This window comes from Arachis stenosperma, chromosome 1 (assembly GCF_014773155.1).
Source record: "Arachis stenosperma cultivar V10309 chromosome 1, arast.V10309.gnm1.PFL2, whole genome shotgun sequence".
Taxonomy (NCBI): Eukaryota; Viridiplantae; Streptophyta; class Magnoliopsida; order Fabales; family Fabaceae; genus Arachis; species Arachis stenosperma.
This window is the reverse complement of record NC_080377.1, coordinates 547,142-619,230: the sequence shown is the minus strand read 5'-3', so window position 1 is coordinate 619,230 and position 72,089 is coordinate 547,142. Positions and strand designations below refer to the sequence as shown.

General features: G+C 31.2%; 7 protein-coding genes across 14 annotated transcripts; 4 read left to right on the top strand and 3 right to left on the bottom strand.

The window, feature by feature from the left end:
- Positions 1–8,723: 8,723 nt before the first annotated feature.
- Positions 8,724–13,568, top strand: LOC130973471 (GDSL esterase/lipase At2g23540). The gene is made up of 5 exons (XM_057898020.1): positions 8,724–9,022; positions 9,672–9,802; positions 9,911–10,159; positions 11,743–11,998; positions 12,849–13,568. The coding sequence occupies exons 1-5, from the start codon at positions 8,773–8,775 to the stop codon at positions 13,070–13,072; spliced, it is 1,110 nt and encodes a 369-aa protein (XP_057754003.1). The 5' UTR covers positions 8,724–8,772; the 3' UTR covers positions 13,073–13,568.
- Positions 13,569–14,944: 1,376 nt separating this feature from the next.
- On the top strand, positions 14,945–20,022 carry LOC130940645 (uncharacterized). The gene is made up of 11 exons (XM_057868852.1): positions 14,945–15,339; positions 15,590–15,768; positions 16,270–16,492; positions 16,626–16,767; positions 16,844–17,044; positions 17,250–17,381; positions 17,472–17,600; positions 18,149–18,561; positions 18,751–18,967; positions 19,070–19,260; positions 19,598–20,022. The coding sequence occupies exons 1-11, from the start codon at positions 14,981–14,983 to the stop codon at positions 19,773–19,775; spliced, it is 2,364 nt and encodes a 787-aa protein (XP_057724835.1). The 5' UTR covers positions 14,945–14,980; the 3' UTR covers positions 19,776–20,022.
- A 1,757-nt stretch (positions 20,023–21,779) lies between these two features.
- Positions 21,780–22,391, bottom strand: LOC130964785 (uncharacterized). The gene is made up of 2 exons (XM_057889901.1): positions 22,337–22,391; positions 21,780–22,171 (listed from the first exon to the last, which is right to left on the bottom strand). Exons 1-2 carry the CDS (start codon positions 22,389–22,391, stop codon positions 21,780–21,782), a joined length of 447 nt encoding a protein of 148 aa, XP_057745884.1.
- Positions 22,392–28,260: 5,869 nt separating this feature from the next.
- On the bottom strand, positions 28,261–32,394 carry LOC130964711 (uncharacterized). Its single transcript, XM_057889897.1, has 2 exons — positions 31,809–32,394; positions 28,261–31,655 (listed from the first exon to the last, which is right to left on the bottom strand). The coding sequence occupies exon 2, from the start codon at positions 31,467–31,469 to the stop codon at positions 28,668–28,670; it is 2,802 nt and encodes a 933-aa protein (XP_057745880.1). The 5' UTR covers positions 31,470–31,655; positions 31,809–32,394; the 3' UTR covers positions 28,261–28,667.
- A 9,438-nt stretch (positions 32,395–41,832) lies between these two features.
- On the top strand, positions 41,833–47,773 carry LOC130963816 (uncharacterized). The gene is made up of 11 exons (XM_057889839.1): positions 41,833–41,926; positions 42,039–42,104; positions 42,200–42,349; positions 42,462–42,548; positions 42,634–43,221; positions 44,783–45,265; positions 46,000–46,061; positions 46,135–46,240; positions 46,366–46,445; positions 47,101–47,433; positions 47,535–47,773. Exons 1-11 carry the CDS (start codon positions 41,861–41,863, stop codon positions 47,599–47,601), a joined length of 2,088 nt encoding a protein of 695 aa, XP_057745822.1. The 5' UTR covers positions 41,833–41,860; the 3' UTR covers positions 47,602–47,773.
- Positions 47,774–47,863: 90 nt separating this feature from the next.
- Positions 47,864–53,080, top strand: LOC130963832 (methyl jasmonate esterase 1-like). 8 transcript variants are annotated; one of them, XM_057889842.1, is made up of 5 exons: positions 47,864–48,097; positions 49,177–49,282; positions 50,156–50,556; positions 51,878–51,997; positions 52,738–53,079. In XM_057889842.1, exons 3-5 carry the CDS (start codon positions 50,200–50,202, stop codon positions 53,023–53,025), a joined length of 765 nt encoding a protein of 254 aa, XP_057745825.1. In that variant the 5' UTR covers positions 47,864–48,097; positions 49,177–49,282; positions 50,156–50,199; the 3' UTR covers positions 53,026–53,079. The 8 variants fall into 8 exon arrangements, with proteins under 8 accessions (XP_057745825.1, XP_057745831.1, XP_057745826.1 ...); XM_057889848.1 differs by having other exon boundaries at positions 47,877–48,097; positions 49,222–49,282; positions 50,164–50,556; positions 52,738–53,080; XM_057889843.1 differs by having other exon boundaries at positions 47,877–48,097; positions 49,222–49,282.
- Positions 53,081–62,977: 9,897 nt separating this feature from the next.
- On the bottom strand, positions 62,978–64,525 carry LOC130960519 (aldehyde oxidase GLOX1-like). The gene has a single exon (XM_057885938.1). The coding sequence runs from the start codon at positions 64,484–64,486 to the stop codon at positions 62,978–62,980; it is 1,509 nt and encodes a 502-aa protein (XP_057741921.1). The 5' UTR covers positions 64,487–64,525.
- Between the last annotated feature and the right edge of the window lie 7,564 nt (positions 64,526–72,089).

Sequence of the window (72,089 nt, the reverse complement as noted above, 5' to 3'; positions counted from 1 at the left end):
GGATTAATATTTTTTAAGTGAGGTTAATATTTTTTATTCGAGGAAATTTTGATTTTACTAGAAAATAACCAAGTTTTTCTTTATGGAAATTTAGGTAGACATAAGGAGCCAACTTCCTTCAACCAATATTATAGCCAACATTCATTACTTAGAATTAAATATTTAAAAAAATAAAAAACTAAAAATAATGAAAACATTCAAAACACAAATAAAAACATATTTGAAAGTTAAACAAAGTAAAACTAATTTAATTATGATATAAAATTTAGGATTTAAATTTTAAAATTTAGGATTTAAAATTTATAATTTAGCATTTAAAACTTAAAATTTAGAATTTATTAAGATTAGAATTTAGAGTTTAGAATTTAAAATATAAAACGGTCGAAAGTGGCGATGGTAGCTGGTCAGAGGTTATTGGCAACGGAGCCAATAATAGTAGTGGTCGGCCGATGGTTGTTGGTGATGGTTGTAGCCGGTGCTGATGGTCGATGGCCGTGATGGTGATGAAACTATAGTAATGAGAGAAAAGAGAATTAAAAAAAAAAAAGAGTAAAAGAATAATTTCAAAAAAAAATTATTGATAAATAAATTTTTTTACATGTTCACGGAAATTTGTTTATTTATTATTAGTTTTTTAGCACTACCCATACCCATATAGCTATTCTACCATGATGGTTAAGAGTCCATGGTTATTTAAAGAAAAAAAGTGAATAATTTAATGATGATATATATCTTTCTATAAAAATTACATTGTGAACTGTTACATGAATTAATATATTTGATCGAATAATGTAACACCTTATAATATGGTATTCATGTAAAGACATTATCATTGAAGTATCCATCTTAAAAAAAAAAAACTAAAATTATATAATAATGTATTGTATAACGACCTATTTGTTATTACAAATAGTCCTAGTTTTAATAAGTTATTAAATTATGTAAACAAACTAAAATTATATTAGAATCATTTCATAGATATCGAAGTACAAATGTTATTATTTAAAGTATTTTATTTTAATTTTTATAACTTATAAGGATTAATCTTTACATATAACATATAAGTGTTTTGTGATGACAAACTTTACAATTTTAAAGAGAACGAAACCTATTAAATGCGCTGCTTATGTTACGTGCCTTTTTAACAGATTTTTAAATCAATTCAAATCAATTAACGCGCAAATGTATAACTTCCATTTTTCAAAAGATTTCGTTTCTTTTTTTGAGTTTCTTGCCAAATTTGTTGGATTTCCTTCGTGCGTTCTCTCTTTGCCTTTTCATTCGTTGTTTTACCTTTTTTTTTCGTCATTTACGTACGTTTTCTTTAATTTCTCTATATTTTTGTTTCGTTTTTTTTATTTTAATGGTTTCTGAAAATCAAACTTTGAAATCGTTTTGAAGATAATGGAACTTCAGAAATACACCTAAACAATTATAGAAATACACTCAAATGATTACAGAAATATACCCAAACAGTTACAGAAAGGATTACAGAAATACACCAAAATAGTTACAGAAATACACCCAAATGATTTAAGAAATACACCCAAAACATGGGGGAGATAGTATATTTCTTCTTGAAATCTTTTAATGTTTTACTGGTTAAGGATGAGGCACATGACAGAGACAATCTAGAAAAAAAACCTAGAAGAATAGTAAAACAGTATCTTGAATAATGTTTTTTCGTTTTTTTGGTGATTTTTTATGGAGATTTGTATCTTTTCTTCTTGATTTCTTCTACTATTCGCGAGGAGTTAGAACGTTTCTGCAAAATCGTAGTTTGTTTCGAATGTCACTTGAATCTTGACGGTTTGCGTTTTGATTGAAGAAGAAGAGGAAGAGTGAACGTATTGTGAAAGGGTGATTAAGGCGTATGCGTTGGACGCTCAATTCTAAAAGAGTAGTGCGCGTGTTTTTTTCTTAGACTTGGACCAATTTGTATAGCTTATAAGTGGATATTGATTCTCCCCATTTTTTTTAATACTTGAGAGAATAAAGTGTGATCTATCACTTTTAATTTTATAAGTGGGACCAAAATTAAATAGGAGAGAAAGAATAATGAAGGGTGAGATCCTATACTGAATACTATCTAATTTTTTTCTATAGAAAAAAATTCACTTTCTTTATAAGTCAAAAAAACTTATATGTGTAGCAGGTTAATTTGAAATTCAGTAACTAATTTATTAAACTGGTCTGGTCCGATCCGTCCACAACACACACCTATAATACATTATTTGATGCGGACACATACACGTCCCCTCTCCCCTATAATACATTTAATGTCTTTTTTTAATTCTATTTTCACTTGTTTTTATAGTCATATATTAAAGCAAAACTAAATTTATTATATTCATAGATTTGTTTAAATCTTAAATAAAATCTTATTATAATAGCCTTTTAAATTTTATTATTCTAAAGTAATTTATATTTATAGTTTTCATTATTCTAATTTTTATTTAATATTGCCATCTTAAATATTATTCATAAATCATTCATATTATTAAATGAACTATTATTGATTATAATTTTCACATCATTTTGAACATTAATTTTATATATTAAATTATGATTAATTATTATTATTATTATTATTATTATTATTATTATTATTATTATTATTATTATTATTATTATTATATGAAAATATCATTCTTATTTTCTAGTGAAAATTGAATAATAAAAGGTGCTTGTTTAATGTTACAACTTAAAGTTAATTAATTTATCTATATATTGTTCTAATCAATAAATTTGCGTGAGATATAAATTATATAAAACAACGAAATAGTGCTACGATAATAGCACTATAGCAGCATGGCGCAAATACATTACTCAATGATCAACAACTAAATATTATTAGGAAAAGTATAGGATACTAATATATTATCTGTTAATTTATAGTTAATAATAATTAATTATTATATTTTAAATACATGTATAAATAGACATATTTAGAAAATATATCTATAAATATATTTTTATTAAATACAGCCATAAAAAAGATATTTTTATTAGATATATTCACAAAGACACTTCTATTAAATACAATTATAAATAAGAATTGATAGGAGTTGGCAAAAATGTTGTTGGTAACATAATAGGATAAATATTATTATTAATCTGTGGTGTGTAACTTTTTATGTCGCTCATTTTAATAAGGGAAAGGAGCAACACTTTACTCTTGATAATGGTACAAATGCTATAGCTAGCTAACCCATTAGTCAATTTTTGTTTCTCAAATCCAATAAAAAGAGAAAGACAAATATATATGTAATGTCGTCAAGTGCTCTTTTTTATTTACATGTTAAGATTCCAGGGTTTTGTGCGTGATAATTGATAATTGATAATGGAATCTAAGAGAGACGAACAGAATGGTGGGTAGGGGTGTTTGCGGTGCGATTTGGTTCGGTTTTTGAAGGAAAAGTCATCCGATCCGATTATTTAATTAAGCTACGGTTCGGTTTGGTTTGATTTTTTTTTAAGGTCATCCGAACCAAACCAAACCAATTAAAATCGGTTTGGTTTGGTTCAGTTTGTTCGGTTTTTTCAATCAAATAAAAAAAATTCTACCATACTATTATGCAATGTCATAAGATTGAAATCAACAAGCCAAAATACACAATAGCTAACAAAGTCTTGATCTAATGAAATATAATGACAATAGAATTCAAATACGACAATTAAAGAAGTTTAATAGCTCAACAGTCAACACAACTGAAAATAAAAATAAATTGTCATTAAACTGATAGCAATTAGCAAAGTTATGGTGTCTTCTCCAATAAAATAGCTAAAACTTCATAATGCAAACCAACCTGAAATAAAAAAATAATAATTACATAATAAGAACAACAAGAACAACAACAACAACAACAACAATAATAATAATAATAATAATAATAATAATAATAATAATAATAATAATAATATAAGGAGAACAATTCATACCATAAAACTTAATAAGATGTACTTTAATCAGACTCAACACCAGAATCTTTTTCATTGGGATCACGAGTGGGTGCAACTTCTACAAAATATATAAAACAAGAAACAATCATAACAAATAATATATATTAATAAAAACTAGATTAAAATAAAGAAAATTATAAGTAGAAACTTAACCATACCTAATTCTAACTTCTCCAATTCCTTGATGAGTTCCTCAAGGACAAGTTTTGGAGAGTTTCGGAGCCAATTTTGAGTACAAATTAACGTTTCAGCTGTCATCGGAGTTAGAGAACTCCTATAATTATTCAACACTCTTCCTTCAGTACTAAATGCCGATTCTGAAGCAACTGTGGAAACTGGCATGGCTAAGACGTCTCTTGCAATCCCCCCAAGAATTTTGGGTAGGATCTAATGCCTCCTTCGGAAATTTTTTGCATGGCGACAACAAGTGATTTTTCATGTTACTAGTGCCATTTTTATGTGTATCACATGCATAACTAGCCCCACACCAATTACATTTAGCTCTAGGATACTGTGGATTACTAGTTTCATCTTTAGTAAAGTGATCCCATGTCCAAGACCTAGGTCTAGAAGGTTTTCTCTTACCTTCGTCGGTCTCAGTTTCAGTAGAGTCATCAACGGGAGCTTCTTCAACAGCCCACCTTTTCCCTCGGCCTCTACTAGCAAGCTTCCTTGTGTTTCGTTGAGGAGCTGGCACAAAAGGCAAAGCAGTCGGAGATTTGATGCTTGTTGATTCATTTGGAATAGGAATTGGAGGCAATCCAGTGTCGCCCATATTCTCACTTGAACTGACGTCAAACTACATAAACAAGCAATAAAACAAACAATAAACAAATTAAACCAGCAATGAACAAATTAAACCAGCAAGGCAGCAATAAACCAGTCCTAAACCAGCTATAAACCAAACAGAATTTGCACTTGATATTACATACGATCTTATAAAGTTGTATGTCATTTTCACTAGAGATTCATTTTGCTTATCTGCTTGTTGAACTGGTAAACTAACCCAACATTTGAATTAATACATATATATAATATACTTATATAGGAAGATTAAATCAATACAATAATACTTGTTTGTAGTAATATAATAATATGTTAAAACAAATAGAAAAGGTACAAATCTTAGTTTCCATATTACCAAATAAGTAAATAAAACGTACACACAGAAGGAAAATATATATAGTTAGCGGAATAGTGAAAATTAATTGATATTTTTTTTTTGGTTTCAATGAAAATGAATTGATTAAGAGGGAATTGAAGGAACGTTATAAAGGTTCAGAGGAAAAATGGAAAGTCAAGAAAGTGTAGCTGAATTCAACAAAATTCAGAACCTTCTAAAATGTTCACATCCACGCCCACAAAACCTTCTGTTTAATTCATATACAATGCATGCTAGCTAACTGTATAATTAAATCATGGCTTCCACAACATTTAACCAAACATGGCCTATTGATGATGGTCTAAGATAATTTTTAATAATTTCAGAATACCAACAAATTGGCACTTGATAATGTGAACAATAAACAATAAACAAGCTATAAACCAAGCAGAATTGGCACTTGATAATGTGAACAAGCAATGAACAAGCAAGGCAGCAATAAACAAGCAAGGATTGGCACTTGATAATGTGAACAAGCAATGAACAAATTAAACCAGCCCTGAACCAGCTATAAACCAAACAAAATTGGCACTTGATAATGTGAACAAGCAATGAACAAATTAAACTAGCAAAGCAGCAATAAACACTAAACAGAATTTGCAAATTGAACTTGGCAATGAACAAATTGAACTTGGCAAATTAAACACTAAACAGAACAAAACTTGATAATCTCAAATTAAACCAGCAATGAACCAAACAAGCAATGAACAAGCAATAAACCTTTATACCAACAAATTGAAGTTGGCAATAAACAGCAATAAACCAAACAATAAACAAGCAAGGAACCAGAAACTGAAAGCCTCTATTTTAGAAGCCAAATTCAAAACTTTGATCCTACAAATAAATTGAAAAAAAAAACAACTCCAATCATTCACCTATATCTGAAGTAAAAGGCAAACTATTTACTATTTTTCCATTGTTTTGCCCGTTTCTGTATTCATGTGAACAAACTGAACATTGAACAAAGTCACAAATTGAACAAACTAAACAAATTGAACATTGAACAATAACCATTAACCAGCAAGCACCAAGCAGCAATACCAACAACAAGGCAAGAATGCATCAGTAAAGTTTACCTGAATAGATGGCTCGGGCTCCATATGCACTTGAATCGATGGCTGTGTGGGAGGCTTTCTGGGTGGAGGCGGCGAGGTCGGAGGTGGTGAGGTGACCCTACAGAACCCAGAAACGCTGTTGGGTGGAGGCTTTCTGGATGGAGGCGGTGACGTCAGAGGTGGTGAGGTCGGAGGTCCTGTGGGTGGGTGGGTGACTGGGTATTCGTGTTCGCGGTGGGTGGGTGACTGCTGCCTTCGACTTCGAGTATCAAGGACAAGGAGTGCAAAAGGTGGGTGACTGCTGGCCGTTTGGGTGCGTGGGTGCGTGGGTGGTGGCTCCGATCTGGGGTTTGGGCGGCGGGGTTAGGTTTCCATGGGGGGAGGGGAGGGACTCGCGCAGCCTGTAAGTGTAACGCGTTTGGGGGGTGGGGTTGGGGTAGTTTTAATTTTAGGGTTTTCTGAAGAACCGGTTCGATTCGATTCGGTTAGAATTTTGGTGGCAAAAATCGAAAACCGAACCAAACCGTAAAAAAACTGCAAAACATCACTTTTTTCGGTTTTTTGGTTTTCGATTAATTCGATTTTCGATTTTTTCGGTTCAGTCCATCGGTTTAGTTCGATTCGGATCGGTTTTGAACACCCCTGATGGTGGGTATGTATTTCATAGCGCAATTAACTATAAGATGTTGGATAGCATATTTGAGTTCTCTTTTTTATAAAGCTCAAAATCATCGTCTGGTAATAACCAAAATCTAATATATAAAGGCAAAATCATGCTATATAAGTTAACAGTGTTTCATTTAGAGACAGAAAGACGTAGCATTAAGAACATCTATTTTATAACATAAATGTTTTTTTCATTTGCCTTAGCTTCTTCTTCATTCTCGTTTATATACATCTTAACAAAAAAAAAAAAAAAAAGCCAAATAGGAGAAAATTCGTGTATATATAAGCACATTTCTAACACCAAGATTGTTTTCTTTTCTAATTCTCTTCTATGTCATTTTCTTGTTCCTTAACAATATTATCAGATAAAAAAATTTATTACAAATTTTATATCTATAAAAAATTATAAATTTTTATTAAGTTTATAAGTATAGAATAACTATCGATAGTTGAACTAAGAGACAATCATTCCTACATGTGAGAGTAGCTAGGAATGATGAGAGAAATATATATTACAATCCCTGTATTTATTAAAAGATAAGATCTCTATGGAATTTATATATGTTAGGTAGTCCTCATGTGTTAAAAATCAGGTTTTGATGCATTTGCTTTTTCACCACGGAAAACACGCACAAAACAAATAACACCACTAAGCCATGCAAAGCGGTGGTGGGACGGTTGGTGATGAATTGTGCAAGATAAGGGCTTATGAGTTAGGATTAGAAAGGATATAAAATAGAATTGACTAAGGACTAGAAATGAGATGGGTTTGAGAATGAAATTAAGATTAGAGAAAGGAATAATAGTTTAAAAAGATCAGTTATTTACATATGCTATCTCACGTTATTTTTCACATTATGTTATCAGTTATTTTTCACTTTATGTCATTATTTTCTCAAAAACAAAATAACAAAAGAAACTTAAAATAATTGTTTTTGTGCTTTTTAGGACTGTTTTAAGGAAATAAAATGTTAAATCACAATAGAATAGGGGTGACAACATGTATCCTATTTGCGGGTAAGGTAGGGTACGGGTTGGGTTCTCATGCGGGTCGGGTAGGGTGTGGGTTGAGTCTCAACCCTACCCGACCAACCCGCACCCTATATACGTATATGTTATATATTTATATAAAGATATGTTTTAAGTGAATGTTGAACCAAAAATCTCTTGCTAAATGTAAAAGATCTTTAGCCACTAAAAAAAATTATTAATTGATAATTTAATATTTTTTTTATATAAAATTCAATTTTATTTTAAATTATCATGAAATTATATAATAATTTTACATTTTTTTTATAATCCGCAGATAGAATCGGGTACCCGCGAGTTGAGAACGAGTAAAATTAGGGTTGAAATATTCTCAATTCGCGAATAGGGTTAGAATTGGCTTCAAACCTTACCTATTGCCACCCCTAAGTCAGAACGTTACCAATGAGAGGGGAGATAAGAGAAAAAAATATAACCTGTGTTTATCCGAGTTGTTGAATGTAGATGGACTGCTACTTACTCAAGCTAAAGGAGTCATACACTTATTGTATCCAACATTAGGAATTTGATGGGAAATAACCGCTTTCAACATACATCTTTTAATTACGATCACCAACTGGCACCTAAGTCCCCTAGAACTTTCTTCACCTAAGTCATCATTAATAAAATAAGACACCATGTGACTTATTTGCAGGATTAACTTATTATAAAAGCAAAATCTCCAATACCTAGCGCCTATTCTGAATTTCTGATGGCCAACCCACTTGAAAAAATAAGTGAGCTAAAGATGGGGTCAAACCAAATCAAACTTCTTCATTGAGGCAAGGTTACAAGTTTCTCTAATGGGGTTAAAAAGTTGTTCCATATAATGATGAGCTGCTTCAAATGCTTCTATTGTGCTTCAAATTTGGTTAAGTGTCTACTTGGAGCATCAAAGCCATGGCCTTCAATAAGCGTTTTGAAATCCTGGCCCTTTTAATTTTGGTTGTGAATAATGTTGCTGCTCAGAAGAAGGATGGGTTAGGAGCTTCTTTTATATTTGGAGACTCCTTGGTGGATGCTGGAAATAACAACTATCTTTCAACTCTTTCTAAAGCAAATATTCCTCCTAATGGAATTGATTTCAAGGCCTCTGGGGGGAACCCCACTGGCCGTTATACCAATGGTAGAACCATCGGTGACATTGTAGGTAAGAATTATTTGTCCCATGCATTTTCTCTGTGTTTGGCCGATTACGAAATTTAGGTACAGTGGACTTCACGTGAAGTTGATAGTTTAGAGCCCTAAGATGAAAATTTAGTCAAATCAGTCAAACCATCTAACAGCTCTCACCTATCAACTTCACGTAAAATCGACTACATCTGAGTTTCTACCAAAATATATATTAAAATATAAAATATATATTAAAATTAAATTAAATAATACATATATTTATACATAAATAATTTGATGACTAAATTTTAATGTGTACATAATATTTTTTCTTTGAATAATACTCAAAAACTCTCCTAAAATAAAGAAACCCATACGATATTTTGTTATTATAAAAATAGCTTTGGCATACTTTTAATGTTTTTTAAAATAATAGTATTTAAATATGAGAAATTTTTAAATAACTAATTAAACTTTTTTGCATTTGTCCTATATTTGAGTCAACATTACTTAACTTTTTTTATATTATAAACCCTACTCTTGGTGTATAAAAGAGTGATAAATGTATTATTTTCCCTTCTTTTTAAGCACATTTGTTATCATCATATAACCTATTTTCCCCCTAAATATGGTGCCTTGCTTTTAAGAAAAGAAAAATAAAACAATAAAATAAAAACTATTTTCAGGAGAGGAATTGGGACAACCAAATTATGCTGTCCCATTTTTGGCCCCAAATGCAACTGGGAAAGCTATACTTTACGGAGTGAATTATGCTTCAGGAGGAGGAGGAATTCTTAATGCAACTGGAAGAATATTTGTCAGTATTGGAAACTCCCTTAAATAATTTCTTAATAGTTCTATTCATTCTATGTAGAAAGAAAAATGATTGTTATATGTTTTATGCCATGTGCATAACTTTTTGCAGGTGAATAGGATAGGGCTTGATATTCAAGTAGATTACTTCAGCATAACAAGAAAGGAGATTGATAAATTGCTAGGTGAATCAAAAGCCAAAGAGTACATAATGAAGAAATCAATTTTCTCCATTACTATTGGAGCCAACGATTTCCTCAACAATTATCTTCTCCCAGTTCTCTCTATTGGGGCCAGAATTTCTCAAAGCCCAGATGGTTTCATAGATGACATGATTACTCATTTCAGGGCCCAACTTACTGTAAGCAACTTTATCAATAGGATTGGTTCAAGACCCCCCCCCCCAAAAAAAAAAAAAGGATTGGTTTGACCAGATTATCGATTTTTTTAATATTTATTCTGTTTTTTAATTATATAATTATTTTGTTGAACTTTATAGTTCTTCAAAATTTTTAAATAGGTACTTATAATTTTTTTCTTCTAATTGAGTCATTGTACCAATTTTTTTTATTGGGTCCTTATATATATTTTTTTTATTTGAATCTCTGTACTATTTTTTTTAGTTAGGTCCCTATACAATTAAACTAGTTACTGTTAAGAGGGATTTAATTAAAAAAAAAAAATCAGTACAGAGACCAAATTAAAAAAAAAATATAAAGACCTAATTAAAAATTTTGTAAAATTATAAAAACTAATAGAATAATTAAATCTTTTTTAATCGAATTATTGACAATCAATTTTTATCATAAATTAGACCAATTTAGAGATTGAATTTTGGTTAAACTGATTGAATCAACTAGTTGGATCTAGTTCTTATAACCATGTTTAGAAGATATAAAGTGAAATATAAATAAGGTATACTAAACGAAAATTGAGAAGCATAAAATAAAAATTAAATTTACTAAATGATCAAAAGTAGTAAAATATAAGTGAAGTATAAATGTACAAGAATGATGAATGTAGCTAGCAATTGACTAATCTTAACCATGTATATCATCAAGATGTAATTAGTTTCTAATCAACAGTTTAGATACTCTAAGTAATATATTATACCTTCAGTCTTCAAAGAAGTATTTATTAAAAATAAGGTGAAAGTTTACTTTCTTTTATCCTTAACATTTTTGAAATTCTGCAAAATTACTCATAATATTTAATTAGACTTAATTTTATTCCTAACATTAATTTTTTTGCAATTAATTTTCAGTCAATTTTTTTCAGTTTTACCCTACTAACCCCAAATTTTTCCGAGACCTCACTATTGCCATCAGAAAGATATACTTTATAAAAAAAATATATGATAAATATTAAAAATCATCAAAATTTATTGTTTTTTTGTTATTATTTAGTTATTAACTTAATTTTTTTAGTCCGGTTTAGTAATTTAATAAAATATTTTATTTTATACTTTTAAATATTAATAATATATTGATAGCCAAAAATAATAAATTCAGATGACATCTAGCATTTTTCAAAAAATATTTTACATGTGACTTATCATGAGTTAAGCTCCACTTTAATCCATGAAATTGACAAATTGCACTAATTTGGATTTTTGTCCCTTATCAATAAAGAAAACAATATTAAAAAAGAGAAAGTCTAGGAATTAACACTTTTATTAAAATCTGTTCCGCAAATAAAAAATGAATAATTCTCCACTATTAAATAAAATCTCACAGCATTAAAAATATTATTAATAACTAATTGATTGTTACAAATCATAAAATTTACTAGCCCTATAATTCCTCTTAAAGAAAACAATATTAAACAGTATTGTGTAGCTTAACCGGAGCTGTTAAAGTAAACAATATTAAAGAAAATGCGATGAAGTTCATGAAACGCAAATACTTTAATTATCTTCACAAACTTTGTGTGTTTGATCTGCAGAGACTTTACGAATTGGATGCTCGGAAGTTTGTGATTGGGAACGTTGGTCCAATAGGGTGTATTCCATACCAGAAAACGATAAATCAGCTGAATGAAGATGAGTGCGTGGATTTGGCAAACAAGCTTGCGCTTCAGTACAATGCCCGATTGAAGGATTTGCTCGCTGAGCTCAACGATAACCTCCCCGGAGCCACCTTTGTCCTTGCAAATGTCTATGAGTTAGTCATGGAACTCATAAAAAATTATGACAAATATGGTAAATAATTATCCCTTGCTCTTTTTAGTCTTACTCTGTCTCCACTCTCCACACAATTAACAAGTCACAACAGAGAATATTTTTTTCAAAGAGTGCTAGCAGTAAGTAGTTTTTATGATTTTTTTTTCTTTTTTGGTCACTACAGCTTTTATACAGTAATCAATTAGTTATTATCTATGAAACGCGACACTTTACTAAATTGTCTTATCTGCGTGTTGGACACATTTTATTCTGAATACACCTAAATATCTGTCCAGTTTTATTCTTAATATATATTTTTTAAATAAATTTAGATATAATATATATTATTATTTATTAAAACAAAAAATATTTTAAATACTTGATATAATTAATATAAGACATTAAAAATAATTAAAAATTTTAATTTATATTTTAATATCAATAAAATATCAAAATATCATTATGATTTATCATAAAACCACTCACCCCAAAAGTTTAAACACCTTTCGAATCTAAAACTCTGATATCATATCATGATATCACTCATTCGAGAAGTTTTTACTGATAGAAAAATGTAATACTAATAGTTATATCTCTAATACTCTCTAAACCTCCATTATATATATTGTACAAATATTCCATTAACTTCTTATACTTTCCCATATTGTATATGTATGCGTATCCTCGTATCATATAAGATTTTAAAATTTGCGTGTCGATATTTTTTATGTCATGTCTCGTATCGTACATTTCAGTGTCTATGTATCATAAATTATTATTAGTATTTTTAATAATATAAAATTACATCTAATAATATGAAATTCTTTTATTAATTAAATACAAATCAGATTTTAATAAAAATGGTAGCTGCATACATTTATTTTTTCAGGATTCACAACAGCAAGTAGAGCATGTTGCGGAAACGGGGGCCAGTTTGCAGGGATAATCCCATGTGGACCCACTTCAAGTATGTGCACCGATAGGTACAAGCATGTCTTCTGGGATCCCTACCATCCAAGCGAGGCTGCAAACTTAATCCTCGCCAAGCAGCTTCTTGATGGAGACACCAGATACATTTCTCCTATCAATCTCAGGCAGCTCCGGGATCTTTGATCTTTCACTTTCTGTACCCAATATTTGTCTCCACTTTACATACAATACCATTATTAAACACCTATTTTAATTTTTCTTCACTAAACTATCAAAAACATTCACAAAAGATTGAAATGCGAACGAAATTAATCGTAAATGATGGAAACTCATTTGGTAATTATGTTAAATTTGTGTCCCTTTGTCAAAATTGACCAACCCTTGACTTTTGCCCTGGTAATAAAATGGAAGATAACATATACAAGCATCTGATAAGGTTTGGTCATTTTTGTTGAATACACATAATCATATATAATTATCATATGAATTTCTATTTTTTATTTTTGTTTTCGTTCACGTTTTTATCTTTTTGCAAATATTTTTGGTAATTTAGTTTTCTGTGTTGTATTTGTTGTCTATGAAACTGTAGCCGTGAAGAAGCACCTTTTGTGGATTGGCTTCTTTTTATTAATTACTGTAAAAAATACATGTAGTTTCACAGTCGTCACTTGTTTAATTACCTTTGTGTTTTTTTAGTATTAATTTACATTGACATGTTGATAAATGATAAAGTATTCCCAAAAAATTGGACCTTGCCCTTCATTGGGTATACAAAGAAAATCAAGTAGTTTTTGATTTGTACTCACTATCACTTCCGCGCTTTGGTACTTTAAAATGGAAATGGGTCTTCTCATGTAAAAAAAAAAAAAAAAAAAATACTTAAAGAGAATAAGATGTGATTTTTTATTTTTAATTTTTTAAGTAGAACCAAAATTAAATAGGAAAAATAATAATAAAATGTTAGATTAAATATTAGATAGCATCTAATTTTTTTTTATTAGATAGGATTCACTCTCCTTTAAAACAATCTAACCAAATCAACTTATAACTCTTGATTCAGAAATAGTCATTCTTCCTTTAATTAAGCAGAGAGAAATAATGTTTTTACTATTTTTTATAGTATTAAGATATTTTTTAATCTTTTATTCAATCATTTTTAATATTAAAACTAAAAAGTCCATTAGACCAATATATATAAAGATAAGAAAAATTCTACTATAGCTATAGATGATATGCCTACCGTAGTTATCGATTGACTAAGTAACAATGAAATGACAAATGGCGTAAGTAGTTTAAGATATAAGTATTGTAAATACTCCTAAAAATAATGTATATAACATTTTTTTTTCTCATTAAATGAGACAAGTAGATTTATTTTATGAGTTTTATTAAATAGATAATAATTTTTATAAATAATATAAATAATAAATTTTAGAATTGACTTAATAAAATAAAAAATATTCTACTCCTAAATTATTTTTTAAGTCTTAATATTAGAATCTGCATATTTAGTGGTGAATTGAATATACAGCTATTGTTAATTGTGTATAAGTAAATTGAATAAAAAATAACCATCTAATTAAAAATAATGAACATAATCATCTGTATATCTATTAAATTGAACATTCGATATATTCATTGTTCACATTATTTAATATTCTCATTGTTTATATATACTTTTCCTTGTTTTATATATGATTACCGACAAAGAACAAATTAAAAAGAAAAGGAGAAAAGAGAAACATAAAATAAGATCTCATTTAACTTTTTTGATATAGATTGAGTTTCAAAATTCGAAATGTGTTTAATTTTTAAAATTTTTTAGTAATCCAAATGTGACTATGTATTTATTATGTATTTATTATGTATTGAGATAATTATACTGTATTTTATGTAATTTTGTAAATTTTATATTTATTTAATTTAAATAAAAAAACCTGTAAAATCTAAAAAAATTATTAAAAATAGGAATGGTAATATATTTTATATTTATTTATTTATTTGTCGAAAACACATTTTTAAGCTAAAACCCTTCCATGTCCAACAAAGAAAAACCAGCAAAAACCCTTCCCGTCCACTCCAGGACCAACCATGCGCCACCTCTTCCGTTTCGCCGCCGTCGCTCGACGCGAGAACCTTGTCTTCCTCCTCCGCAGGTACAGGTCACCGAAGCCAGCCACGGCACCGTCACCGCCAACCCCTCCGAAGCCTCCAAAGAAGCCGCAGAAGTTCAGCTTCCACGGCATCACGTGGGAGGACCCATACAGCTGGATGTCGAACCTGAACGACAAGGTTGCGATGAGGCACATGGATGTTTGCATGGAGCAAGAGGAGAAGTACACCGAAGCCGTCATGTCCGACTCCGAGAAACTTCAGAACAAGCTGCAGTTTGAGATGGCTTCGCGAATTCCCTTCGACCTCTCCACTCCCCCTCTACGATGGGGCCCTTGGTTCGTAACCTAGTAACTTACATCAGTGTAAACCACCATTACCGTATTAGAAAGATTATGACTTAAATAATTTAGCTCCTAAAACAAGTAACCGAAATTTGACAAAAATAGCCCAAAATCTAAGCAGTAGAAAAGGCCATTTTGTCGAAGGTTGTTCATATTCGGATGATTATCCGTGTATTTCTTTCTTTTTGGGGACTAAATCGGTAGTTTATTCTTGTTTTGGTTTAATTTTGAGGAGTTGTTGCAGGTTGTACTATCGTCGTGTTGAGGAAGGGAAACAGTACCCTGTGCTGTGCAGAAGGTTGGCCAGCTTGAATGACGAGTTCATTTCGCATAAGTATCCTCCTGCTGGGTTTGATTTTGCCTCTGGCAAGAGAATTGAACAAAAGCTTATTGATTACAACCAAGAAGCAGAGAGATTTGGAGGTCATTTTATTATATTTAAACATACTATATGGATTTAGATAAGAAGTGCCGTAGTAATAGTGGAAACTATTTTGAATCTTTTTATACATTCGACGCATTGGAAATATAAAATTTTTCCTTTTGGTAATCTTAGCTAGCTTTTTAGGACACTTGTTAGTGAGACCTATTTTATATGAAATGTGCTAAGCAGGATTGAATTTAGTGGAAAGGGCTAGTTTCAACTGTCTCTGTTGGTGAAGTTACCATAATGCCATGCCATTCCTGTTGGAAACTAAAGAAAGATCAATGAATGAAAGGTGGCAGGGTTGTTGTAATTATAGAAAAAGAAGAAAAGAAATCATATTTCAGATAAGAGTGGGTTATGTATTAGATTATGAAAAGGGGTAGATGCTCTGTGCTAGTTAGAGAAAAGAAATGAATATATGATTCTCTTGCAACTTGCAAGTGAATAGATTTATTCTAGAATGCTTAAAATGGTTTTCCTTCTCTTTTATTATTTAGGTTTCGCTTATGAGGAATTGTCTGAAGTTTCGCCGAACCATCAGTTTATTGCTTACACCATGTATGATAAAGACAATGACTACTTTAAGTTGTCTGTGAGAAATTTGAACTCGGGTTCCTTGTGTAGTAAGCCTCAGGTAGATCGGGTTTCAAACTTGGCATGGGCCAAAGATGGTCAGGCATTGCTTTACGTTGTAACAGATCAGAAGAAAAGGCCATATCGGTGGGTGAACTGTGAATTTCTTGTTTAATTAGTGCCTTGGTTGCCTTAGTTATGCTATTTTATGGTTACGATTATTAGCTTTCGGATCCATGTATAGTATTCATTGATCCTATCTGCCTGCTTAACACCGTAGGATCTACTGCAGTCTGATTGGATCAACTGATGATGATGCTTTGCTTTTGGAAGAATCAGATGAAAATGTTCACATTAATATACGCAGCACAAAAGACTTCAGATTTGTGACTGTAAATACATTCACTACCACTTCTTCAAAGGTAAAAGATCTTCTCTGTAAAACTTTGTCAAGTGAAGATCCTTCTTACTGTATGGGAATTTGTAACAATTTTTTAGGTCTTTCTGATAAATGCAGCTGATCCATTATCCGGCTTGAAACTAGTTTGGGAGTGCCCTTCTCTAGCTCATTGCATAATTGAGCATCACCAAGGTTACCTTTATTTATTTACAGATGCTCCAAGAGCTGGGCAATCAATTGATTATCATTATCTTCTCTGTAGTCCAGTGAATGATCCATCAAATCCAAGAAAATGGGAGGTAGTTTAGGACATTACCTTTTTCTCTTAATTAGTTGGTGGTTTCATGTTTATCACTGTTATGCTATTACACGATAATTTGGACGTGTTTATTTCAGACGTTGAGATATGCTATGTTTACAATAACTAGTTATGTTTTCTCATTTCACTTGCCTCTGAATATCAGACTTACCTTGCATGTTATACCACTGCCTCATAAACTGCAGGAGGTATTTCTCAATGATGAAGATTTGATTGTTGAGGATGTTGATTTTAGTGACAAATACTTAGCACTGATTTTAAGGGAAGGTTGTAATTTTCGACTTTGTTCGGTTAAACTGCCACTGTCAACTGGGAAGGTAATCAAAGAGAATTTGCTATATCAATCTCTTGATTATGAATTTTATCTTATTGAACTATTTGTACGGACAATCTTATTTTTGTCTTAGGGGGCAGTTAAACTCAGGAAGTTGGATATACGGTACTTGTCTCTTCCAAAACATGTTTGCCAAATTTCCCCTGGACCAAATTATGACTTCTACTCGTCAGTCATGCGGTTTATAATATCGTCACCTGTGGTATGTAAATACAAGTACTACTAAGTTTTTGTCTTCTAGATAGTGTTGACTACATAGAATGTTTGCCGTCTTCCCTTCTCAAAAGTTTCTGAAGATGTTGTCTCTTTATGTTTCTTTGATCTATTTACCTTCATAACATATCTTTTCAAATGACTCTCAGTATTCACCAATCCCATTAAACATGAACTCAAGGAAAGTTTGAGAGCATGAACTGGAAACTGGTTTCGAACTAAGTTGTTTTGATTGATTTCGCTCAAGTATTCTGCAAGATATTGAAAATAAAACTGAGTGAATATGTGATGATGTATTTTGCCAGTGTGTCTGGTACCATTGGTTTTGGCTTTCTAACTATTTCTGAGCTACTTTCCTCCTTTTTAGCTGATGCTTTGTTCCAATTTCTGGTGTGCTTGCTGTTGTTATATATGGCATGATTGCAAAATACTCCTTTCATATATTACTTCCTCTGGAGAGATCATTTTTGTTCACTCTCTACTTGGAACAAAGGTCTATCCCAAAATTCCATTAAGTTCACCATGAGTTTCTTGCAGATGCCAGATGCTGTGGTTGATTATGAGCTGACAACTGGTAGGTGGAACATTATTCAGCAGCAAAATATGCTTCATGAAAGAACACGAATACTTTATGGAGCAAATTCTGCAAGTGTCACCCTAGACAATGCAAATTCAAAATGTTCCGGTCCTGTGAATTCAAAGTTGGAAGATAGCCAGTCATGGAATGAATTGTCTGAATTTTATGCCTGTGAACAATTTGATGTCCCTTCAGCTGATGGGGTGAAGGTTCCTTTGACTATTGTTTTTTCTCGTAGTAATAAGCCAGAGGATAAAACACCTGGGATATTGCATGGACATGGAACTTATGGTGAGTTACTTGATAAAAGGTGGCGCAGTGAACTAAAAAGCCTCCTAGATCGAGGTTGGGTTGTTGCATATGCTGATGTCAGGTAAGCAGTAAGCTACAAATGCTTTGGCCACTGTGTGCTCAATGCATTTTCGTATGGATACTATTCTTTTGTCGTACTCATGCATGTAGTCTCTTATTTATTTCCAAGTTACTGCAAATTTTTGCAATAATTTTATCTTTTCAAGTCTCAAATCTCTGACCTATGAACATTTTGGCTGTTCTGTTTCAGAGGTGGCGGTGGTCATGGTAAAAAATGGCATCATGAAGGGAGACGTACAAAGAAACACAATTCAATCAATGATTATATTTCCTGTGCCAAGTTCCTCATTGAAACAGATATTGTGGATGAAAATAAATTGGCAGGTTGGGGATATAGCGCCGGAGGACTCTTGGTTGCTTCTGCCATTAATCAACATCCAGATTTATTCCGTGCTGCAGTCTTAAAGGTTTCCAAGTATTTTGAGCCTCTTTGGGATTTTACATTTTCTTGCTCTAGTTTAAAACATTAATTCAAATACTCAATTTCTTATTCCTTGTTTGTGCTTTAGGTTCCATTTTTAGATCCTACCAACACTCTTCTGTATCCTGTCCTACCACTTATAGCGGCTGATTATGAAGAGTTTGGCTACCCTGGGGACCCTAACGATTTTCTTGCAATTCGAGACTACTCTCCATATGATAATATTCAAAAGGATGTTCTTTATCCAGCTGTGTTAGTAAACTCGTCTTTCAATACAAGGTTAGTTCTGATGCCTTTGCATCAGTTGGTATCCCTGTTTCTTAATTGGTTGACTTGTGTTGAAGTGTTAAGAAATAAGAGAGAAAGTGGAACAATGAAATCAGATGTGTTTCCATGCTAGGCATTTCTCAAATGTTCCTCTCCTTGAAAAATAAAATTTAAACAACAGAAGGATTCCACATAATAGAACTTTTCTTGCACTGTCAAAAACTCACTGTACCCTTATTTCCTTAGATTATCTGTACATTTTTATTCTTTATTTGAATGTAGTAAAAAAGTCAGACAAACTGACCATACTAAACTAATGCACCTCTGATTTTGTGCTTCCGTGATCCAGATTTGGTGTATGGGAAGCTGCAAAATGGGTTGCACGAGTTCGTGATCATACTATATATGATCCGAAGCGGCCAATATTACTGAATTTGACCACAGATTTAGTGGAGGAAAACCGTTATTTGCAGTCTAAGGAGTCAGCATTAGAGGCTGCATTTCTTATCAAAATGATGGATTCTTAGATATGCCAACTGATATTAAAAAAGAGAAATGGCAAAATCAACCTCCAATGAGAAGTTCAGCTGGTGAAACATTTGCCTTCCAATTTCCAAATCCAATGGAGAAAGCGACTTTCATGCAACAATTTGAAAGTTTATTGCCTGTAAATGTCACTGGTTTATTGTTTCATAACCAACATGTAATAATTCTTATATGTCTTGACGACAATGAATAATAGCATAGTTATCTCTTGTATCATTAATCCATGACTTTGGCCTTTTCATACTACATATCCTATAGCTCTATGACTTGCTCGTTTTTGTTGTCTAGCTATTTACATGTCTTTTTCTTTTCTTTTCTTTTCTTTTTCCGTATTGGTTATTTTCATATCTTTGATAATGATATCGGTGATTGGTGAATGGTGAATGACAATAGACATCTTTGAAAAGTTTGAAATATTAAATTATTGTAGGTCAAATACATTGCAGGGAACCTGATTTTGTCTATGGACCGCTTTCTTTCTACTACTTCAGTAGTGACACGCAGAATTCTCTCTTGTGGATTATATAAGCTTAACTTTCTGTATGTATTTTGGCTTGTTGGTTCCGTTTGGTTACAACTTACAACGATATGATAAAATCAGATATAAAAAATAAAAAGATAAAAATTAGTATTTTTATATTTTATTTAATAATAAATTAATTATAAGAAATAATAAATTATAAAAATTTAATTTATTTTTATTTTGTTCTATAAAAAATGAAAAAAAAAGTATAATAATAAAAAATATACAATTTAAAAAACTACTAGAAAGATTTAATTATTAAAAAGATGTTTTAATATTAAAATTATTAAAAATGATTAAATTTTGAAATATTTAAAGAAAAGTACCAAACTAAGTTGGGTTAATCTAATGATTAGTTTACTAGTCTGCTTAAGTAAGTGTCGGGAGTTTCAAATCCCGTCTTGTGCATGCAGCAATTATATAAAGAAAAAGAGATGGGTGAGGAAGTTGATATTATTCTTTTATCCTTGAGAAATGTTTTGATGATATGAATAATATAGTAAAAATAAATGGCATGTATTTTGATGATTGTGATTGACTAAGGTTTGATTTGTAGAAAATATAGAAATATTAGCTATGAATTAATAACTAATATGTACTAACAATTGAAATGGAATTCTAACCGTCAAAAGATATGAAAAGGACATAAGTTTGAGGTAATAGAGATACAAATAAAGAGTTAGACTAAGATTACTAAAGTGAGCAGTATGAGTCTTGATCCCTTGTTGATGTTAAGATATCTGATATCTCATGTGACAAGATTTTAAGTATTTAAAATTGAAGATTCGGATGTTCTTGCTGGATCTGTAAGATTGAGCCAAATATAAGAGAATTATACATGATGATACAAATTGCAATAAGAAAACAATGTTGGTGAAATGTAGCATTCTGATCGACAATAAAGTCACGGCAATGTGAACTAAGGAATAAATTGCTTTTTATGAGAAAAACCTTATGTATATATAAATCATAAAAGTTTTAAAGAATACCTAATCTTAAACGCATTGTTATATATTTCTAAAGACTTTAGGGTAAACAACAATATTCTCAGTCTTGTCTGTGTTTTCATCATGAGCAATTAGAATTTTTAACCCTTTCTTATTTCTCACTCTTGAGATGGCAACATAAAGTTGGCCATGTATGAAAACAGGTTTTTTATGTAGTAATCTCACGTGTTCCAAGGACCATCTTTGACTTTTGTTTATTGTCATTGCGTAAGAGAGCATCACAGAAAATTGTCTCTTTTGGAATCTAAATGATAACCTGACATCTAACGGTGTGAGCGTCATTCTCGGAATGAAGACCTTATCGACACAGTTGTTGGAATTTAACAATTGTGCCTCGATGACTTTATCTCCAAGTCTTGTAATTATCAACCGCATACCATCACAAAGCCTTGACGAGTGATTAATGTTTCTAATAAGCATAACAGAGCAACCAACCTTTAGCTTCAACTCATGATTTAGAAACCCTGACTAATTGTTGCTAAAAACCTTGGTGTATGCATGGCTTCAATTGCATTGACACCTCCTTCAAAAACACATTTATTGGAACTCACATACATCTTGCATTCATTGTTATTCAATGCAGTCATGTAATCATTCAGCTCATCTACAACATAAATTGTAGGAACTAAAATCGCTCGGCCTTTCAAGTGGCTTTCATTAGCCATGTTAGCAATGTAATCAGAATATATTGCTTGAACAATTCCTTGAATAAGATTATTATAATCAGTGATAAGAAATTCATGCGGTATTTTAATCATACTGCATCCATCAGATGTTCCTTCTGATTTTTCGTTTTCAACTTGTAGAATCCAATTAGCAAACTGCTTTAAATCTTCTACATGAGTATCTGTAGTCATAGATTGCAATCACATATTTACAGTGAGCCTTAATATTTCACAATGTTGCCATAGGTATGAGGAATTTAAAGATGCATTTATGATGTCTTATCTTGTTCTTTTTGGAATCATTGGCAAGATTTTTCTAAAATTCCCACCGAAGACAATTGTTTTACCTCCGAATGGAACTTGTAGATTCTGATCACCCTTGAACCTCATCAAATCTCTCATTGTCTTATTCGATGTCTCGAAGCAAAATTTGCTTATCATAGGAGCTTGTCCCTAATAATTAGCTTAGCCTTTACAATTAATTCTACTAATGGACTTCCTTGTTTGATGTTGCAAGTAGAGAACTCATCTAGAGTTAATGGTATGGCAAAGCTAAAATGTGCAGTCTGACCTCCAGGTAACAACAGAGAGGCAATGCCGCTAGATGCAACAGTTAACACTATTTGTCCATTTGATCTTATTGCGAAAGCTAAAATTTTTCGAAGGAAAGTTTTTCCTGTACCTCCATAGCCATGCAAAAAGAATACATGTCCATGTTGACTTTTTGTAGCGTTGATGATCTTATCATAGACCCTCCTTTGCTCTGCAGTTAATTTTGAGAGGCAGTCATTGTGTTGGCCTTCTAATACAACACGATCATAATTTAATTCATCAAAGATCATTTGTTTTGCAGTCTGAGGTAGTCGGTATCTCGTGATGAAAATGGCATGATAGGATAATCTCGCAGGCTTTTCCCATTATTGTTCAAGCTCAATATCAATCAAAGTTAGTTCCTTCAATTCTTCATCATTGAAAACCATATCTGAAATGTTTGACAAAGTAAAGATATTATTTAGTATTGGAGATGAAAACATATGATAGATAAAAGAAATATCAGGGAAACATGTTGCCAACATTTGAAACATGTCAAATTTAATTGAAAGGTTAGTCGTTGCAATCTTTTTCTTACCATATAAGCCAAACATTACTCTATGATCATGCAAAATTCCATCACTTAATAGCATGGTTGTTTTTTTCCAAACAACTTCGGATCACACAATTGAGTTAGACTACAATAGAGTCGTAAACAACCTTCTCAAATAATGACCTGATCCCCAATGACTTGCTTCTTGAATGGTATCAATATATTCTCTATCGTCATTAGGGGTGGAAACAGGCCAGGCTTTGCTCTTAACAGGCCTGACCTGTCATACAGTTGATTGGCTTGAGTCTGTCCTGCAGCCTGTTATAGGCTCTTTATAAAATACTAGGTCTGGCCTGTTATTCAGCCTGGCCTGAAACCTGTTAAAAGGCCTGATAATTTTTTTTATAAAAATAAAAATATTATTTAAAAAAATTATTTTTAATAAAAATAGTTATATGTAATATGTCATATATTTAATATTTATAAAAAATTTTAAACTTCTAACATATTTAAAATATAAAAAAATATTTATAATAAAATATAATAAATTTAAAATATCTCATAATTTTATTAATAATAAATAAATTTTTATATATTTAATTATATTTTAACAGGCCCAGGCAGGCGTGACAGACCTATAAAGCTAATTAGTAAGCTTGGGCCTGGCCTATTAATGTATTAATGCTTTTAAAAGAGCCTGGGCCTGTACCTATTTTATAACAGGTCAGGTCAGACCAGGCCAAACACAGGCCAGGCTGCAGGCCCTGGCAGGCCGCCTGGCCTTTTTCCACCTCTAATCGTCATCAAGCAAACCACGTGCATACCATGCATCTCAAAATGATGAGTAGATAACGCCATTGTAAGTTCGGATATCTGCATAGCTTGTTGGTCCTTGTACGATATTAAGCAACAATCTTAAATAATATAGCTTACTGGATGAGGGTGGAATGTAGATCATCCTTCTAATCACTTGATGAGTTTTCCTGTGTTGCCAAGCTCGAGGTGAGGAGTTCCAAACAAACTTACTTCGAAACTCGTTATAAGTTAGTTCTCTAACCTCAGCACTGCCTTTACAATAGCTTCAACTAATGATTCATTATCTGTAAACAGAACAGGTTGTTGATCTGGAAGATGAAAGCTGATTATCACAAAGCATTACTTTCCCTTCAGAACCTATTAATCCTCTATTTGAAGGTAGGTGTTAGACCATTATATAACATGAAGGATTGGTTTTGTGGTTCACCTTAATTAAATCTTTGAAAGTGGTGTCTCAAAACTTGCTTCTTGTATATACATTCCATCCTGTGCAATATTTATTTATAACTTATGACTTAAGAAACTATTGAGAAGAATCAGGTGGTTATATAATTATGAAGCGAATGCTTTACTTGGTAATTCATAAGTTGCTATGAAACAATGATAACAAAAGAAGGTTTTGTGTGTTGCATTCTGATACATCTAGTTTGTTTCTTTACTTATAAGCAAAGAAGATAATTGTTGCCATATTGAACTTAGCCCTGGATAAATATGCTTATTTGAAGAGTTCATCGCTTAACATTCATGGTTCCAAAGCCATTGTTTATTCACTCATTTGTCACTTTGACGCTTAACCCCTAACTAAGCTCATGAATATAATTAGCTTTTGAAGGTAATTTTGAATAAAAACACAAATCTTTCACCGTTAAAACTAACTAATATATACTGTTAGAGTTTATCCCCTTATAAAAGGAGTCTACTAACTATTAGACTAATGGTATAGTGTTACAAAAGATGGAGGGAGATTAGTCAAGCTATATTAGAAGTGATAAACTCATGGGTGGAAGTCTATACAGACAAAGGAAACATTAGAACTATTAGTCAACAGCCTATAATATTACATGGTCATATTTGTCATACATGCTTGTGCATATTTATCATATCAGCTTCTGCAATTGAAGGTTAGTAAATATCACACTCTGGTCATTATTACTAATGTGGTAAATAAAATCTTCTTTAATAGTTTCATATTTTACCATCCTTAAAATTTTAACAATATCACTTGATAGTTTTAGTCTGATTTTGCTTAAATAATTAGTCTTAAGGGGAAGGGTAAGGTTTGGATAAGATTGTATGATATGCTATTTTTTTTTCTCTGCAAGATTTGATAGCATAGCATGCTGTGCCGATTCAAATTATAAAGTCTACTTACCAACTTAGATTACAAAACAGATTATACTTTGTTACATTATCCAAATTCACAGTTATTTTGAAACCAAAGGAGTAACATTTACCAGATCCAACGTCAAAGATTCATTTATAAGAGAAGGGGAGTATAAGCAAATACAGAACTCTATGAGAGATCATCAATAGTAGATTACTAATTCATTGACTGGATCCAAAGTAACAAAAACAGTAGAAAATAATCAGAATAACAGAATGTCATGTGAGGGATGACCTGAAAGAACTTGGAGAAGCGCAAGGGAGATAGCTAAGGAGGTTGCTTTGCTGCTCCATTAGAAGCATTGGCTGCCATTGTCACAATCTCTCAAGTTCAAACCCTAAACCAATTTCCAAACGGTTGGCTGCCATTGCCATTGTTATTCTTACAAGCCATTGTTGTCAATCACTCTTCATTATTATCATGATAATTTTCATGATAATTCTTGATAATTGATTTTTTCTAAGATGGATTCTATAGTATTTTTTTTATTGTGGTGTTTAAATTGACTAACTTACTTTTATAAATAAAAAATAAAATGTATAAAATAAAAATAAAATATTTAAAATTTATTAAATATTATTTCTTTAACTTTTTTAATAAATTAAGCATCATATCTTAGGCACTATAACATTCACTTTTTCTAATTATAACCGACATTCAAACCAATTACTAATCCTAAAACCTTTAATTGTACAATGAATCGTAACACAAATTGGAGTCAACTTTAAATAACCCAACCAAATATATGTGCATTACAATAAATAATAAATTATTTCTAACTGAACACATCACCATGGACAATATCATGATAATCATAGAGGGGAAACTATAGTTAAATACGAATTATTTTCAAATAATCAAAACCTTTGAAATTCTAATGTCTCGCAACTATCATCCAATAAGTTAGGAGTGTACATGGTTCGACCCGGTCCAAAAACTCGGTCCAGTCCCAAACATTTTAGAAATTAATTTAGTGTGATTTTATCGAGTTTAGAGTTGAGTAAGGGTCTCAAAAATAGACCCTATCATTATTTCGGGTCGGGTCCGCGCCATAGCTCGGGTCACTCGAACTCAACCCGGTGGCCCGGTCATCATACACAATTAATTTTTTGTGTTATTAGTAATGAATAATGGCTATTCTTATGTGAAATTTAAATATTGTAAACCTTAATATTTTGTGTTATTAGTCATTATAAGATTATAAGTTAATGTTTTATGTTTAAAATGCATAAGACTTTAGACTAATGCATAATATTGTGTTATTTGTATTGATTTAAATATTTAGTATTATTAGATAATATTATTATTGATTATAGTTATGGTTTAATTTTAGAGAAGTGTTGGTTCTTGGTATATTTTTTTAAGTGAATTTTACTATGTGAATTGTGAAATAATAGTTGGAGATTAAGTGATTTTTACATGCTAAAGTCCCGATTTTCACCCGATTTTTACTCGGTTTTCACCCAAATAAAAAATGTGTAGGTTTCATCGGGTCTAAAATCGGATTAAGTTCTAAAAATTAGGCCCGATCTATATTTCGGATCAGATCCAGATTAAACCAAACTCAGTGTGATTCGACCCATGTACAATTGTACACCTCTACAATGAGTGAAAATTGAATTTTACTGTAACGACAAAAGTGGAAATTTTGATAACACGACCATTGTTGGAGAGTGGAACACTCGAGTGATGATGCCAAAGGCCTTTCTTTTTCTCCACGTTCCTTCCTTTTATTTTTTTTTCACACGTCACGTCACGTCTCATGAGTTGGCTTTGCTGTCCAATGCAATGCATGCCAAACCCAACAATTTGTTCATTCCAATTGAAGAGTAGGCTCAATGATTTGTCAATTGCTGGTTGGAAAGACAGCATAAATGCATAATGTAATCTTTGACAATACTCCTTTATCTGTTTGTTTATTTATCGTTTTTGGTGTTGACAATTGGCCTTTATGAAACAATACTTAGTAGGTGAGGCCCAACCATGATGATAACTTTCACTCATAAGAAATAAAAAATGTTCAACAAAATATATATACTATTTTGGCAATGATACATAAACTACACAAAAAGCAGATAAAAACACACATTATAAGAGAACCATATATATATATATATATATATATATATGGTTTTCGTTATAATAGTTACGTAGAAACGTATCGTTATAGTAGTATTTTTTTTTCCTTGAAAAGAATGCATTTACTATGACCAAGAGCAAAAGATTAAAAAGTACATCAATTACAGAAAAAGCCAAAAGATGCAGTCTTGAAGCTTCGGTTACTCACGTTGGTTGAGCGTTGAGGTGCCCAATTAAATTAATTACAAACTTACATAGTGCCAATAATTTTAAGAAAACAATAAAATAAATAAACTAACTGTTACTCAGAAAAGAAATCATTTGAACCAATTATCCAAAAGTTATACATCGTCAATAATACTAAATAATCCCAATCATTTGAACCAATTATCCAACAGTTATAAATCCAATAATATATTATATTAATTAATTATCTGATTGAGAAAGACATAAGAGAGACATGCAATTAGGCATTATAGATGACTTAACTATTGACTTTTTATTATTCCATAAAAAGCTATGCCTTATATTAGAATATTTGAAGGATCAAAAGGATCCAAAATGAGACTAGACTTAATTTCCTACCCGCAACAAACTAGCATTTTCCACCATTATACTGATGGATTAAAGAATTGATTTCCAATATTACCAAACAGTTAGACAATGTCTACCAACAATCAGCAGCCACAATAAGCTCATTCTGGATCTAATTCTACAATATAACCTATCAGTCAAATTCAATGTTTCAATTCTTATACTTAGCACAAATATAAGCCCAACAAAGAAAGCACCAAAATGGATGATCCGTAACAATAGCATAAAATGTACACTACCCTTTTTACAAAAGTTGAGTATGCAATAGATTAGCACAAATAATGAATATACGACCAACAAAGAAAGCACCAAAATTGATGATCTGTAACTATAGCATAAAATTAACACTACCCTTTTTACAAAAGTTGAGTATGCAACAGAAAAAAAGTTTTTAAACAATAGAGATTCTACCCATAAAATATTGCTTCAAACAACACCATGGCTCCCCAATATGTAACAAATCTGATAAGGCCAACTCTACAAGAAGATAAAAAAACGGGGACAGAAAAATGAAAAATCTAAGCAACAAGAAACATAAATTAAGAAATCCACCTGCTTGCCTCATCTGACTTTGACGCAGAGATGAATATCTGTCCATTTTGACAGATCATACAAATGATCACATTCATTCTTCCAGCTGCCGCTCCCGGTTAGGATCTTCAAATAAATGATGTTTCAGGTCCAGTTTCAGTTTCCAGAATCTGATAAAGTCACTGCCAACTTATGTCTCATACCCTTCTTCAACAGTTGGAAGACTATCTTCCCTGATAAATGCCGGGTTAAGAAACTTAGCCACAAAAGCCCACAATTTATACACATCTTCAAAGTTGGTTAAAAAGCCCAGTGAAGCTGTCACAACTTCAAGCCTTACAAAGCTGCCTTTTCCATCCCGCCGACCATTCTCCATCGGCCTGCAAAGAGATGTATCTTCAAGATTCAGGGATACCCGCTGCTGTCTTGAGCCATCAAGGATCCTTATATGACTCAGAAAACCAATACCAAGAGAGATCCCTTCATTCTCAGCAAGCTTTTGGACAATCTCTGGATTGATCAGCCCCTTGCTTCTGTCTCTGACATTGAAAGCCACAGCTGCGCCCCTCTCATATTTTATTTTAGGGCCATAGATGTGGACAAGATTCACTTTTTCATCCCCATCAGAAACAGGTAACTTCAGCTGCAATAAGGAGGTCACAAGCCAATTTATCAAAAACCTAAGCCTGGATGTAGTTTTGTTGAGACCAAGCATATTTACATGATCTATATGCCGGCATACTATCTCTGGTTCCCTCCTGCCCCAACCCTCCTCATCACCATATTCTCCATCACTTGTGACGGCCTCTTCATCATCTATGCTAGCTGCAGATATGTCCCCTGGCTCTAGGGTCTGGTTTAGGTACTCTTTACGATTATCCTCCATGCTAAATGACACTCTTCTTCCCCTGCTGGTGTGTTCATTCTCTTCCAAACCAAAAAACCTGCCACCACCATATCGATTCCCTTCTCTCCTACCCAATAACCTGAATTCACCTTCAGTTTCCCTTCTTATGGCACTTTCTTTAACATCACAACATATTTCAGAGGTAGAGCTGTTCTCTAAGCTTTGATGCTGATTGAGCCAGGATCCTTTCAAAGCAACAGATCCATTTTGAGCTGCTTCACTGGTTCCAGGTTCTTCCAATATTCCATTGGCTTCTAAATGATCTGATGAATTACCATTTCTAGAATAGTGATTAGACTCATCTTGTTCTTCTTCCGGAACTTCTTTGACCCGGTCTAGCTCTTGTGACATTAGGACAGCAGCATCAAATGACAATACATGGCGATCATCGTGAAGACCTAGATTTACCTCTCTGTCATCATACATAGGACTTCCATATTTCTTGGATGTTGGTTTTGGAGAATGTTGCTTCTGGGCCTTCCTCCCATTAAACCACATGGATGGTAAGGGAGAAGACATCCTCGGTTTATTTAAATGACCAACACCATCAGACCCAACTGGACTCTGACCCAAATCAATCCAAAATGAATTTTCCGATGACTCATCCTCACTGAAGACAGGACTTTTCATCACCTCCCCAACAGATATGCTTTCAGTCTCTTCAAATATAGTGCTAGTTCCATCTCTTTCTGAGCTGTCTTGATCCATTTCATTCTCAAATACATCTCTGACCTGAGCAGACGTAAACGCACCAGAAAAGGCAGGTAACTGAGAGCCCTGACGAGTTTCAGAAGTCTTATCACCAGCAGCAATGACTTCCTCATCCTCAATACCAGCCAATCCATCCAATCCATCAACTGAATCACCCAAATATATTGGAAATTCGGGAGTAATCTTAACCATTCCAGAGCCAGTACTCCCAGACTGATTCTGGAGGCTTGCCATAACTGATTTCTTGATCAGAAGACATCCAAAACCTGTTGGATCATACCCAAACACCCTGTAAAATGATGTAACTATAAAATCTGGCCGGAATAGGGACAACCCAAGTGAATCCATGTCCTTAGGCCCCAATGATCCAGCATCAAGCAAGACATGCCAGTTGTTCTGCTGTGCCAAGGCCATCCACTGGTACGAATACTTAGCACCAGTTACTCTGGACTGAACTGGGAACACAAACAGACCGGTAGCTGAATCCTTCTTCCTCTTCTTTTTGCTGGAAATCTGTTTTCTCAAATCGGTGGAGCAGAGTTTGAGGGTTGGCCATTTAAACCATGCACTACATACTTTGGCACCTTTCTCCCTGGCACACTGAGCCATCCAAGCAACCGACTGGCTCTCATGGTCGAACATGGTCAACAATTTCTTGTTTGTATGGAAAGGGTATGATTCAGCCAGCAATTTAAAAGCTGACCCTCTACTAACAGTAAAAACAAGGCCATATTCATTCTCAGGAATATTCAGATAATCCATGATTCTAACCTTTATATCATGTTCAACTGTTCCTTTGTCAGCACCACCATAAAGTGCATGGTTACTCAAATTTGCAGTTATCTCAGACAAGCTAAATGTAGAAGAGTCCCAGTAGTGAATAGTCTGAACAAAAGAGAAGAGACCAAAGCCACAGTAATCAAGGCACACCTTAGGTGCCAAATGTGAATACTCATCAGACCTCAACTGATCAACTTTCTCTGATGACGAGTACTTGGGGTACATAGTGAGGAACTTCGAAAATGCCTCTTGTAAGGTGGGAATTTCCTCCTCGGACTCATAAGTGCGATCAGTGGCAAGGGCAGTGGCACGAAGGAACTCCCGCTGGGCGTGCAGCCTGGCAAGGGAACGGGATCTCCCAAAGCTTTCATCCTGGTTAGCAACAGTCTCTGGCTCTATGTCTCGAGATTTGAAGAGTGAACCATCTTCACAAGCTTCTTCAAGAGCTTCCCTAAGCTTGTTCTCTTGCAGCTTCCGAAGCATTGATGGGTTCCTCCTTATCTCGACCACGGAATCATCATCTTTCCTCCTGCTCTTCTTGTCCAAGAGCAGAGAAGCACAGTGGGAAATGGGCTTCCATAGTGAGAGATGCATGATACCTTCCACTGCTCTCAAAAATCAATTTCAGATGAGAGAACCAGGAAGCTTGAATTGAGTCACTTGAACGAACACAACACAGACAAGAAGTAAAGTTTCAGCCCATCAACCTGTAACAAATTGAGCTAAAACTCCCTAATTCCACGAAGACCACAACCCTGCATTTCCCCAACGATCGAAATCCTGAAAGGTGTGATTTTTGAGAGAATGAACAAACAACTCAGCTCACCATTTCCGGTGAAAAAACACCAATCACCAAGAAGAAGAAAAATGAAAAAAAAAAGGGAAAAAAACGGGGAAAAAGGAAAGTAATAAAGAAAAAACAGTTCATTTTACCTGGAGTAGGTTTCAATACCCAACTTCTTACAAAAGGAAAGTGCGATGCCGAAGATGGAGAGAGAAAAAGTCAAAAGCTCATAACTCTCAAACCCTAGAAATCCAGATCCCAAAACTTTGCAGAGCAACGCTCACATATACAAGAGAAGAAACTCTCCCCAACCAAAAAATAATGAGAAATGGGTTTGAAGAAGAATCCTAGGACAAGTAACAGTAACTTTGGAGCTTCAACTCTGTAATTTCAGAGCAGCATAATTAAAGCAAAGCGCCTAAAAACATGAAATGCTCTTTTACTAAAGAGAAGTAAATACAAAACATAGCGGTATGATAATTGATAAGTAGGTTCGTATCTTCCACAGTTGGATTTTCTTCTCTAAATTGAAATTGAAATCCAAAAGGCGAACGAAACAGCAAAGAAAATAAATAAAGAAGAAAAAAGATGAGAAAAGTAAGAAGGAAAAAAAAGAATAGAAATTTCAATTAAAGCATAACCCCCGTTCTGTGCTCTCTCTCTCTCTCCCTTTGATCGAAAACACTGCCTCCACTATGTTTCAACCGTTGCTTAACAACAAGGGAGAAGGGGACATTGACTCTCGCAAACGCCAAATGGTCTCAGTGATATTAAAATCAATTTCTGATTTTGCCTCTTAATTAATTAATTAATTAATTAATAATAATAATAATAATAATAATAATAATAATAATAATAATAATTGAGGTTCTCTTTATCTATGTTGGGTGGTGGGGCTCACGGGCTGAAGTCATGGCAAAAAGTCAAACAATCAGCTATCTTGTAAAAGCTGTTATGTGTTATGTGTTGAATGGGGCAAAAACCACACAGCTCAAAGTCCAAACCCTCTCCAATCCCAAAGTCCAATGGAGTAAATTTCTACTATTTAAAATAGGATTTAGGTAATTATGCGTTAAAAAAAATGTTAGAATTATTATGAATAAAAATATTTAAAGTTTTATTCTAATAAATATATTGAAATTTTGGATTTTATTTAGTCTTAAATAATTTTTTCAACTAAATCTTAAAAGTACTTTTAGTTAAATTCTTTTAAATATTTCGGTTGCTATTAATATACAACTCATGTTATATATACAAGTAAAGTCAACTATTATATATATATTTTGGTTTACCCAAACGGTATTTTTCAACCGGATAGTTTAAGGACTAATCTGTTGCGGATCTGAGCTCTATTTAAGGGTCTGTCGCTGGCCAATAGGTTGTTGCATGCACAAGGCGGAGTTCAAACTTCCAATACTTGCTTAAGTGGACGAGTGAGCTAACCACTCGACCAACCCAAGTTGGTTATATATATATATATATTCTGTAAGTGTGGTTTCTTCTTATAAAATATTTATATTATTATAAAAAATTTTTGTTTTTATAGTTTATCAAAATTTTTATAGTTTGTTAAAAAATTTTAAAAGAGTAAAATGGCAATTAAATTCTCGAAGATTTCAATCTAAAATTAATTAGTTTTTTTAAAAAAAGTATCAATTAAACTTTTTACAATAATAAACAGTAAACATGTATCTTTCCATCAATAGATTGTACGAAACAAAATAGAGTTACCAATGTATTTCGTTATCTATAATGGTTCGTTGCTATTACATAAGTATAGAAACAATGTAGTTTTAAATAATGAAACATTCATTATACTTTAAGTTTTCATATAACATTTATCAACTTCTCTCTATTTATAATGAATCCTAAAATAGATGAAGTTTTGCTCCAAAAACTATTATGTATATAACAATCTTTCATAAATAGATACGTCATAATAATTAACTGTACATATATTCTGTTTGTTTAGTGTATAGACACAGACACATAAACTATATAGATATAGACACAAAATATATATAAGTTATATATTTGGCAAAATAACATGCATAAAACATATAAAACTTTAAAAAGTCAAAAATATCTTCATCATCTACTTTCACCACCATTACTATTATCCATATTTTTTCATCAACCATTATAGTAATTCTTTTTTTCCATCTCCATTCTTAATTAAAAAATTATCCAGATAATAAAATTTTTAATAATTTCAACAACAAATTTAATACATATTTTTCTAACGAAATAGCAACTAATTAATTTGTATACTTCACATTCTGAATTTTTTGTGTTAATTTTAAGTTGTTGAAGTTAGATGAATGAACCGGAATATAGTAATTTTATAACTGAAAAAATAAAAAATTATTTGGAGAATGAGATATTTTAAAGCATAGATTTAGACTATAATTTTAAAAAAAGCATAGATTGATAATAAAAAATGAAAAAAACAGAACTTTATTTTAGAAAAAAAAAAGAAAATCCAAAAAAAGGCAAACAAAAAGATAAACAGAGAAGACAATGGAGGTACAGTGGGTCGATGGTAGAGACTCAACTGTGACATGATAGAAACGCAAGTCGTAGATCTGGAGATTCGTAAAAAGACAAAGATAGGACGAAGAGGAAGCGGCAAAACAAATTAAAGAGAGGTTGAGGAGGAAGAAAAAGAGGAATATGACGATGGAGGTGAATGTGGAGATGCAACGTCAGAATCAGAAAGTGACACATTAACAAAGATACTTCAGCGTCTCTAACGACGGAAGAGTTTGGTTGGTGATGGAGAGAGAAGGGATAGAAGTTGGAGACAGGAGGAAAAGGCAGGAGAGGAGATCTAGAGATGGAAGAGAAGAAGATGAGAGGTCAAAAGTAAAAAAATATAAAAATAGAGTAAGAATAAAATTGTAAAAAAAAAAAGTGTTTTAGTACCTATTTTTGTGTCTCAACTTATTAGAGATATACAGAATATATGTAATATGTAATTTGTGTTCGTCTGTGTATCAGCGTATCCTTCAAAATTTTGTGTTTCAACAATCAAACAGAAAATGTGTATCACCGTGTCTCTGTCTTATATAGACACTAACCGAACACTACATATAAACACCAACGTTAAGTTTTACATGATAAATTGATAAAAAGACATAATATGTCCATCATTTACTATAGTGGTGGACTAAATTAGTACTTTTTTTTTTCTTTGAGAACTTAATTGTCACTTTACTCATTTTAAAAATATCCATAAATTTTGTTTTGTTTCAATTTTATTCCGTAAGTTTTTTATTTAACATCAAATATACCCCTGACAACTAAATTTTCAAAAAATTTAAGACTAATTCAACAATAATACATGATAATTATGTCTTATTTGCTTGTGTTAAAAGTTATTCTTGTGAAATAATTGTTGCTGAATTAGTACTAAAATTTTTAAAAAATTAGTTGTTAAAGATATTTTTTATACAAATAAAAAATTTTTAGGATAAAATTGAAACAAAATTAAATTTACGAATAATTTTAAAACTTTTAGCAAACTTTGAAAATAAAAAATATACTTTATCCATTATTAGATTATATTATATCATGTTTAATTATTTTAATAATTGATTGTTTTATTAAAATAAATAAAATAATATGTATATTATATCTAAATAGTAATTTTTTATTTGTTTATGGAGTATTTTTACTAACCTATGTATAATTAGTTATATAAGAATATTAATTTTTAAAGGAACAAAAAGAACATCTATGAATTATTATCTCTATTTTTAGGATATTTAGCCAAACTAGACCCCACTAATTAGAATTTTAGTAATTAACATGGGTTAGATCGAGCAGTCAGTTTATTTATCTGTTTAAATAAGTATTGGAAGTTCGAATATCGCCTTATGTATGCAGTAATTTATTGGTTAGTGATAAATCCTTAAATTGAGTTTAGATCCACGGTAAATTAGTCTTTAGCCTGCCGACTAAGTTATTTTGATAACTAAATTCGTTCAATAACTTATTGACACAATAAAAATTAATTTTAAAAATAAGAATATACATAAAAAAAGAAAGACTGAATTGAATTTAAATACAAAAATAACGTGTTTATTGGACATTTCTCTTTTAAATAATACCAATTTAAGTTAATTCAGTAATTCTATTAATTTTCTTTTTTGATGTGTTACTATCAAATATTACATAATATATTAAATGAAAAGAATTTGGATCCTCTAAATTTTGAACTTTTATTTTAGAGAGTAAAATGTAATCTTTCATTTATTGATGGTTTTTCTCTCATATTTACTTTTGATCCCACCTATAAAATAAATAGTAAAAGATTACACTTTACTCTCTAAAGTGAAATTCAAAATTTAGAAGATCCAAATCCAAACAAAAATATTTGAGAATTATAATTTAGGAACCGAAAAGGGCTATAACTTTTTTCTTTTGGCTTTTTTTTATGCTTCGTTTTTTATTTTATATTTCTTAATTATTATTAAAATAAATAAATAATTTTATATATAATTATAAATATTAAATTAAATAAAATAATTTTATATTATTATTTTTCTAACATTACTCATATTAAAAAAGCGACCATTGATCATTTTTACCATGCCCAACGTACATCAGTATTAATAGTAATATATTAACAATAAATTAATGGAACGACCAACTCGATGAATGTTAATGTCTTTCAAAAGTAAATAAATTTATGCATGATTCCTAAAACATTATTTTGAAGATTAACCCTTTGAAAGAAACAACATTAATAAACTTTTGTAAGACTTTACACAATTATAGCCATTTTCCTTGTCTGATTGTGTCAGTATCTTTGTGCTTGTTGAGGATTTTGTTTACAGAGAGAAATCAATACTTTCGATTTCTTTTGATTGGATGAGACAAACGAGCAAAATAAAATATATTCAAGTTGATTGTATTGTAGGCATGTAGCTCTATAGTAATATTATATGATTATTTTTTAATTGAAGGAACAATCTGAGTGCATTGCATTCGTAACTGATATTTGGGTCAACATTACGAAGGGGATGGTGATAACTGGGAACAATAAAACTACAAATTTTGAAAATAAGACATGCCTGCCTATGCCTAGTTCACAATCAATCAGTAATAGGTTTGTTTGGTTTATGAGTTGTGACGTTTCTTTGATGTTAACCACAAAGTTTATTGATTAATTAATTGTTATTGTTATCAATGTAACAAACCAGATAAGTCATAACTTCTGAATTTTCCATATTCACCCACGTTTTTTGTGATATACATAACATTAGTGTATTAAGCACGGTAACGGCAAATCCACGTTAATGTTTTTTGGATGTACAAAATGTTTAAAGCCAGCTAAATTTACCTTAGATTTCCCTTTCAGGGACAAACTAGAAAATCAAAAATATTATTCATATAATAAAATTAGTCACTAAAATCACTCATTAATATATTTGTATATAAATATATTTTGGTACTTGTCACCGTGGGAAGTCAGTTGGGTGCCACGTCGAGAGCAATGGGTTGAAAGAGGGAGGCATCTGAATTTGGGTGTGAACTCTACGAGGAGTGGTGTTATCCCGATCATCAGTGGGTTGGCGAGTGAGCTATCTGTAAGGACACTCCAATGCTAAAGTAAGCGTTCATACGATGAAGCTACTAATTAAGGTAAAACTAACATATCTTTAGGGAGGAGTAAGTCCCTCTCCATTTATATCTTGTACTCGGGTAGGCCCTCTGACTTGGCCTCGTCCCTCTAGAAACTTCTGCCAGTTGTCCAGGTCTTCCTTGAGAGAAGGAGTGACGCGCGGGTCACTTAGCGTGTACAGGTCAAGGACCTGTCGGGTTGGTTGTCTGCAAAATAATGGACCCCCGACCCTTATTGGGTTGGGCCGGAACAGTGTCCCCAACTGCAAATCTTGAGGTTCGCGATTAGCACATTCAAATTACTCGTGTCTCCACGTGCGATGGTCCTCCTATACTCGTGACTTCGTTGACAAGATATACATCTTTGGTACATGTGAGCTACCCATAAGCATTGCTTGGGACATCGTTTTGATTTTCGTGCCAAGAGCATTAAAGTTCTTTATGACTGATTTGAAAACGAGGAAAAAAGCCTATTTTACCCTTGCCTTTTTTCGCTCCCCCTTGACGGTTATCATTCAGCACTCATTTTTTGTTTTTCATAACTCCCTCATTTCGCATTCTTCTTTTTTTTCGCCTGCACTACTTCACAATCAACAATCCACCCCCTGCATACTATGAGTTTCACCACATTGCCTCTCATTATTCATCACTTCCATCTACTTCCTCTACTGGTAAGTGACTCTTCCGTGCATGTTTTGCCCATTTTAATACCTCTTTTGTTGTTGCTTGTTGCATTTGCTTTTGTCATTGCTATTGTTGTGTTTGTTGCGTTTGAATAGGACTCGCCATTATTAGCTAGTTCTTAGGAGGGGTATCATAGGTGTTTCTTTCCTGGATTTAGACTTGGAATAGTGTAGAATAGCATAGTGTACAGTATAGCGTAGTTCAGTTTTAACATTCTCCGAGTTTCCGACTTCTCATTTTGACTGAAGTAGTGCCCCCGTTGTAGGTATGGCGCAGTAACCCCAAGTCCAAAACCTCATTAATCGTTATGCCTCACTACCAACGTGACGAGCACAACCTCCAAGATAACTGAGGAACTACAAGAACTCCGTAATTCTGGGATGTTGTGTAGGGGTGGCCCGTAGAAGGCAAAATACAATGTGTTTGTTCCGGGAGCCTAGAAGTGGGTCTGCTAACTAAATTTGTCATCCCATGGGTTCCCGACTGGACGTGGGTGTACAAGCCCATGTTCACCAAGTTGGATGTTTGCCTCCCCTTCTCTCCCTTTATCATGGCCCTTCTGAATTGCTGTGATGTCGCCCTTTCACAACTCCACCTCAACAGCTGGGCAGTCATCCATTGTTTTGAGATGGTATGTGAATATTTGGAGCTCCCGACCTCTGTCAATTTCTTCATCTACTTCTTTCTACTCACGAACCCCTCCCGAGAAGGAAAGCACAAAAAGAAGTATCTTTCCTTTCAAGTTGTAAAAACTCGACGAATCTTCGGCCTCTTTGAAGATTCATTTCATGGTTTCAAAGATACCTTGTTTAAGGTGAGGCCGGCTCAGTGCTGCCACTCTTTCTGGCTTACCCTTGAAGGAGAGAGACAGATACCAACCTATTGAAGCTTTGGTGCCAACACTAACTACTTAATAAAAAAGACCTATGATGCATTAGGTCGAGAGAACCAACATATTGCCGATGTCTTACTGGCGATTTTTGGTTTTAAAAATCTTAATCCTTATATATTAATGGGCGACTGAGATTCTGGTTGCGAGATTTTGTTTTTGTCAATTTCTCGTTCTTCCAACTTGCTTGTTACTTGCTTTGCTTCCGACTTGATGTGTCTTTATCTTTTGGTTTTCTAACTTGGCCTTTATTTTGCCTTTTTGCTTGCCTCTTGTAGTCGGAATGGCTGCTGGGAACACGACCTTGACCTACTTGATGACTCATCTCTTTCTGGGAGATGACAGCTACGACAATAGCTCGACAACCCCTACTGTCGAGTCCGAGGCCCAGGTTGTCAGCGAGGGTGAGGCTCAATCTCGGCCCTCAACCGAAGTACCCCTCGAGAACCCCATTGAGAACCCTGCTACAGACGGAGTCAACCAGGGTAAAAGGATATTGATCGAGACCGAACCCGAGGTGATTGTTATCACCAATCCGAAGAAAAGAAAAGTAAACTCTAGTTCAGAGAAAGTTCTCTCCATTATAGAGAAGAATTTTGATGCTAGATTCTTTATTGACTCTTAACTCCTCCTCGGCATCGAGGAGTTCTTCCAGAAAGAGGACCTGGCTGCCTAGGCAAGGTGGACGTACCAGAGCCTTCTTCAAGCAGCTGCTATTGCCAGAAAGGTTGAATCCGTGCTAGCAAATGGTCAAATTTTGGAGGGAAAACTCAGGGCTGCCCAAAGAGACATTGCCAACCCCAAGACCGATGAGGCGGCTTGACGAGGAAGAGAAGAAATCCAAAGAGAGCGCCAATGAAATCAACCATCTCACGGATCGGGATCTCTCACTTTCTCATTAGCTCAATGCTCCCCTGGGATGGGCTGAGGCGTCGGAGGCCAAAGTGAATGATTTGGAGGAGAAGCTAGCTGAAGCTATAAAGTCGGCGGACACCGCCCGCCAGGAGGCCCTGACTATGAAGAAGAAAAACAAGAAAATCCTTAAGGATGCCTGGGAAGCGATCACGACTACCGAGGAGGCGATCGAGGCTCAAGTCTCCCTCCTTGCTCCCGACTTCGACACTTCAACAATTGGGGACTTTAAGATGATACGGCATGGGAAGGTGGTTGACATCCCAAGGAAGTGAGGCGCTTCGTAACTTGTAATTTTTGTGTTCTTTTGAACTTTGCACTTGTTTATTGTTGGGTCGACATGATGCACCGTTCTATAACTTTGAACAATTTTTCATTTTGGTTATTACTAGGCTGACATGGTGCCCTTTGTATGATTTAAACATTATTGTTTTGTTATCGGGCCGACATGGTACCTTTTAAGCTACCGTTTTAGCGTTTTCGACTCGTAATTAGAATCTTTACATTTTGGTTGCTTTAATTGTTGTTTTCTCCTCGTTTGACTGTCAAGTCAATGTGTAATGGATATTTGTTGAACGTGGTGTTGTGGTACTCGAGGTGATCAGTTCTGGAAAATCGTTGCTGTAACTTGGTAACAAGGATAGAATAAATCAAAGAAATAAATTTAAATCAGAATGCAATTATTTTTTAATAATGGGCATTATTAAATCCTCTTGTCGTCGTCTCGTTCTGAGAGTAAGGGGAAAGAGTACCCCTCTTTAATAATGAAACAAATATCCTTGGAATAAGGTGAATTTTAAAGAAGAAACGACCAAAGTAGGTGACAAAGTAAGTGAAAATGAATAAACAAAAGTAAAAGATAATGGTTTAATCGGTAGGTCGTCGGTCCTTCAAGAGTAAAACCTCTTAAGGTTTGTTGCATTCCATGTCCTCGGGACCTCTCTTCCGTCTAACTGTTCCAACTTGTAAGCAAATTTTTCCAAGCACTTCTCTTACCATATAAAGTCCTTTCAAATTAGGCGCCAGCTTGCCTTCTCCAGGAGCCAGCAGGCCAATGCCATTACATCGAACTCATGAACCTTATGTAAGGCTGCAGCTCTCTTGCCATGCGGAACTCTTTGGTGGTTCGGCGACATGCGGGTCCATGATGCACCTGCGCGGGTCAACAACGGTTCCAGGCACGAATTGACCAATTTTTAACGGGTTTGACCACCGTTGACTGGGTCAATCATAGTTATCAGAATTGGACCGAACCGGCCAATTCAATCGAAAAACTGATAAATTGGTGATTTAGCTGATTCGGTTTAACAATTAGACCACTTTTGCAATTAATCCGATCAGCAGTGGTTAAACCCGTTGAAAACCAAACGATTCAACGTGAATCGATGCACAAATTCACATGAGTAATGTTCCAAACTTGCAACCTTACATTAGTTCATATTTTATTAGAATAAATTTAACCTTACATGTTTATTCAAGTAATTCAACTTATATATGTTTATTTCTCTTTTAAAATTTTAATTGTTTCTTATTTTTTATCAACAAATTATTTTTACTTTTAATTTTATCTATATGTAACTTTTTTTTATTTTTTTTTTTCAGATTAGACCTATTAAATTAAAGGCTAATAATTTATATAAATTATATATATGACATTAAAGCAACGAGCAAATAAAATTTATATATAATTTATTTAAATTTAAATAATATGAAATATTAAACACTAATTTTTATTTTTTTAATAAATATTATATTATAATTTTATATATTTATTTAATTATTATTGGATCAAATGGTTTGACCATGAGTTACAAAAAAAATAGTTTGACTGACTCATTGGTTGAACCACTAATTCAGTAACCTAATAATTTTACCGGATTGATTGTCGGTTCGATTTTAATAACTATAGGATCAATTATAAGTCTGGTCTAAATCATTAACTGACCGACCAAATTGTCGGTTTATTGGTTTTCTGGTCAAACCGGCCTGTCTGGTTCGGTTCTGATAACTAAGTTTACAACAACTACCTTCTTGTCTGACCGGTCCATACATAAGGCATCAAGGCAATAGCAATTCTGAGTTCTGAGAATGTTTCCGGCAGGGGAACTCTCATGGCTTTGCCGCCTAGTCGTCGAGACTCTCAACCCCTACACAGTCCGTTTCACTATTCTCAGATCCAACCCTCAACTCCATCTTTTAATTTTTTCTTCTATTTTCAAATTCTCACCATGCTGACTAAACCAAGCTCTCTTTTCGTGTGGATCAGGAACCAGACGCCTTCTCTTCAATTTGCAAACAGAAGGAGAAGGAGCTTCTACTCGCTTCTTCTCAGGTTTTCCATTTTTTTCTCTCAGTTTCTATATACTGCTCAATATCCATTTTATTATTTATTTATTTTCTTTTAGTTTCGCCATTTCTCATTTTTAGGTCGTGAGAAAAATTCAGCTGCGGATTCGAGAGTTCGATTCTCGTATAGAGGGCACAGCGACGAAACCTGTTCCAAACGACGACGGTTTATTCTGTTCGGACCACCATTCTTCGGCTCATCAATGTCTCTCTGCAATTGTAACCAAAATGGTAACATTCTTGCAAGTTGATGAAGCCTTTTTTTATGTGGTGGTGGTGTTGGTGATTTTCCATTTCAGGTTTTGGTACTGAGTCTCCGATGATTTTTTTTTCCACGTGACAGATGACTTTGCTAACTATCAAGGATGAATTTGTTCGGCATGTGGCTGTCAATGCACTTGTCTTAACTTCACAGTTTGTGCTCAAGTCGGTATGAAGTGATAGTTTACTTGATAACCATTGTTATGTTTATATGGTTCAGTATTAATGTTACCCTGGCCTGTGATCATTTGTAGGGTAACAAATGGGATGAGTTTATAAAGTTATGGTGTCGGTTATTGGAGATGTCGATTACTAAAATGCTGCTGCCTTTGTCTACACATTATGTCGGATCTGAAAATTGTGGTTTTGATTCATCAGATGTCAATTTTCTGATGCAATTTGGATTGAAGAATTGTGATTGGTCTACTGTTGCTGGCATCACTCAAGTGTTGCGTGTTATATGCAAAGGTTTGAAGGAGGAAGATTATGATGATGAGCTTTTGAAAGTGTACTATGACTCTGTCAATTCTTGTTTCTCAAAGGTTCCTTGGGATTTATTGGATGAATATTGGAGTAGGGATATTGATGGTAGTAATGAAAGCTCTGATTCCGGCGCTTTAGAGCCTCGTATCAAGTTTCTTGGGGCTTTTCTTCAGTTACTATGCTCTTTAATTGACCGCAATGACTTTTGGGAAACTGATTGTGAATCTGCTTATGCTAATAAACATCCACTTATTGGCAAAATCTGTAATCTTATACCTAGACTTGTTACTTGGTGTCTTGTGAAGCAAGAAGATAGAGCTGACAAATGCATTGTTCATTACTTGAAACACAAGTTGCTGGTAAGGTTCTTCACGTTGTTCAATTGAATTATTCATCGCGTGTATGCTTGACAGCAAATACTAGTCATTGTTGCCACTTTATATATTTTGGAGAAGTATGTTATGTTTTATGAATATCAAGTATTCAAGTTATGATAACTTGATACATTGTGTTTGTACTTTTTTAGTGTTATTAGGCTAGATTTGTGTTGTTTGTATTACACCTGTTATCAACCTAGATTGTTATTTATTAGTGTAAATAGGAGCACACGGTTAGTGTACTATTTTGTCTAAAAGTTAATCAGAATATCATTTTTTAATCTCTAAAGTTCCTGCAGTCTAGTCACATAGTTCTTAGCTGTATACTGTTGGCAGAATGCATAGCTACAAGGTTTCCCAAGACATAAAAGACATGTTGCACCAATCAAAACCTCAATGTGCAATTAGAACGAAGTTGTAGAAGTAATTGACATTGCTGTTCTAGTACCATCTCTGACATGCGTTTGCTTATGTTTGCCGAAATCAGTGTCTAATGCCTTGTTCACAAAGCTTATATTGACAATTAAATGTTCTTCCTTATAATATTTCAGCCAATTAGGAAGGATTTCTAACTCCATGTTCCCCTGTGCATTATTCAACCTGATGATTTTATTTATGCCTTGGGGTACTTAGAATTACGCATGCAAACTTTTATTGCAAAACTTATTCAACTTTTATTGCATGCATGCTTTAATTGCAAAATTCTTGTCATTTCCTACGAAGTATTGATATTGACATTGACATGGATACTAAGCAATGTTATATGTATTACTCTTGTGTACACATTTTGTGTACACCTTCCATTTTTAAATTTGAAAGTGAAAGTTAAGAAGAGAGATAGTGCAGAAAAATTGCTTTAAGGTGTTCGCTTAAGGTGTACAATAAAATAGTGCGAGTATCATTTCTCATTCTCTGCCATTGTTGTTACTTGCTATGTCATGACTAATGAGTACACTCTTCGAAAAATATGTAATGTTGGTTTGGCATTAGATGTTTGGTTGAAATTCTAAATACTGGAGTTGATCTATCAAAATAAATTATCCAAAACAATGTGCCCTTGAATTTGATCTGTGTCCCTCTTGTGTCCACGGCAGAAAGTTATACTTTTAATTGGATACATATGAAGGTGTGTCCGATACAAATCATAAGCATTTCATTTAGTGGAAGCACTTAAATAAGTTATTGTATGTGCTTTACCAGGGAGGAAAATTATCATAAATTGCTCTTTAAAGTTGCTTTATTTATTTATTTTTATTTTTATTTTCTCATGATTTTAACTTTGAAAAAGTTGGAGGAAAGAAAGAAGAATTAATTTAAATTCACAATTTGTTAAAGAACTTACCTGGTTTTTAATGCTTAGAATTGAAGCAGGTCTAGGAGAACAACTTCTAAGGAAACTCCTTTTTTCACCTGTTATGTTATGCTATGATTTCTTATATTGAGATTTAACAATTTTCATCATTGCCTATGTGTGCAATCTGAATGAAATATTGAAATCCTCTAGGAGTCTCACTCTTCAAACTAAAGACCTTGTTCACTGCAGACCCTGATGATCAGACTTGGCTCACTGATATCTCCAGATGGTTCAGTCTGTCTTTCTTGGTTGGATCTCCTTCATAACTTCTTTCAAGAGCTTCTGAAAAAGCCATTAAATCAATTTCAGTCTGAGCAAGATGATTGCCTGGAAGGCTCTCCATTTTTATTGAGTTTGTCCAATGGCGAATCATGCTGGATGCATTCCAGCCACTTACAAAGACAAGCTGTTTTCCTCTTATTGCATTGTTCTTTCAGTTTTATCCGTCAAAGAGGAGTAAATGCAGGCCACCGCAATTGTCCAACTTCATGCTCGTGTTTTAAGGAAAATCAAGATTCAGAGCTAGATTCATTCTATAAAAGAAAAGGATCACTAGAGCTTTACAAGTGGGTTCAATCACATCTTCCTACTGAGATCTCTATCAACCATGAAATGTACTTGGCGATATGTATGAATTTCATGTCATCTTTCTTGCAGCTATATCTTCGTGAGGTTTGTCTGCTCAACCTTTTTTTGCTTCTTATGCATAATAGTTTATGATTGTGAAGCCTGTTTGATGCAGTCATTGTCTTTAAAACAACTTTCAGTTATGGCCATTGAGTCCTTGTTTGCTACATCATATTGGATAAAGCTAGACTGTACAAGACTTGATAGTGATAAGTTTGAAATTGGTAGCTCAATTACAAGTTTTCAAACGAGAATTTCATGTAACAAGATTAACTTTTGGCCTCTATATGGTTTGTTCTTGTAAAAAGGACCACATATTTTTTCGTATCATTCTTTACCACATCCCAATAGTATTCTTTTATCCAAAAAAAAAAAATCATGTATATATACAAATGTAACAAAAAATTATCAACTTATACAATGTAACAAACAGGACCTGAGGATTTTATTTACTTTGGGGTCCAAATTGAATGTCGGATGTGGTAATGATCATGAGTTTGGTTGTTAACTACGATCAGGGATTTGATTAAGTGTCTGATGAATTATGAATAGGCAAGGTTTGAAAACTATGAAGCATGTAAACCTTATAAAGACAATGCTGCTGTTACAACCCTTCACATTCCAATGGATCATTTGTATTCTTTTGTTCTGTACTTTTATGTTGGAAATATGTTTTCATAACAGAGGAGTATAGGATCTTGCATGTTTTAATCTTAGCACAATAGTTGAGAATTTCGACAATATCAGTTTTACTGGTGGTGTTATTGCTGGAATGACAGGATGATCTATTGTTTGAAGTCATGTTGCAATTGCTTAGCATATCATCTTGTCTCCAGCAACAGTAAGCAATTGTATTGTCTTTGTTATTAACTTATTCAGCAAGGATCCACTGTCATAAACTTGGATTGATGTAGGTTTGACATAAAGGAAGCATTGTATCAGGATGTAAAGAAAGAATTTCTTTTTGATCTGTTGGACATTTTTAATCCCGTGCACCTTTTCCACCTGTTTCTTTCAGAGGCAAGTGTTAATGTAGCCATAGCATGCAGATAGGTTCCCCAATTCTATCCATTTTATTAATTAGTTAGAATGAAGTAAAAGATCTTATATATTGATTATGTTGTCCTTAACTTGTTGATCTGCAGATACATTATGATCACCAAGTGCTTCTTGATTATCTAATTTCAAAGGATACTGGAATAAGCTGTGCTAAATATCTTTTGAGGTATTTTAAATTTTGTCGTCAATCACATTACTTTCTCTTCCTTGGTTTTAAATAAAATAGTTGGAAAAGGTTTTTGTTGTTGTTGTAATTATTAATAATCAGGCATAAAGATTTAATCAAATCTTGTTGTGGTGACTGGTCTCCATGATTTTTCATGTCTTATTTTGTTTGTATGATTTTGGGGCTATGTTTTGATTTGTTATCTTGCATTCTATGGTTCACTAAAGGGAAAACCTTGGTTCAGCCTCACATTTCATAGATTCCTATCACATATCCCAATTTTTATTTATTTATTTCTGGTTGATAAGTTCAGGGTTCTAAATCCATTTTCTATTGCTTGTTTCATCCAAGGTTCACGAATGATGATTACTAATAAATTATGAGCAATGCTACATGGCCAGTAAAATCTATTGTTTTTGGCCAGCAGTTAGCCAGCAATATGTAAAAGTGTTGACTAAAAGAATGGTGAGAGACTGTTGAGCTAAAGGTGTTGGACTACTGGTTAAAAGTGCTAGTCAATATAAATTAAAATTGGTGGTCCTTGAGCTTTTCTCATAAAGTATATGTAAAAGAATGTCTTGGTTGGGCTCTTAACTTGGACTTATTGCTATATCGAAGTTGGCATTTATTCTTTCCTTGTTTCCGTGTTTGTCAGTAGGTGCTTGTGTTTGATATGCGACTCATGGGATTTATTTGTGGAATCTCCATTAGTTGGAGAATATTACAGTAAATCATCTTGCAAGAGAAGAAAACTTTCAGGTGATGGTATTGATTTTGTGGCAGATGAAATTCCAACATCAGTTGACAACTATCGAAGGACCACCTTGCATAGCAAGAATTATGAGAAAGACATTGAATATTGCTTCAAGCATTATGATATTAAGCCGTTCAAGAATGCTGCAGAATGTTTACTGTCATTGTACAATTCTATTGAGAATCTTCATCAAAAGGATTTATTTCCATATAATCCTGAAGTACTTCTGAAACGGTGTGTTGCTGTATTTTTTTCAACAAACATGTCTATCTTTTAGAATAAGGATTCCGTACACCATGGAAAACAAAACTCTTAATGATCGTTATTTCTTGTAGTCTCAGAAAATTTCAAGAGTTCTGCTGGCAGGAGCAGAGGTTTCATGGAGAGAGAACTGAAAAATGATTCAAACATTGTGTGGATGTTGTTTGATCCATGAAGCTTGGTTATGTTCGCTAGCACATTTCTTTACAGTGTCCACAACTGTGAATCATTTCTTCCGCTTCCTGCTGTAAATCTTCAGGTGCTGCCTCTCTCTTCTTCAGACGCATGGTTATTTTTTAAGAGTCGGTCATCTCTTTCAACATCAGACGCTTCATGGGTCTTGGGATCTCTGTGCATCGAATCCCCGGCATATTCAGATTCAGCTTTGATCCCTCCATGCAACCCTTCCTTGGCATAGTTAGATCGAAATTGAAAATTAGGTTAATGTTTGATCTGTTTGTGCCATTTGACCGGCTACTACCACCGAATTCGAAAGAACTTTTTGTTGCATATTGAAAAGGACGAAAGACTCCAACATTGGAACTTCCGTTAGGCTGCGTCCCTGGAGCTTTGATAAAGCAAAGACCTTGGTGTAGCAATGTTTGTTCTATTGGGCTGCTTCTTAGACTTGAGAGAGGTAATGTCCTGTTTGGTCTTGAAATTTTCTAACATTTCTCAAAACACTCCTTGACTTTCGAAAATGACCAAATTGATCAATGAATTTACAATTATAAATTTTTATTTGTCTTTAATTCAACTGTTGTTAATAATAAAGTGCTGATATAGAGAATAAGGCTAAGATTTCAATATGATCAAATAGATGTCCTATATTGGTTTAGTGAATTCATTTTAGTCTCTATATTATTATAAAACCAATTAATCAAAATAAGTCTAATTAACCAATTTAAGACACCTATTTAATCAAACTCAAACTTTAGCCATGTTACCTTATCATTGGAGATGTCACCCCAGTACTTTAATGCTTTATGTCAGCAGTGTGTTAACAACAGTTGAATTAGGAATAACTGGAAATTCATAATTTGTAAGTTCATAGATCAATTTGGTTATTTTTAAAAGTCAATTTGTGAATTTTAGAGACCAAACTAGACATATATATATATATATATATATATATATATATATATATATATATATATATATATATATATATATATATATATGAAAAAAAATCATATTTTAAAAAATATAATTTTCATATTCTAAAAGAATTTATTATTGTATTTGAAAATATATTTAAAAAATAAATTTATATTTAAATATATAATAATTTTTAATTTTCAAAAAAAAAATATTAGGTGATTAATATTTTTTGTTGCATTGTTCTGTATTTAAGGCAGCACATGCTAAATTCTTATATATTTTTTTTACTAAAAATATTAGTTCCTAACCTTTTTTCAAAATGTTTTTTTTTTAAATTTTATTTAAAATAAATTCATATTGGAAAATTCATCCGAACAAGCTCACGATTTTTTTCGTAACAAAATAAATAAATAAGTACTAGTCTAGGTTTCAATTTCAACGAGAATTCAATTCACATCTACAAGTCTGAACGCAAGTCGCAAGCCATACCAAAAGTCATCAGATTTTGAATTCTTAAAAGTTCTTACATCAATATTATAATATCCTTAAACTAAAATGCCAAACATAACCCTATCGTATCTAAAATATTTCTTTCTATCCATTTTGTATGTAAAGAAGTGTGACTATCATTATCTTGTGTTGTGCACCTTTATACCGTAGCTCCTCTCTGTGCTGCCACGTTTCCTCCATCTGCTTCACCCCTTTTTCCCCATTGGCAATTGTGAGTTTTGTTTTTCGATTTCAGCTCTTGATCTTCTGCATTCTGCTGTTGTATTACATTTCTGTATTTTTGCTACTGGTTTCTTGTGTTATCTGCTGCTACTTATCCATTATTTTTTTTCTTTTTTCAATTTCTTTTTTTTTATTATTTTTTTAAATGACACTGGAGTAGTGGGCATTGAATGAGTGTAAAGTGTGTCATTGTTCTTTCCTTTCGTGTAGATGGATAATGAGTGTAGCACATTATCAACATAAACACAACCACCCCCTTTCTCCAAAACATTACCATCAATATCAGTGTCTTAAATTGAGTTCTTTTTCAAGTTTTTTTTTTAAATATATTAATATAATAAAAAGAGGATTATCTAATTAGATTCATGTGTTTGAAAATTAGTTATTGACAGTAGACGAAAATTATTTTAAATTATTAATTAATTGGGTGATGCAAATTCGACAACTGGAAGCGAGTCCGTAGTTAATATTTACAAAGGAAAAGTTTAAATTATCCACGTCACTCTCTTTTTCCTTTGTAGTTATTATTTGTTGCCTTCTTTCTAATTATCAAATTAGTATTACACGTTAATCCTACGACCGTTCTATGAGGTCTTCTTTATAAGAGCATTTGACATTTCCAATTAGTTTACTAAACATAACCTATGTATGCAAAAAATGGTTCTAATGAATAATGACCTTTAACTTGTTTTGATTTTTCTTTTTTCTATTCTAAAGTTGGAATCTCATTTGTTATTTATTTCTGGCTAAAATTAATTAGTATGCTGTTGGTATGATTGTAGTCCTCACTTATAATACTTATCTATAATTCTTTCTTTTTTGCTATGATATATTTTGCATAAAAATATACCAACTACTTAAGAGATCTAGACACAACTTACAAGAGGATCAGAAAATCTTAGAAGGATGGAGAGACATTTCGTGTTAGTTCATGGAGTAATGCATGGAGCATGGTGTTGGTACAAGGTCGCCACTTTGCTTCAGTCAGTGGGCCATAAGGTGACATCTCTAGACATGGCTGCTTCTGGGATCCATCCCAAGCAAGCCAGTGAGGTCAACTCTTACCGAGAATACGTTGAGCCATTAACACAGTTCATGAAGGCTCTTCCCTCGCACGAGAGCGTGATCCTTGTCGGTCACAGCGCAGGTGGGGGCTGCATCTCTGTTGCAATGGAGCAATTCCCTGAAAAGGTCTCTGTTGCTGTTTTCGTTGCTGCACTCATGCCAGGTCCAAATATCACCTTTGCTGCTCTAACTAAAGAGGTACAATTACTACTAAATTCATTTACATTTCATTAATTTTTGGAAAGGGTTGATTGTTTTAGTTATAATATCACAAATTGTATTCCCTGAAAAATAAAAGTCCAAAGCCGTTACACTTTTTAATTAGTCGCAGGGTGAGCAAGTTGAGTGAAAGGACCTTCATTCTACTGACTCTGACACTATCAAAAGATAGGAAAAATTTCAGATGTTCCTCGTGTTCCAGGAACATTTGAAATCCTTCCTTTTAATGCTTTGTGAGAAAAGATGTTTAGGATTTAGATAACTTTAGTTTCTGAGGAAATTGATTGTTGCATTATGGATATTCTGTTCTCTGAGATCAAAGAACGGGTAGCATAGAAACAGGGAAAAAAAAACATCATTGAAAGGAAAAAATGGGCATACATACAAGTATACAACTATGGTTCAAAAGGATGCATAATGTGCAAATGATGATTTTAGCTGTTTTGAGTGTTTGTGGTTATGAGCTTTGGTCAAGGCCATATATGTTAATGTGATTATTATGAATGATGGATTTGGTGTTTTTTTTTATTAATATGCTAAAAAGGAGTAAAAGGTGTATTAGGGTTTATTCATGGGTGTTATCAAAAGTGATTTCTTGATTATTTTGGGAGCTGAAACTAAGATGAATTTTCATATCATTTACATTTTCTATCATCTTGATGGCAATGTTGAAAGGGCCAAAGTTGTTATATGAGGATGTTAAGAGGCGCTTGATCTTGACCGCAAGAGGTTAGAGATATTCCTCCAGCTATGTGGCACGTTCGAGATGCCGATAAATTGAATAAGAAAATGGATAGTTCAAGGAGCTGATGCATTTGTTAAAAGTTTGATTACTCTACTGCAAATATATATATATATATATATATATATGACGATTTTGATGGTTGACTTTGCATTTGAATAAGTTTGATTATTTATCTATTATAAATTTATAATTGTATTAAATAATTCATGTTAAAGTGAAAGTTTGATTAATTTGTTGAAGAATTTTGATTATTGTGCAGTTAGTGCTTTTCAATAAAATTATTATTCACTAATTCTACTGAAAAAATATGTCAGGCATGTATAACTAATATATGTGATATTTGATTTATGGTGTTTGGTAAAGATTTTTGTTTATTATATTACGTTCAACATATTAGTTTTAATTTCATGAAGGAATATGAAGGATTAAGTGTACGTTATTTTGAAAAACAAGTTTTAGTAGTCAAACTTTTGTATATCCACGGGTTTGGTATTTGGTATTGTTACTAATATATTTATATACCTTTCTAATTTAAACGAAAATCTTGCTCACAAGTTTATTCAACAACTGGGGAAAGCGCCTAGTAATGAAAGACCAGACAAAAAGTTGTCAAGCACAGAAGCTGTCACATGGCATGACCTATCGGGACCATACAATCAGCTCTCTCCACCAGAGGTACAAACATTTGCTAGTTCTAAAATTCTAATAACTCATCATTTATTTTTGTTGATACTTGATACAAGCCTAAAATTTGATCCCATGAGACTGATAACATACTCCTCTAAATCAATGGTTTAGACTTGTTTATCAAAATTTATCAATCATAAAGCTTCCACAAGATGGTAGAAACTCTCATGTAATTGTCTTCATATAAAGTTGATAGTTAAGAACTATTAGATGACAGTTTTGTCAACATATCAAATTATCTAAAGATTCTCAGCCATCAACTTCAGATAAAAATAGCTGCATACAAATTTTCACCTTTGAGGATTCTTACCTTAACCAAGCCTTATTGAAATTTGAAGTACTATTTCCCTAATTCATCAACAAGACATTTCAACACATTCAATCAACAATAACACATTCAGTTCTTCACTATCATCAATCAAACAGTTTATATATCCATCATCTAAACACCAATAATTTCGGATCTACTACCAAGAACCAAATTGAATCACATATAGTCCTGAACTCCTAATGGCAAAATTTGTTATGGAGAGAGAAGAGAAATTTTTTCACCTTTGGTTGACTAACTTGGTTATTTATTTCAGCTTTTGTGTGACTTGTCTTTTTTAGACGAAGCAGCTAGCTTGCTACTCACTATTTTTTCTCTTTCCGTACCTTCATAATTTTTAATGTTGTATATAGACAAAAGATTATGGTGGTGGTATTCTTCATCTCACAACATCATGCAGGATGTAATGCTTTCGAAATTATCGATGAGACCCAGCCCCAGTTTCAATGACTATGAATTGTTTGATAAACAAACTACATTCACGAAAGAGAATTTTGGGAAAGTGAGAAGAGTTTATATAATGGGCGACCAAGATATGCTGATGAAGGAAGATTTTCAGAAGTGGATGATTGAACTGCATCCTCCAAATGAGTTTAAGAAGATAGATGGTTCTGATCACTTTTTGATGTTTTCCACACCAATACAACTATTTTCATGCCTCCAAGATATATCGCACAAGTATTATTAAATGATTATGCTATTTGTATACAAAAATTCAGTTATCAAATTAACTATTATTATAAAAGTATGTTGAATTATAAAATATACATTAAAAATAAATTAATATTATATTTATTTATATACAAATATATAATAATTGATTTAATAGTTGATTTTTAGTATATATAGTATTTTTTATTATTAATTATACAATTATATTAAATATATATATAAAATCAACTATTAAATTAGTCATTCAGATAAAATATATGTTATAATATAAAATATACATTAAAAATGAGTTAAACAATATATAATAACTAATGTAGTTGTTGATTTTTTGTATGTACATCAAATATAATCTGGGACTTTTTGTTGTTGAATAAGACATCATTAATTAGTTGCTAGCTTCTTTGTTTCCTATTTTACAAATATTGATGTTGTAACGTCCCTTAATTATTCTAATCTTGCTGTGGAAAACAGAGTTGGGTAGTCTTAAGATAAACATCTTATTAATCAATAATATAATTACACTAGACTTATATTTTTTATTATTAAAATACAAATAAAAATTTTTTTAGCGAATAGTTGTTAATTTTCTGAATTTATTATTATTTAAGTTAATTATTTTTTGAGTTAATTAGTGTTAATTCTTGTTAATTATATGAGTTAATTTTAACTTGTTAATTTTTTAAATTAATTATTGACTTATTATTGATTGTTGTTAATTTTTAAAGTTTATTATTATCTGAGTTAATTATTTTTTAAATTAATTTTGTTGGGTTAATTATTGTTAATTTTATTGTTGTTAATTCTTTGATTATGTTTATAGTTTACAATTGAAGGTATACTGCTATTTCAGAAAATGTGTCAGTAGACAGTAAGTTTATGATGCAAAATTTTCTAACTTAATTTGTAGGGATAAGTATTGTTTTGGTCCCTAACATTGAGGGTCAGAATCAAAATCGTCCTTGGTGTAATTTTTGATTTAAAATCATCTTTAATGTTGCATTTTATTTTAAAATCGTCATTTTTAATAATTTTTTTTAAAATGACAAAAATACATTTTTTTCACCATTTCATTCTTCTTCTTCTTCCAGGAGAAGAAATTCTCTTCTTTTTCTAGAAGAACAAATTCTACTTCCATTAACAAATTCCTGTTGCCATTAACACACTCAAGACTCAGCCATTCAACCTTCCTCGTCTTGGTATCTCACTTCATTAATTCATTTTGTTTCAATCACACTCAGAGTTATTCTTGGTATCTCACTTTTACTTTGCAATCTGCATGTTCTAAATTAAAAGACCCATAATTCAGAAATAAAAAACAACAACAAAACCAAAAACAATAAAAATCAATAGCAATTCAGAAATTAAAACAACAACAAAACCAACAATAAAAATTAGGAAATTAGAGATTATGATGAACAAATCCATTATTCAAATTCAAATTCAACAAATCAAAATCAGATTCAACAAATCAACACACAATAATGATAAAATCAGAAAATAACAAATTAAAATCAGAAGATGCAGACTCAGAAGTAGAAGATGCAGAAGCAGAAGCAAAATGTAGAAGACGAAACAGAAGATGCAAAAGCAGAAACACTCAAGCAGACCTAGAAAAAGCAGAAAACGAAGCAGAAACAGAGATCGAAGTAAGAAGCAGAAGCGGCGAGGTGGCGAAAAGCAACGGCGAGGCGGCAAGAAGCAGTGGCGAGAACACGGCGATGAGGAGCAGCGGTGCAGAAGCCGAGGCTCTCTTCCTGGCTCGCGACAACGACGGCGACGGCAGCTCCAAGTTTCACCGACGCCCTCCCCCTCCCCCTTCTCCTTCCCCCTCTCCCTTTCCCCTTTTCCTTTCTTCCCCACCCCCCGCGCCCTTTCCCCTTCCCCCCTCGTGTCTTCCCTCTCCCCTCGTGTCTTTTCTTTTTTTTTTTTAATTTTATATATTTTTTATTTAAAAAAACTATTTATAAAAAAAAGTAGTTTTGTCATTTATAAAAAAATTTATTAGAAATGACGATTTTAAAATGAAATGTAACATTAAGGATGATTTTAAATCCAAAATTACACCAGAGACAGTTTCGATTCTGACCCTTTACGTTAGGGACCAAAATAATATTTATCCATAATTTGTAAGTTGTTGAAATTGTATAAGCTTAAATAAAATCTTTGAGAGACATACATATGCATGTTAGTAGATTTATTAGAATCTTAAATAGATATACCATTTGTATAATTAATTTTTCTTTTCAACATTTTATTGTGTAGAGAACTTCTATGCAATTTACTTAGTCACTATGAGATATCTTGTTTTTCATACCGAACCTTATGTAATTTTATGTTTTCTGGATTTAGAATATATGCTTATAGTGCTATCTTTTTCCACACATGAATAATTATTATTTTTCTTTTTTATTCTTAAACTTTGATGTATGAACTTTTAATGAAAAATTATAGATAAATTATTATGAAAAATTGTAAAATTTTGAATTTTGTTAGTTTAAAATGATTGAATTTAAACATTTAAAAACTTTTTTGAATTTTTAAACATTTAAGATTACCGTCGGATTTACCGGAAGATAAATTCGACGGTAACAAGATCTAAAAATTCGCCAATTAAAAGTTAATATCCACCACTAAATTTGCTGGTAATTAGCGGCGGACGAAAAAATCCGCTGATAAACAATTACCAGCAAGATTTATACCGTTAGATTTATTCTAATGGTAATTCCAACCGTAAATATATTATCGGTGGATGTTTTTGTTAAATCCGTCGATAAATCTGACGGTATCCGACGGATTATTTTTTGAGTTAATTAATGTTAATTCTATGAGTTAATTTTAACTTGTTAATTTTTTAAATTAATTATTGACTTATTGTTAATTATTGTTAATTTTTAAAGTTTATTATTATCTGAGTTAATTATTTTCTAAATTAATTTTGTTGGGTTAATTGTTGTTAATTCTTTTATTATGTTTATAGTTTATAATTGAAGGTATACAACCTGCTATTTCAGAAAATATGTCAGTAGACAGTAAGTTTAAGTTTATGATGCAAAACTTTTTAACTTAATTTGTAGGGGTAAGTATTATTTTAGTCCCAAACGTTGAGGGTCAGAATCAAAATCGTGGTGTAATTTTAGATTTAAAATCATCCTTAATGTTGCATTTCATTTTAAAATCGTCCTTTTTAATAATTTTTTTTAAAATGACAAAAATGCCTTTTTTTTCACCATTTCATTCTTCTTCTTCTTCTTCCAGGAGAAGAAATTCTCTTCTTCTTCCAGAAGAACAAATTCTTTTTCCATTAACAAATTCTTGTTGCCATTAACACACTCAAGACTCAGCCATTCAACCTTCCTCTTCTTGGTTTCTCACTTCATTCATTCATTTTGTTTCAATCACACTCAGAGTTATTCTTGGTATCTCACTTTTACTCTGCAATCTGCATGTTCTAAATTAAAAGATCCCATAATTCAGAAATAAAAAACAACAACAAAACCAAAAACAACAAAAAGCAATAGCAATTCAGAAATCAAAACGACAACAAAACCAAAAACAACAAAAAATAATAGCAATTCAGAAATCAAAACAACAACAAAACCAACAGTAAAAATTAGGAAATTAGAGATTATGATGAGCAAATCCATTATTCAAATCCAAATTCAACAAATCAAAATCAGATTCAACAAATCAACACACAATAATGATAAAATCGAAAAATAACAAATTAAAATCAGAAGATGCAGACCCAGAAGCAGAAGATGCAGAAACAGAAGCACTCAAGTAGAAGCAAAAAGTAGAAGACGAAACAGAAGATGTAAAAGCAGAAGCACTCAAGCAGACCCAGAAAAAGCAGAAGACGAAGCAGAAACAGGGATCGAAGCAAGAAGCAGAAGCGGCGAGGTGGCGAGAAACAGCGGCGAGGCGGCGGGGAGCAGCGGCGAGGCGGCGAGAAGCACTGGCGAAAACGCGGCGATGAGGAGCAGCGGTACAGAAGTCGGAGCTCTCTCCCTGGCTCGTGACAGCGACGGCGATGGCAGCTCCAAGCTTTGCCGGCACCATCCCCCTCCCCCCTTCTCCTTCCCCCTCTCCCTTTCCCCTTTTCCTTTCTTCCCCACCCCTCACGTCCTTTCCCCTTTTCCCCTCGTGTCTTTTCTTTCTTTTTTTTTAAATTTTATATATTTTTTATTTAAAAAAACTATTTATAAAAAAAGGATAATTTTGTCATTTATAAAAAAAATTATTAGAAAGGACGATTTTAAAATGAAATGTAACATTAAGGATGATTTTAAATCCAAAATTACACTAGAAACGGTTTCGATTCTGACCCTTAACGTTAGGGACCAAAACAATATTTATCCCTAATTTGTAAGTTGCTGAAATTGTATAAGCTTAAATAGAATCTTTGAGAGATATACATATGCATGTTAGTAGATTTATTGGAATCTTAAATAGATATACCATTTATATAATTAATTTTCCTTTTCAACATTTTATTGTGTAGAGAACTTCTATGAAATTTACTTAGTCACTATGAGATATCTTGTTTTTCATATCGAACCTTATATAATTTTATCTTTTCTGGATTTAGAGTATATGCTTATAGTGCTATCTTTTTTCACACATGAATAATTATTAATTTTTTTTATTCTTAAACTTTGATGTATGAATTTTTAATGAAAAATTATAGATAAATTATTATGAAAAATTATAAAATTTTGAATTTTGTTAGTTTAAAATGGTTGAATTTAAACATTTAAAAACTTTTTTGAATTTTTAAACATTTAAGATTACCGTCGGATTTATCGGAAGATAAATTCGACGGTAACAAGCTCTAAAAATTTGCTAATTAAAAGTTAATATCCGCCACTAAATTCACTGGTAATTAGCGGCGGACGAAAAAATCCGCTGATAAACAATTACCAGCAAGATTTATACCGTCAGATTTATTCTAACGGTAATTCCGACAGTAAACATATTATCGGTGGATGTTTTTGATAAATCCGTCGATAAATCCGACGGTATCCGACGAATTTTTCATAGTGATCAATTTAGTCCTTGAACTTACATATGAGTATCAATTTAGTCCCAAAATTTTGCAAACACCACCGACATTAGTTTCTAAGACAATTTTTGGCAGACAAACGTTAATAGAAGCTGCAACCTATAAAATAATGTAATTTTAATTTTCACATTCAAATAGATCAAAAATAATGTTGTATCATTTGCTTTAAAATAAAAAATTTTAATAAGCACCACTTATAATATTATTTTAAGCTGAATGCCAAAATTAAAACTGACATCATTTTACAGAATTCAGCACCATTTATAATGCTATTTTAAATTGAGTGCCAAAATTAAAATGATATCATTTTACAAAATCTAACATGATATCTAACGATCCACATTAACATTTTATTAATATCTGTGTCAAAAATTATTTCAAAAACTATCATAAATAACCTTTGCAAAATTTAAAAAATAAAGACAATTATTAAAATCTTGAAAATTTAATTGTGGCTGGCATGTAAGTTTCAAGACCAAATTAAATAAATATATTATCTCATTATCAAAACTTTATAATCATCGTAACTAATATAATCATAATCACCGTAGAATTAACCATATGTTAATCATCTTGATTCTTAAATTAGTTATGGTTGGGGGCCTGGTAGTCTGGTACTTGTAAAAAAAATGGCAATCATGCATATTGTACCTTTCTATGTGAAATATTAAATGGCCATAACGAATAAAGGCCTTGCCTTTTTCTTATTTTTTATTTTCGTTTTTTTCACAAATTTTGTCTTTAATCACTATAAGAAATAAGGGGTTTAGCCACGAAAAAAATTGTAGCTAAATTCTAAAATAACCGTAGCAATTATACATTAGCCACGAAAGAATATTTGTGGCTAATCAGGGGGTTGCATTTTCAATTTGCCACGATTTTAGCGTTATTAGCCACAATTTTAAACATCGTGGAGACCTTCAAAGAGCCACGATTTGTATATTATTGTCCACGCATAATGCCGTGGCTAAATAAGAATAATTAAATAAAAAAGTATAATTCTACTAGTTAATTTGTGTAGGCCGGGTTTTTCAGCCACATTTTTTTTGTGGCTAATGTTAGATTATTTAATCACACTATTTTTATGGCTAACTCACTATATTTTTCACATACAATTCAGGGTTAATTTGTGTTAATTTGCTCTAATTGAACAATTTTATTAAATTAAAATTATATTTATATATATTACATTAATAACAAAAATCAAACTCTTTAAATATATAATATCTAACATTTTTCCATAAAATAATAATAATAATAATAATAATAATAATAATAATAATAATAATAATAATAATAATAATAATACAAGTCTAAACTTATATATAATAAGAAATAAAAAAAATTTAACATAAATAAAATAAATTTTAATCCCTTCTAGATTAAATATATTTAAAATTTCAACTATTACTTATTAAATATATCAATTAAATGTCTAACATATCACTGGATAAACTAGGCACTTTATCACTGTATTTTGATAACAAAAATTTGTACAGAGCTGCCATATCCATAGCTTTTTCTCTAAAATTTCATCCAGTTTCTCTAAATTTATCACACATCATACATTTTCAACACCAAAAACCTTTCCAATTTACAGCGTTGCTCTACGAGCCATTACACCCAGAAATCGTATCAATAAATTTACGTCATTATCTCTACTTTGTCCATGCCCATCAAGTTCCATAATGTCTTTTTCATCCTTTTTCAAATGCCAAACTTGAATTGTCGTCCTTTTGCCAGTTGTAATTTCTCCCATAGAAGTGTCTGCAATGAATATAAAATTGAATAAAAAAAAATAAATTAAATATTAGAATTCAAAAAATCACGTAAAAAAAATTGAAATTTCATATACTTTTGACATTCACAACTAAAAGGTCATTATAATCTTTTCTGGTAGGCACTGGTTGAGACTTATTTCACCCAAATTTTCTGCAAATTCTTCATTGTTGTTGATATTCTGTGTTATTGTAATTCTGCTAAAAGGGTCTCTTCTGAATTATTATGTTTTTGTTTCACGAAAAAATCTACTAAAAAAACTAACAAATAACAAAGAAAAAATCGGTATTTTGAGTTTGGAGGATACCCTATCATATGATAGGATTCATATAGTACGGTTAAAGAGAGTGCTTTTAAGGTGCTGCAGAAAAGTAGGAGTTAAAAGACAACGTGAATGATGGGAAGTTATATTAAAATTTGTCCGTGATTATTTTAACTTTCCGCCAAAAACTACTTCAAAAGTTAAGCGCACATTAAAATTTTAAATTTTAAAAATTCAGCTTGACCAATATTGTTTAAATTGTCTTTTAACTTTCTTTAATCTTAAGAATATTTCTTTCATTCTACTGTTTATTATCTACTAAATATACCTTAAATTATTTTATTTGTAATACAATAGTTATTTATTTATTTTTTAATGGTCAAATATAATAAAAAATTTAAATTTAAATTTTGATTTTGTAATATTTTTATCTTTAATTTTTATTACAATAACAATAAATAACAAAAAACTACTTTAATAAATATATGACCCTCACAATCTCTCATTTCATGCCGTTGATAGTTGATGATTTAAACAATATACTATTATTTAATTATTTACCTATTATACATGAAACAATATAACAAGAGTTATACATTAAGTAAATTTTGTAAATACTTTTACCTGAAAATTTTAATGTTTAATAAATTTTAATTGCTAAATTAGTTACTAAAATTTTATTACATTAGACAAATTAATTATCAGATAAAATTGTTATAAGAAATTTTATAAATTAATTTCTTTGTTACTTAATAAAATTTCAAACTTTTATACAAGTGACTCATAAATTAATTAGTATTAATTTTTTTATAACTGAAAATAATTGTAAAATAATTAATTAATGAAATATACCAATTAAATAATAGTAAAAATAAAAAATTTAATTCATAATTTCACAAAATAATTTTTAAAAAGATAATTATACATATAATAAGAATACAGTACTCACAAAAATATATAGTATGTACTAAACCATATAAATAAAGACTAATTTTTTTTAACTTATTCTCATTTTTTTAAATTCAAAAAATGATAAATAATTTATTTTTAATGAAAACCAAAAAATTTTTTATACTTACAAATTATTGAACTTTTTATTATCTATTCAAATTATATTATTTTAGTTAAATAAATTTTATCTTTATAATTAACTCAAATATTAGAATATTATCTTTATTTTTATAATTTTTTATTTTATTTAAATTCATTTTTTTATATTTTTAGATTTAATTTCATAAATATATGTTAATGTTAGAATATTAAAAAAATGATACTATACATTAATAAATTTATTTAAAAAATTAATTTATTCAAGACAGAATAGCCATGGTACGTTAATGTAAGCAAAAAATACAGCTACGAAAAATATTGTTTGTAGCAAAAGATTAAATTTTAGCCACTGTCGTAATATTTCGTGATAAATAGAAGATACGCTCATTTATTTTTTATCACGATTTAGTGTTCTTAGTTAAAATTTGGTGGCTAAACACCGTTTTTGTGGTAGTGAATTTTAAAGAAAAATTTCATAAGTCCATCTTTTAAAAAAAAAATCTTGCATTCAATAAAATTATTAGCAATATTACATAATTAATAAAGTTTATTATTTTTAATTAATATTTTAAATTTTAAATTCTAAATCATAATAGTATAACAATAAAGTATATGTTGACTAAATATTGACTAATATTAATAAAAAATATTAATTACTAACATTTCTCTAAAATTCTTTTAAAATGAAAAAATTATGTACTAATTTTTTTCTTCACCTTAAACAACCCTATTTCTGGCGGTTTAAAACAGATCTAGAGGTAAATATTCCAGTTTAGTTCAATATTGTAGAATTCGCATAATAAATTTGAGTTATTCGATCAATCAAAAGATATATCCCTGAAAAAGTTGTCCTCCTCTCCTCCATGCATGCATCCAGAAAATCCCTCTTATTAGGTATACAAAGAGACCGACATAATTAGATAATGGTCTCAATTCCAATATACCAATATATAATAATTAATAGAATTTTTATCTAACCTTATAACCTTAATCAATAATAATAAAAAGTCAGAAACTAGAAGAAAATAATAATAATTTAACTTTGGTCTTTGGTAAATATTCTCTCTTAGTTTTTTCTTAAACTTTGTACGTCATCACCTCAATTTCTAAGCTTGAACGAACTTGTTTCGAACTTAATTTGTTACACGACTGAGATAAAAACAAAAGAGAAAGAAAAATACAAGCTCTCTTCTTTATGTCATCTATATTGAATACAAAATAATATATTATTTTACATTATTTTAGTTTTTACAAAGAATTTAAGTTAAGTTTTCCTTATAATATAGAAAAATGATTGTTGCATTATTTTTTGTATGTGCCTTTTTTAATTTTTTATTTTATAAAATTTTATCCTTTCTTACCTTTTATACATCAGTCACTTTTTATACAAAAATAGTGTATATTTAAAAACGTAAAAAAAATAATGCATATATAATTTTTCATAAAAATATTCAAAAAATAAAAAACCTAAACAGTTTCGTTTCATGCGTCTATACCGAATAAGTAAATAAATAAACCACTTCATTCAAATTTGTTACTTCAAAGATGATGAATTTCTTCATTGGAAAATCATAATAATTTATTTTTGGTAGAAACACATGTTCAGTCGATTTTACGTGAAGTTGATAGTTGATAGTCGTTAGATGATTTGACTGATTTAACTAAATTTTTATTTAACGACTCCCAGCCATCAATTTTATATGAAGTGGAACGCACCTAAGTTTTCCTCATTATTTTTCAATAAAATAAAATAATAATAAGGACAACATATCACACTGAAATAGTAAGTGTGAATAGAAACAGTTGGGATTATAATCACAGTATCTGAACCCAAATACCATGGCTTGGGACTTCTTGGTGGACCACGAATAATAAATAGAAACCGGGTGGTGCAAGAACGGCTGAACCGGGCATGGTCACATCAACTTCGTAACTCAATTTCCCAACATCTCTAACGTCACTTGCTTCCAACACCAACAACCTCTGGTTCATGGAGAATGAGTGAGTGTTAAAAGGTGGCGCAACCATTGTAACCGCCACCGAATTCCAAACCAATGCCGCTGTGACCCCAAACCGCAACGTTAGCTTCTGACCGTACTTGACCTGAAGAGCAGGAGCTATGATTTTGGGACGAACATCTTCAAAGCGGGGATCCAAATAAGAAGGGGAAAAAGCTTCCAATCTCAACTCCGTTGGGAACGTCACATTGTTGAAACTGTAACCCCCGTGAGGGTTGCTTCCAGCCACCAAGACTCTACCATCGCGAAGCAAAATCGCGGTTGAGTGATAAACCCTAGGAATGTTTGATGGATTCTGTACCTCGAACCTCGAACCGGCCCGGCCATAAGTCTTGTAAAGAAACGGATTGAGAACCGGTTCGCGGCCGAACTCCCACCCGGCAGTTCCAAGAGCTGCACCGTTGATGAGCAAAACGTTGCCGTTTGGGAGAATCACCATGTCGTTCATGACCCTTCCACTCGGCATGGTTTCCATCTCCCACTTAGGGTTCGAGTCTGTTATCGTGATCCTTCCACAGGTGTTCAATGCTGGAATGAAGTTTCCTGTTTTAGCTTTCTCGAAAGAACCTCTGGGGGCTCCGCCGCAGACCAAGACCTCAGCCTCCAGATTCGGCTTGCTCAAGTTCCTGAGAGGGAGTAACACGGCGGAGCCGGTGCTGGGATAGCTTCTCGGCTCTCCACCAGGAATGGCAGGGTAGGTTCTTTCGATAGTGGATTTCTGGTAATTGAATAGAATAGCGCGGTTGTTTGCGAAGATGAAAAGGTTACCATCAACGTTGAGGAAGACGAAAGGGTACAAGTTGTTCTCAGCAACTGGATCATTTGTTTGTTGGAGGAAGGGTAAGGTGTATGTGTTACTATCCATGGCATCTTTCTTGGGATAGAATTCATAGTTGAATTGCCTTGTACCTCCGATTATTATCTGTCGTCCATCTGGCAAGATGTGATTGGTCGCATACCATCTTTTAACTAACAGTCCGTTTTCATTTTCCCGCCAGTCGCAGTTAGGGCACGGGGTGAAGGTCCTGACGGCACGCTCGCCGTCGTTGAAACCGCCGGTTTGGACTAATGTGCCGTCCGGCGTCACCGCACCGGAGGAGCACCACGTGTCGGTTTCCACAAACAGGGCGCGGTAGCTGTTGGCAGCGACGTCGTATTCGACGGAGTGTGCCGTGCAGTCGTTTTTAACGACCATCTCTCGCTGGTTTCTACGGCATCTGGCGTTGGGTAATGAGAGGTTGGATAATCCAAAGTTGGTGCGGTCGAAGATTACGACATGGTCGTTGTGGAGAAGCTGCATGTGCATGGCCACAATGCCAATGCTTTTCTGTAGGAGCTGCCATTGTCCGCCCCCGTCAGCTGCTTCAACAGGCGGCAGTGGCAAGAACGTGGCGGTTGCAGCCGTTAAGAGAATAACAAGAAAGTAATGGAGAAAGGGAACTTGGAAATGCGTAGTATAAGTCATTGGACGTACGTGAGAATTGTGAGAATGATGAAAAGTGTATTGTGGTTATTGGAATGGAATTGGAAGATGTGTGATATAAATAGCAGGGAAGGGATGTGAGGTTTGAGGATTGAAGAGTGTAAACGTGTGGGTCAGGGTTAAGGTGTAGCTGCTGTTAACATCTGCCAATACACACGAGTATGATTGTATGAATCGGAAATTGGAACGACAAGTTATTTAATTTATTTTCTGGTGACTAGGGAATAGTTATTATTTTATAGAAAAGTTTTCAAATGTTTCATTTACTTTATTGGAATTTCAATGTTTCATGTATGATTAGGTTGTAAGTTAATTTTTTGTCTTGTAGTTATTTATAAAAAGACAAAAATAACCCTTCAATCATAAAAAAATAAAAGATAACATATTTAGCTTGAAGAAATATATGTGCACTGCTACACACTAAAATAATGTGCAGAAATTTTATTTCTTTATTTATTATAAATTATATTGTCTGTGAAGTCTCATGAAAAAAAAAAGAGAATTTCGTTTAAAAAATGTTTAAAAATAAGATTATTTACAATAATGTGAGGTAAACTTATAAAAATAATAAATTTATTAAAAGAAATAACAATTTTTTATATTTCAAAAATTATATATATCATGTTATTTTATATTGATTAAATAATTATGTATCTATTTTATATATTATTTCTTAATTTAAGAAGTTACGATTTATAAAATTGACACATTAATTTTAATTGAAAAAAAAAGCATAAACTTTAATTTTATTTTGTACATAATACATGACAAATTATTAAATTTAATATTTGTAAACATGATAATATTATGTTACTACAATTTACTTTTTCATTGCTAAAATAAAATTATTCAATTTGAGTAATTTATTTTTTATTTTTAAAGGTATAAATTATAATTATTAATTATGATCAATAATATGCCTAGTAAAAAAATTAATTAAAACTTATTTTACTTCTACTTTTTTAAAATCAAAGTATTATTGATATTTTAAAAAATCAAATAATTTAATTTTTTAGTGAAAATTTTTCTTTTAAATGCATCTAAATATGTTTAAAATTTAATAAACATATTTTATTATTTTAAAAAGTATTTTTTTATCCCAAAAAAAATCTAATCCAAATAAATACTTTTTTGAATAATACTACATATTCAAATTTTTTTATGAACCAAGTCTAACCAAATTAAATTATAAGACTTGAAATATATTAGCTATAACTGATTTTTGTTATGTTAAACTAATTTGGTTATACTTGATTATAAGTAGATATCCTTAACTTACAAGTGTAAGCAATTAGTTAATATAATTTAACAAAAATAGATTTAATATTAATTTTAATTTTTTTTATTAAATAGTTTCTTATATACAAAAAAGTTAATTTATTATAGCTTGACAAAATTCATGAGTCTATAATTCTAACTTTTTTTTTAATTTGACTATAGATATCTTTCACCTAAAGATGTTCATTTATGACTTAATATTTTAATTTTTTAATAAATATTTTTCACCAATAGTATTAATGATGCACAAAATTTATTATTTATTTTTTCTATCAATTTCTTATTACTTATTTATTGTCAATTTTTAAGTTATTTCTTGACAAGTCCTACCCATAAGACTATCCATACCACTATCTTATATCATAATTTAATTAACAAGAATGATTAGATTAGTTTTTTTTTTCTAAGGCTTATCATTAATTAATTAATTAAAAAATATTTTAATAAATTTATTTCTTTAATTGACGAATATCAAATAAAATTAATTTATTGTGAAATTCTATATTATCCTAAAAAATTTAGCACAATAAATTTAATACTTATACTTTAAAATGAGTTTAGTTGATAAAATTAAAATATAAGTAATATTATTCTTGCACAAACTTTTATTAATATTATTATAGTAATACTTACTTGAGCAATTAAATTTAACTTATACTAATATTAAAATGGTCTTTTTATCCTTTTTTTCATTATTTTTTAATTTTATCTCTTTTTTAAATAACCTAATAAAAATAGATTAATATTTAAAAAATTAATATTTAAAATTTTAGAAAATAATATGCATTTAGTAAAATAACATGTATTCAATATAATGGAAAAAATTGAATTAAGTAAGTACTATATATGTACAAGAGAAACAAAACTAAATTATAAAATAGTATTATTTCATATAATAATAATAATAATAATAATATTCCTGTAAAATAAATAGACAAATAAAGTATATCGTGCCAAAGGAAGTCATCTGTTTTAGAAAAACAAAAAAAAAGAAGAAAAACTAATAGAAAGATAAAATGATCAATAAAAATTGGTTAGAAAAAAAAAAGTAAAAGATGTATTAAAAGGAAACAACACAACACATGAACACAAGTGCAAGATAGTAATTTCTTCATTCTTTCCATGGGCTAAGGAAACAACTTGTCTCTATTTTATGGTGTTCTCCAAAAAAGCAAAACCACTCAATGTATTTCTATTCAATCTTATCCTTCTAATTATTTTATTATATATCTTAATGCTAAAAAAGAATGGAATAGCAGTGTACCAAAAAATACCGTGGTACATGTGAAAACCTTCCTATTTTATAAACTAATACGACTATTATCTTCTATTAAACTAACTATTATTTTAAATCTCAATAAATTCAACCAGGATTGGATCGAATTAGATTGGACCAAAATTTCAATTCGATCCGCATTAAAATTATCGAATCGGATCTAATATTGGGAGTTTTTAAGTTTAGATTTTATATATCTAATTTCATTTGCACATTTGTGGATCAGATCGAATGTCAGATATATCCGTAAAATATAAAAATATTTTTAAAATTTTATTTTTATTAAAAAAATTATCAATACAATTCATTTTTTTATTCTTTTAAATATGTTTACTCTTAAAATAATATTAAACATACATTTGTTAAATAATAAATTAAAATGACATAACAATATAACATATATGATAATTATTAGTTAAAATAAAATATAAAAAGAATATTTATTTATTTATTTATTTATTTTTGCGAATACGCGGATATGTAGATCGAATATATGGATACCTGCACAAAATCAGCAATCCGATTTTATTAGTGTGCAGATTGGATCCATATCCGCATTTTTCGAATCAGATTATATGCGGATCGAATCCAATCCATGAACACTCTTACTTTTTAACATAGAATGATTTAACTTCTCAAAACAAATTGAGATTTAATAAAATTTGAATATTTAAACTTGTTGCATGTATACACTACAATAATATAAAAATTCTCTCTTTTTTCTATCTAGCCATGGATTTAAGTTATATATATAATATTAATAAATATATAAAATACTTCTATTATAGTAAGATGATAGTATTGATAAATATTAATACTAGAATCTTCTATTTATATTTTTATTTTATATTTATTTATTTATTTATTTATTTATTTTACAACAACAACAAAAATATTTTTTTTCTCTTTTCATATATAACTACACTACAATAATATATAAAATCTCTTGCTTTTCTTTATTTCTCTTTAAATATAAGCTACAACATATATAATATTAATAAATATATATAAATTATTTCTATTATAGTGAGATAATAATATTAGTGAACATTAATATTAGAATTTTTTATTTATATTTTTTTATTTTATATTTATTTTTTTATTTATTTATTTTACACCATACACCACCGATTCTTTCTAGTTTTATTGAAATTTTATACTTGATATCTAAGAGTGAAATTCTATGAAAATTAGATTACTTTAATTTTTTATTTCTCTTAAAAAGGATACGATAATCTTATCATGAACTTTGAGCATAACTTTTTTATTATAGGAGTTACTTAAATAAGGATATTTAAAATATTTTTTTAAAATATTTTTTAATAATTAAATTTTAATATATGTAATCAATTAAATTGTATTATTGCTATTATAATTAGATCAGACAAATCGATTTGACTAAAAAATTGATGAACCAAATTTTTAATTTGTCTAAATTAATATTTTTTATAAAAAATAACTATAATATTCCTATTACAGAAAATGACTAAAATACTCATTATAATTTTGGATTCTCAAAATTAACAGATCCCTAAAAATAGATCAATATTGAACTAATTTTAAAACGTTAAAAACTTAAATAAGATGATTTAAATATTAAGAACCCAAATATTGAGTCAAAAATAATACTTTAAAACTCACAACAAATAAAAAAAATTCGCAAGAGTTAAAACTATAACAAAACAACTAAAATTATACACATGATTCGGATTGAATCGAATTTGACTAAAATATTGATTCGATCTGTAACTAAAAGAATCGAATGAAATTGAATTGAATATATATGTTTTTTTACTTTCATATATTTAGATCGAGTTGGATTGATATGTGAATGGAAGGTAATTCAAAATTCTTTTTGAAAAAAATAAACTTTATTTTTTAATTTTTTTCATCAAATATATTAATTTTTCAATTTTTTTCATCAAATATATTAATCTCTCTACTTTAAAAATTAAATTTTAATATAATTTTTTTAAAGTATAATTAGAAGATTAAAACACTTTTATTTTTTATTAAAATCAAAATTCACTATATTTATTGCATATATTTTTAAATAATTATTTAATTATTTTTTGTAAAATTTAAAAAAATTTTAAATAAATAAAATAAATTCATCATTTTCACATCTATGTATTTTTAAGTTAATTACATTGTGCATTTCATTACTTATTTTGTTTACATATAATTTATACTACAAATAAAATAAATAATATAGTTTTGTTACATATATAATTTATACTACATTGTGCATTTCATTACTTATTTCATTAATTATTTTTACAAAAAAGGTTTGCAATATAAACGATATTGATCTCATTTGCGAACAATTTTTTTGTAACATAAACGAAATAAGTAATAGAATAAAAAAATATAATTAATTTTAAAATATATATGTAAAAATAATAAATTTATTTTATTTATTTAAAAAATTCGAAATTTGTATCTATAAGTGGCTTCCCGCATATAAAATTGTTGTTTTTGTTGCAATTTTTTGTAGTTAATAAACGACCTTCGGAAGTAATACTGATTTTTGACGCCTTAAAATTAGTTTGATGAATCAATTTGTTCCGTAACACTTTAAAATTGTATATTAATAAGTACCCCACATTTGGAAAATGCGACTTTTATTAGTCCCTGGTCAAATTTCTCTCACATCCGTCAATAATATAAGATTTTTTTTAATTTTAATCAATATAATATTCAAAATTGATGGAGATTAATTACATAAACCAATTTTAAATATGATATTGACCACAACTAAAAAGATACAATGTCAACTAGTTATTATAGCTCGCATTAGCATGGCATTCATATTAGTACCTCGTTAATAGTTATAAGACGAAGTACTTCAGGAACTAATAAATAAAAGACACATTTTTGAAAATAGAAGACTTAGTTTTGTCATTTTGAAAACTTAAAAGTCATATTGACTCGGATATCAAAGATCAAAAATAGACATTACCTTTTCTAATTTAAGTAAGTGGTAAAATTCGCCATTGAAATATTATTTATTTTTCAAACTAATCATTGAAAAATATAAATAAATATGTTAAGTGACACTACAAATTCACAATACACATTTAATAATTTTAATTAGTTATTAATATAATATATTTATAAAATTAAATTAAATTAATTTTAAATTAAAGAATTTTAATGTTTCAAGATCTCTCTCAATTTAAAATTAATTTAATCTATTTATATAAATTTATCATATAACGGTTAATTAGGATTGTTAAGTGGTACTATAGTCACTATAGTATAACTTAACGGGTCAAATTAATAAATGTTAATATTGTTAGTAACAAAAATGATAAAAGCACTAATATAATTAATTTAAAATATTTAAAAAATGAATTTGATTAAAAAACTTTTTAAAAAATTAATTTTAAAAACGAAATTGACCATTTACTATTTTTGATTTTGTAAGGGCAATATAAGACCAAAGAAACAGAAAAGGTTTCTACGCAAAATGTATTGTATTGATAACAACATTTAAATTGAAATTGTTTTTATAAGACCAAATAAATAAAAATATATTTAAAAAAAAACAATAATCTGGTAATAAAACAATTTTATTGATATGTATGTGTCTTTCAGCCTTTTCAGGCTCTCTTGTTTCAATATATAATCAAATGGAGCCCTGTCTAAAAGTGTCGGACGGTTTAATGTAATAACCTAATTTTTAGTATGTCATATACTGAAAATTAAGTGTTACTAATTTTTTTTTAAAATTAACTAAATATTTATTATTGAGCTGTAACCATATTAGCGTGCGAATGAATTTTTGAAAAACTTTTTACAAAAAAAAAGAAATAGTTAAATAAGTACGACAAAATAACATAAATATCAGAGATAGAAATAACATACATCATACATACTATATATATATTGTCATATAGGTCATAAGTTAACGTACAAGTCTTCACATCTTGTTACTATATACATAATCAACACTCCAAATCTTGGTTCATATAAGAAGGCCCTAGGCTGACGCTCGAAAATTAGCCTAGTCAACTATATACATTTTACTCTCTCAGTGAGTCTAATAAAAAATGAAAGACTAACTAAACACAAAAGTTAGACTAATACAAAAAAAAAAAAAACTCCCAAAAGTCACATTCTCAACTCCCAAACATCAACTATCGTTGTTAGAAGAAATCTTAATCACATCCAAACACTCCTCAGGATCCTCGTCCTCATCATCAAAAATTTTAAAAGGACGATTTTAATTCGAAATGCAACGTTAACAACCATTTTAAATTGAAAAAAAAAAGGGAGTTAAAGACGACCAAATCAATATTTATCTCTAAATTAGTGATTTCTCAAGTTAGTTACACTGAAACTAGCATGTCTCCCCCAAATAACCCGTACTACGTTGTCTAAGGTGCCAAGCGAGAAGGATTTTGTTTTCGCCAAACAACCTTCCAATAAGACTTTAGAACAAGCATCCATTCTTTTAGAAATATCCTTCTACAAACAAATTAATCCTTCATCCTCCTTCTCATTCTCCAAAATATGATGATGAGATTCCCCTACTCTATCTCCATGGTGTCACTAAGTTAAGACCAGGACAGGCTAAAGAAAAATGGTTGATAACAGTAGATGCTGCAAAAAGGGTTCGAACTTTAGTAGCCCTAGTTAGAGCATCGAAACCCTAATAGAACACTAGAAATCCTAACAGCTCACTTGATTTAAACCCTATTTTAAATCATATGCTTTTAGAGGGAATGGATCCTATCAAGATTCATCATATATACCGAATTATACCGGCTAGACGATTGTTATCAATGTTATACAATGTCATAAATGACGCATGGTGAGAAACACACTTAAATTAATGACTAAACCTTATATACATCATGTCAGGAA

Bases quoted from the DNA above. Each gene is read 5' to 3' on its own strand.
- LOC130963816 (XM_057889839.1), top strand. From the start codon at position 41,861: ATGTTTCCGGCAGGGGAACTCTCATGGCTTTGCCGCCTAGTCGTCGAG. The intron at 42,549-42,633 runs GTATGAAGTGAT...GATCATTTGTAG, and splicing joins CACAGTTTGTGCTCAAGTCG to GGTAACAAATGGGATGAGTT. The intron at 45,266-45,999 runs GTTTGTCTGCTC...CTGGAATGACAG, and splicing joins TGCAGCTATATCTTCGTGAG to GATGATCTATTGTTTGAAGT.
- LOC130964785 (XM_057889901.1), bottom strand. From the start codon at position 22,391: ATGAGAGATTTGATGAGGTTCAAGGGTGATCAGAATCTACAAGTTCCA. The intron at 22,172-22,336 runs GTAAAACAATTG...CTATGACTACAG, and splicing joins TCTACAAGTTCCATTCGGAG to ATACTCATGTAGAAGATTTA.
- LOC130964711 (XM_057889897.1), bottom strand. From the start codon at position 31,469: ATGCATCTCTCACTATGGAAGCCCATTTCCCACTGTGCTTCTCTGCTC.
- LOC130963832 (XM_057889840.1), top strand. From the start codon at position 48,059: ATGTTTGTTCTATTGGGCTGCTTCTTAGACTTGAGAGAG. The intron at 48,098-50,163 runs GTAATGTCCTGT...TAAGAGATCTAG, and splicing joins GCTTCTTAGACTTGAGAGAG to ACACAACTTACAAGAGGATC. The intron at 50,557-51,877 runs GTACAATTACTA...CTTGCTCACAAG, and splicing joins TTGCTGCTCTAACTAAAGAG to TTTATTCAACAACTGGGGAA.
- LOC130940645 (XM_057868852.1), top strand. From the start codon at position 14,981: ATGCGCCACCTCTTCCGTTTCGCCGCCGTCGCTCGACGCGAGAACCTT. The intron at 17,382-17,471 runs GTAATCAAAGAG...TTTTTGTCTTAG, and splicing joins TGCCACTGTCAACTGGGAAG to GGGGCAGTTAAACTCAGGAA. The intron at 18,562-18,750 runs GTAAGCAGTAAG...GTTCTGTTTCAG, and splicing joins GTTGCATATGCTGATGTCAG to AGGTGGCGGTGGTCATGGTA.
- LOC130973471 (XM_057898020.1), top strand. From the start codon at position 8,773: ATGGCCTTCAATAAGCGTTTTGAAATCCTGGCCCTTTTAATTTTGGTT. The intron at 9,023-9,671 runs GTAAGAATTATT...AACTATTTTCAG, and splicing joins AACCATCGGTGACATTGTAG to GAGAGGAATTGGGACAACCA. The intron at 10,160-11,742 runs GTAAGCAACTTT...TTTGATCTGCAG, and splicing joins ATTTCAGGGCCCAACTTACT to AGACTTTACGAATTGGATGC.
- LOC130960519 (XM_057885938.1), bottom strand. From the start codon at position 64,486: ATGCACATGCAGCTTCTCCACAACGACCATGTCGTAATCTTCGACCGC.